General features: G+C 41.8%; 3 protein-coding genes and 1 long non-coding RNA gene across 7 annotated transcripts in view; 1 reads left to right on the top strand and 3 right to left on the bottom strand.

Annotated features, from left to right (window-relative positions):
- Window positions 1–389, bottom strand: part of LOC118362519 (exocyst complex component 5-like) — a 13956-nt gene extending 13567 nt beyond the window's left edge. Inside the window, exon 1 of the mRNA XM_035742912.2 lies at window positions 214–389. Within this exon, the coding sequence (XP_035598805.1) occupies window positions 214–240 (27 nt within the window). The 5' untranslated portion in view covers window positions 241–389. The remainder of the gene's footprint in view (window positions 1–213) is intronic.
- Window positions 390–470: 81 nt separating this feature from the next.
- Window positions 471–7051, top strand: LOC118362520 (uncharacterized). The gene is made up of 5 exons (XR_004821219.2): window positions 471–574; window positions 1154–1355; window positions 1478–1617; window positions 1720–1831; window positions 2978–7051. It is a non-coding gene; the product is annotated as an uncharacterized LOC118362520 (long non-coding RNA).
- A 14284-nt stretch (window positions 7052–21335) lies between these two features.
- On the bottom strand, window positions 21336–25608 carry LOC118362042 (uncharacterized). Of its 3 annotated transcripts, XM_035742251.2 has the most exons (5): window positions 24932–25608; window positions 24753–24811; window positions 24477–24560; window positions 23425–23542; window positions 21336–23306 (listed from the first exon to the last, which is right to left on the bottom strand). In XM_035742251.2, exons 1-5 carry the CDS (start codon window positions 25155–25157, stop codon window positions 22924–22926), a joined length of 870 nt encoding a protein of 289 aa, XP_035598144.1. In that variant the 5' UTR covers window positions 25158–25608; the 3' UTR covers window positions 21336–22923. The 3 variants fall into 3 exon arrangements, 1 of the variants encoding a protein (XP_035598144.1); XR_004821132.2 differs by lacking the exon at window positions 24753–24811; XR_004821133.2 differs by lacking the exons at window positions 24477–24560; window positions 24753–24811.
- A 1495-nt stretch (window positions 25609–27103) lies between these two features.
- On the bottom strand, window positions 27104–58584 carry LOC118362041 (solute carrier family 35 member F4-like). 2 transcript variants are annotated; one of them, XM_035742249.2, is made up of 7 exons: window positions 58140–58584; window positions 31977–32277; window positions 31213–31432; window positions 30955–31080; window positions 30652–30844; window positions 30485–30574; window positions 27104–29554 (listed from the first exon to the last, which is right to left on the bottom strand). In XM_035742249.2, exons 1-7 carry the CDS (start codon window positions 58363–58365, stop codon window positions 29313–29315), a joined length of 1398 nt encoding a protein of 465 aa, XP_035598142.1. In that variant the 5' UTR covers window positions 58366–58584; the 3' UTR covers window positions 27104–29312. The 2 variants fall into 2 exon arrangements, with proteins under 2 accessions (XP_035598142.1, XP_035598143.1); XM_035742250.2 differs by lacking the exon at window positions 58140–58584 and adding an exon at window positions 46767–47219.
- Window positions 58585–72089: the final 13505 nt, after the last annotated feature.

The raw sequence follows: 72089 nt of genomic DNA, 5'->3' as shown, positions 1-72089 counted from the left end.
TAGCTAGATATAGCTAACGTTAGCCAGCTAGCTATAGCCTAATCGGTTAAACAATAGGCTGGCTGGCTGGCTAGCTTGCTAGCTCGGACTTCTCGTCATATGGATGGATAGCTAGCACTGACTTCTCCTTTCCCCACCTAGCTAACATTAGCTAGCTACCTAGAAATAGCAGACAGCTACCCCAACAATACTAGAACATACAGTTCAATTTACCTCGAATAGTTGAGCAGTCGTTGACATGTTTTACTTCGATTTGCAATGTAGAAATTGCAATTCAGGCAAACTAACAGTCGGGTATGACAGACAACTGATAGATCAACTGGATTTATGTTTTGCCCTTTATTGACAACAGTTACACAGCTCTACTTCCTGTATCGAAAGCAATACAACTCCCGTGCTGAAAAAAAAAAGGTTTGGGACTGGTCGTTGCCAGAATACACTGCGTAAAACGCAGGCACCAAATGATTCTTGATTGGTCCAGGCAGTCACATTATTAGAAAAATAGGAAGTACAGTTTGCAGTGAAAATAGAACAAAACAGAACCTCAATGTTAATTTGTTAGAACATCAGCCGTGTAAGTTTAAAATGAAACAAAATTGTATTATTTTAAATTTTAGGATTTTACTCATAGATGTATCACTGAAGAGTCCTGGTTACCGTATTTATTCATAACCTCAATCACAGTCAATAACATTAATTCCTGGCCAAAATGAGCGTGAGGGCATTGTGGATTATACAGTAACGTTACATACGAGACAGAGAATCTGTAGTTGTGCGTTTTTCCAGATTTGTAATGCTTTTTTTTCTTCTTTTCCCTGATTGTACTGTGCATGTACTCATTTTTATTATTCTACTTTCAACACTGTCAGCAGGCTATGTCATCTTTGTGATTGTGCAGTATTTTGTCTTCTTCTCTAACACATGCAATACCCAACAGTGCTAAGTGTCTGGCCGGCTCCCTCTGTCCTCTGGCCAGTGTTGGCCATTTGCCCCTGGTGGATGGCCCCTTTCTCCTCTGGCCAGGCTGTTCTCTGTCGCACAGGACCTCACACTGTTATTGGACCTGCAGGCTTTCCTCTGTGGGTCTGGGAGTAAGCCTGACAGTGAAGGGCTGGCCTATTGCCTGGCCATGATACCCTCTATCTTCCTGCAGGTCTGCCCCTTTGGGACCCCCCTGGACATCCCTCAGCCAGGGGCCACATCGGCATCAGCAATGCCCTCTCCTGCAAGGATCCAGAAACACCAAGCCTAGAAAACGGCTGCAGCATGGTGGGGCTGTGGTGAATGTAGCTCTATCGGAGATGGTACGCTCCATGCAGTATGGAAACTGCACAGTGTCTACAGTGAATTGCAAGGTGAGCACAGTCTATGGTACAGTAAATGTAATGCTAAAGCTTCTTGTTGCCTTCTGCTGTCTCCTAATTTTCTCAAACCCATTTGTTCTTTTCCCCTTTGTGTAATCTGTGTGACGTGGAAGGGGTCCTTCCCAATGTGACGGTCACTCTCTCGCTGCGACCCAATGGCTCACCACTGCTGGATGTCCTGGTCCATCCTTGTGTGTCTTCACTGGATGCCTCTGGCTCCTACAAGTTCCCCTTCTCCCATTGAGTCTTTCAGGTCCACAGCTTCTAAACATAGCTAAACACTCCTTCATACATCAAAAAATGTCATACATTGCTATGTTCGTCTCATGTCAAATTAAATGCTGTCTTTCCTCAGGTCCCCGTGCCACCCATCCTCCCTGTCAGCTGAAGGAGTATGACAACCAGCTGCATTTGACTGTGAGGAACAGCTCTGAGTACTGTGAGGCACATCTGCCGTTCTTTAACAGGTAACCTATGGACATATCAAATCACATTGTTTTTGTCACCTGCGCCAAATACAACAGGTGTAGTAGACCTTACCGTGAAATGCTTACTTACAAACCCTTAACCAACAATGCAGATCAATAAATAGAGTTAAGAAAATATTTACTAAATAAAGTCAAAAGAAAAGAAAGTAACACAATAAAATAACATTAACGAGGCTATATACAGGGGGTACCGTTTCCGTGTAAATGTGCGGGTGTACAGGTTAGTCGAGGTCCATAGATAATACACAGCGAATAGTAGCAGTGTAGAAACGGGGAGGGGGGTAATTGTTCAGCAGTCTTATGGCTTGTGGTAGAAGCTGTTAATGAGCCTTTTGAACCTAGACTTGGCTTTCCGGTAGCGCTTCCTCTAAACACAATACATAACATCTCACATTGATGACGGGCTTCCTGATGTCAACATAGTAGCTTATTACACATAATCATCACTTTTTGTTGCTTGAAATAGTGTTTCAGCTAGTTTTTTAAGAAACACATCTAGACTTCAAGTCAAATTTAACCTCTGACCTATGTGTCCCTGTATGGACCAGATGAGTAGTGTGGATGTAAAGGTGAGCTCAGGACAGCTGGAGGTGTTCAAGGAGAACCTGCTGGTCTGGGTCCTCTGTATGTCTCATTGCTCTGGCGAAAACATTTACACTTTGCAATGACCCAGTTTAAGCCATATTACATGTTCAAATAGCTTTTGTTTATGGACAAATATGTCTATTATGCCCTGCCACTCTTTAGGCCAGAAGTTCCCCAAGTCCAGTGAGGTGTCACCAGACAGCACTGAGTTTATTAGGGCAGCTCCCAGGACCTACAGATCCTCTCTGCACAGACCTTACAGTCTACATCAAAGTAAGTCAGAATCTTTCTAGACAATGGAGATGCATCTAAAACCAAACAAACCAGAAACTTTTCATTTATGTTTTTCAGTTGTACTTTCGAGTGCCAGACTTGACTCTGTCTGGATGTTGTGTAGCCCAGCATTCAGTGCAGGTCTATTCCTCTGCAAAACCTTGCATAGTCACATATTTGGGTTCTAATGCTGGTTTCATTATTATGTATGAAAATATGTGTATTTGTGTGAATTCTGAATGCACATTCTCTTTCTCCTCTCTGCAGCAACTGGACAACAGGATTCTGGTGACCAGGTGTCAATCTGTGAAACAGACAGCATCCAACGTTATGAACCCAATGGTCAAAGTACTGTAACTGAATGGTTTGTTTCTGCTGTTGTTCTTACAGTCTCGGTCTCTTCTAAGATGAAAAATGCTGTTTCTCATCTGTTCTGAACACAGATCAATCCCTTTTTTGTGAAAGAATGTGCCTTATTAAATAGAGATAATGGTTATTTAACTGAATTCTAGTAAAGAGTAGTACTACTGGATACGGATATTGAAATGTAAAAAATGGTATTGATGCTGCCATTTTTGGAACTTGTTTGACCATCCCACTCCACATCTCTTTAGAGTGTTGCCACCCTTAGCTCTGACAGTCCTACTTCAGTCCCACCCCTCCATCAGCCGGATAATTAGCAGCTGGGGCCTTGTTGTCAGCTGGAGCTGAGGGCCTGTGGGAGACGGGGCTTGGGCTGTGAAAGGGTAAGCTGATCTGGGCAGAGTCTGTCCCACAAAGGGCCCCTCTGGAGAACTGGCAGGACTCACTGGTTCCTCCCTGTGACTGCCCTGCCTGTCAGCCAGTGGTCTCTTCAAATACCCAGCCTCTCCACTGAACCGCCCTCTAAAAAGTAGAGGCCCCAGCTGGCCAGATGACTGGCTAATTGGAGAAACTGGGTGTGGTGGCATTAAATATTACATGACAAAAATAGGTTTAGCGTAGGGGTCCGGATTCAGGTCTTAATTGCAATTTGATTAGAGTAGAGCTCACCCATGCATGAGTGAGCCAGATTCCTCTGAGTGCTCTATTGTCCAGTACTGGCCTCTCTTGCCCTCTTGCTGGTGCAATAGCCACATTCTCACCAGGATTTCCACCCAGGAGACTGACCATGACCAATCCTCTGTCAATTGGAACCAATTGCTAACATGGCATCTTTCACCTTTTTATGTAGCAGTATGGTATGGCAGACACCAGGACCTCTGAGCCTTCCCTTTCTCCACATTGATTTGGCTTTAAGACCGTGTGTGTGTGTGTGTGTGTGTGTGTGTGTGTGTGTGTGTGTGTGTGTGTGTGTGTGTGTGTGTGTGTGTGTGTGTGTGTGTGTGTGTGTGTGTGTGTGTGTGTGTGTGTGTGTGTGTGTGTGTGTGTGTGTGTGTGTAGTGAACTGGTTAAGGGTATGTTTAAAAAAAGTTGCTGACTGATCTAAAGCTCTTTAGCATATATGCCTATTTGGGTAGCCCACAATTTGTGCAGTGCAGGTAGCAATAGGCCTCGCTGATTATTGGGAAGTGGCTGTCAGTGAAAGCAATGCATTTCAAATATGTGTGAAGATAATGTGTCTTGAGGGAAATTTTAAATGTTGAGACAAGAAGGGGAGGAGTGTGTGACAGACATTTGGGACATCTCTCTCCAGAATGTGCTCAGCTCTCCAGAATATGTTGAGCTGTCTCCTGTCAATTGTTTGCACTTTTATTGTTTATTTTTATCATTTCACCAGTAGTACATTTACAGTTAACCCAATCATTTGGTTACGTACATTTCTGTTAATGCATGGATTAATTAGGCATACAGTAATTTACTGTACTTATTCTCTCAGTGGAAACATTGTTTGCAGAGTTCACAACCTGCTCCACTTGTGAGAAACAAGTTTTGGTTGTCATACCATCATTTCTGAGTGTTGTCAATTGTTTCATTGTGTTTTGTTTGGAGCGCTCCATGTGAGCAACGAGCATGTGTCTGATTTCGCTGTCTTCTTAATGTTGATGGAGCGTGGGCGCCTGAGCACGCAGAGAAATACTACTGGCCTGCTGCGGACAAATGTAGGAAAGTGCCCATTTGGGGATGTCCGATTTCTGATTGTCTTATTAGCTCACCGTGACTAGAGCTGTTGCGTTACCAGTCATGAGTCATGACTGCAGTAAAATTCTACGTGACCATTGAGTCATGGTAATCTCCTTTTATGTACTCTGGACATGTGTTAGTAGAACCCAACTCACTAATGATCATCAGGTAGCTAATGGCCTGGTACTCATGGCTCTATTGTCCCTCTAACCACTCTGACATCAATGCAAATGTAATTGAAAATCACATAAAACACTTATCAAAACAGTATCATGCTTTTAAAACTCACCTCACTGTGATTGGTCAATTTGAAACTGAGTGGAAAACATGGTCATTGTGGATGTTTCAAAGCCTAACACAACGAAATGGACAGCACTTTCTAAGGTGATGATCAATTAAAACACTCATACATATAAGGACTTATGCGTATTCAGACCCCTTTGACCTTCTCCACATTTTGTTACGTTCCATTAAATCCTTAGCAATCTACACACAATACACCACAATGACAAAGTGAAAACAGGTTTTTAGAATTTTTTGCAAATGTATAAAATGTTCAAACAGAAATACCTTATTTACATAAATATTCAGACCCTTTCTATGAGACACGAAATTGAGCTCAGGTGCACCCTGTTTCCATTGATCATCCTTGAGATGTTTCTACAACTTGATTGGAGTCCACCTGTGGTAAATTCAATTGATTGGACATCATTTGGAAAGGCACACACCTGTCTATATACAGTAAGGTCCCACAGTTGACAGTGCATGTCAGATCAATAACCAAGCCATGAGGTCAAAGGAATTGTCCGTAGAGCTCCGAGACAGGATTGTTTTGAGGCACAGATCTGGGAAATGGTACCAAAAAATGTCTGCATCATTGAAGGTTCCCAAGAACACAGTGGCCTCCATAATTCTTCAATGAAGAAGTTTGGTACCACCAAGACTCCTCCTAGAGCTGGCCGCCCCGCCAAACTGAGCAATTGGGGGAGAAGGGCCTTGGTCAGGGAGGTGATCAAGAGCCCGATAGTCACTCTGACAGAGCTCTAGAGTTCCTCTGTGGAGATGGGAGAACCTTCCAGAAGGACAAACATCTCTGCAGCACTCCACCAATCAGGCCTTTTACTCTTCAGTAAAAGGCAAATGACAGCCCACTTGGTTTGCCAAAAGACACCTAAAGACTGTCAGACTATGATAAACAAGATTCTCTGGTCTGATGAAACCAAAATTGAACTCTTTGGCCTGAATGCCAAGCATCATATCTGGAGGAAACCTGGCACCATCCCTACGGTGAAGCATGGTTGTGGCAGCATCATGCTGTGGAGATGTTTCTCAGCGGCAGGGACTGGGAGACTAGTCAGGATCGAGGAAAAGATGAATGGAGCAAAGTACAGAGAGATCCTTGATGAGAACCTGCTCCAGAACGCTCAGGACCTCAGACTAGGGCGAAGGTTCACCCTCCAACAGGACAATGACCCTAAGCACACAGCCAGGACAACAGCTGAGTGGCTTCGGGACAAGTCTCTGAATGTCCTTGAGTGGCCCAGCCAGAGCCCGGACTTAATGCGGATCAAACATCTCTGGAGAGACCTGAAAATAGCTGTGCAGCAACACTCCCCATCCAACCTGACAGAGCTTGAGAGGATCTGCAGAGAAGAATGGGAGAAACTCCCCAAATAAAGATGTGCTAAACTTGTAGCATCATACCCAAGAAGACTCGAGGCTGTAATCGCTGTCAAAGATGCTTCAACAAAGTACTGAGTGAAGGGTCTGAATACTTATGTAAATGTGATATTTCAGTTTTTAGTTTTTTTATAAAGTTGCTAAAATTTCTAAACTGTTTTTGCTTTGTCATTATGGGGTATTGTGTGTAGATTGATGAGGGAAATTTGATTTAATCCATTTTAAAATAAGGATGTAACCTAACAAAATGTAGAAAAAGTCAAGAGGCCTGAATACTTTCCGAAGGCTGTGTATGAGCCCAAGCCCAAAAACCCTGAATTAAAATGATTGTACAATACATAGCCTACCACAGAAAAATGTAAATACTGATTCAAGATATCTTTGGTACATAATTGGTCTCGCCTAAATTAAACAAATTCAGAGTTAACCTACAATTACAGTGAATTTGTATTTGATTTTGAATAGCTTAGTAATATGGCATTTGTTATATTTTCATAATTAATAGACTGACACATTACCTTTAGTTACTTAATAATATCTCACCACCATGGGTTTTCATTTCTTCTCTCTCCTTCATTCCTCTCTCCAGCACGCAGAGAGAGGGTCTGTCAACAGTTTAATGAAATATGTTTAATTGTGAAAACATGTTACTATCGATGCTCCCAAACAGATTTCACGGAATAGGCTAGTTGATACAATGTTCGATAGCTACAGCAAGTTCGATAGCTACAGCTTCGGGCTGGACATTCATGTATACAGTCACTGAGCCAGACCAGCCCAGTTAATTGATTTGATACAATGTTGCACTTCACTAGCAATAGCTCAAGTCAAGACCGATAGAAACGGAGGCAGACAGGCGGAATAGGGAGATGAATGCGGTTGAATGAACCTGCATTTTCATCAGGATATGTTCTGTTTTTATTTGTCGGCTATATGTATTTTTACTTAGTTGACAAAGGAAGTTATTGCTACATTGGCCTAGGCTATCTCTTACTTCCATGCACTCATTTCTTTAGCCGCCAATGGCTCATGGTCAATCCATATGTCCATAATGGCAGGAGCTGATTTTGAGAAACAAAACTGTTATTTTTTAAATTAAACTGTTCCATGAAAATGCACATATAACATTCAAAACTGGCACCCAGATCGGTAGAAATGGCAAGATAAATTGTAATAGAAATGGTAAGATAAATTGTAAGCTTCCCCAAACTTGAAACTCATGCACTGCCTAGGTGCACATGCCTACTGCATAATTACAATGGGTGTGTGAGAAGAGAGATAATGAGAAGGGGGCTGTAAGTATTCTGCCTTAGAACTGAGCACAAATGGACAGCTTTGTGATCCATCCATCACGGAAAGCACCACTTGCTGTGCCTTGCCCAGCATGGTGTTGCTTGCTAAACTAGTGGGCTAGTACACCTATGTGTTTGACATGGACAGGAGCAGGTCTGCAAGCCAAGTTGAGAGAATGCCATGTTCCTTATTTGATATTGTTCCAGTTCAGTGCAGGGTACTGGGCGGAGGTCAGCTAGTAGTGACTATTTAACAATCTGACGGCCTGCAGGTGGAAGCTGTTTTTCAGTCTTGGTGGTCCCAGCTTTGATGTACCTGTGCTATCTCCGCCTTCTAGTTGGGGTGAACAGACTGTGGCTTGGGTGACTGAGGTCCTTGATGATCTTCTTCGCCTTCCTGTGAAAATGGGTGCTGTAGATGTCCTGGAGTGCAAGCAATGTGCCCTGGTGATGCGTTGGGCCGACCGCACCACCCTCTAGAGCCCTGCGGTTGTGGATGGTGCAGTTGCTGTACCAGGCGGTGACACAGCCCGACAGGATGACTCTCAGTGGTGCATCTGTAGAAGTTTGTGAGGATCTTAGGGGACAAGCATTGTTGTGCCTTGTTCACCACACAGTCTGTGTGGATGGACAATTTCAGGTTTTCAGTGATGTGCATGCAAAAAAAACAGTCCCTCTGCTGTCTCCTGAAGTCCACAATCAGCTCCTTTGTTGTGTTCAGGACCCAGTTGCACAGGGCGGGATTCAGACGCAGGGCCTAAGCTTAGTGATGAGGTTGAAGGGTACTATGGTATTGAAGGCTGAGCTGTAGTTCATGAACAGGATTCGTACATAGGTATTCCTCTTGTCCAGAGGCAATGGCGATTGTAGTGGGTCCAGGGTGTCGGGTAAGGTGAAGGTGATATGATCCTTAACTAGACTCTTAAAGCACTTCATGATGACAGAAGTGAGTGCTACGGGGTGATAGTCATTTAGTTAAGTTACCTTTGCTTTCTCGGATACAGGAACAATGGTGGACATCTTGAAGCAAGTGGGGACAACAGACTGGGATGGGAGAGATTGAATATGTCCGTAAACACTCTAGCCAGCTGGTCTGCACATGTTCTGAGGGAGCGGCTAGGGATACAGGCTGCTCCCTCAGCACCCGAACTGGGTTTTCCTTGAAGCGGATAAAGAAGGTATTTAGCTTGTCCGGAGCAAGGAATCGGTGTCTGTGACTTCGCTGGTTTTCCCTTTATAACCCGTAATTGATGGTTTTTGGTTTGGATAAGTGCTAATCGTCACAGTGGGAACAACATCCTCTATTCTCTTCCTCTTATTCTCAGTGGCAACCCGGAACCTATCCCAGTCCGCATGATCAAAGCGAACTTGAAGAATAGATTGGTCAGACCAACATTGAACAATCCTTAACACAGGTACTTCCTGTTTAAGTTTCTGCCTATAGGAAGGGAGGAGCAGAATGGAGGTGTGATCTGATTTGCTAAAGGGAGGGCAAGGAAGGGCCTTGTAGCCATTATTTACCTTTATTTAACTAGGCAAGCAACTTCTTATGGATCAAATCCCTTTAGCGGGATCGATTTGACAACATCCGGTGAAATGGCAGAGTGCCAAATTCAAATAAAATTACTATAAATATTAAACTTTCATGAAATCACACATATAATACACCAAATTAAAGCTACACTTGTTGTTAATCCTGCCGCAGAGTCAGATTTAAAAAATGCTTTACGGCGAAAGCAAACCGTGCTATTATCTGAGGACAGCACCCCAGCAAACAAAGACAGACAATCATAATTCAACCAGCCAGCCGCGACACAAAACTCAGAAATAAAGATTTAATTCATGCCTTACCTTTGACGAGCTTCTTCTGTTGGCACTCCAATATGTCCCATAAACATCACAAATGGTCCTTTTGTTCGATTAATTCCGTCGTTATGTATCCAAAATGTCCATTTATTTGGCACGTTTGATCCAGAAAAACACCAGTTCCAACTCACTCTACATGACTACAAATTTCTCATAAGTTACCTGTAATCGTTGTCCAAACATTTCAAACAACTTTCGTAATACAACGTTAGGTATTTTTTAAAGTAAATAATCAATCAAATTTAAGACGGGATTACAGCGTTCAATACCTGGACGAAAACAAAGAAAGCATGTTCTAGGTCGCGCGCACCAAATCAATAGAGTGCACCTGGAGTGACACAGGGAAATAACAGTGCTACTTCTTCATTTCTCTAAAGAAAAACATCAACCAATTTCTAAACACCGTTGACATCTAGTGGAAGCCATAGGAACTGCAAGGATATTTCTATTAAAATGGCCTTGCCATAGAAAACCAATGGAAAACAGATTGACCTCAAAAGAAAAATTCCCTGAATGGATTGTGCTCGGGGTTTCGCCTGCCAAATCAGTTCTGTTATACTCACAGACTTTATTCAAACAGTTTTAGAATCTTCCAAATCTACCAATTACATGCATATAGATTCTGGGCCTGAGTAGCAGGCAGTTTACTTTGGGCACACTTTTCCATCCGAACGTGAAAATAGCGCCCCCAAGCCATAAGAATTAAGAACAAATGACGGCCTAGGAACAGTGGGTTAACTGCCTTGTTCAGGGGAAAAACAACATATTTTTACCTTGTCAGCTCGGGGATCTTGCAACCTTTCGGTTACTAGTCCAACGCTTTAACCACTAGGCCTGCCGCCCCACCATCCCGGAAGGGGGAGTAGCAATGGTTAAGAATTCTTGATGAGTGAGTAGCGCAGCTGTTAAAACTTCTTTAGCTTTTTCCCCAGATTTGCTTTATTAAAGTCCCCAGCTACAATAAATGCAGTCTCAGGATAGGCCGTTTCCAGTTTGCATGAAGTCCAGAGCCGTCGTGGTGTCGGCTTGAGGGGAAATATACGCGGCTGTGACGACGAACAAAGAACATTTGCTTGAGAGGTAATGTGGTCGACATTTGATAGTAAGGTATTCCAGATCGGCAAAACAAAAGGACTTGAGTTCCTGTACGTTACCACAATCACACCATGAGTAGTGAAATCATGAAACATATACATCCGCTTTTTTCCTGGAGACCTATTTTATTCCTGTCCGCACGATGTACTGAGAACCCCGCTGGCTGTATGGATATCCAAAGAAAGCCACGATTCCATGAATTTTACAGTCCCTGATGTCTCTCTAGAAGGAGATCTTCACCCTGAACTTGTCTACTTTATTGTCCAGGGACTGAACATTAGTGTGTAATATGCTCGGAAGCAGTGGATGGAATGCACACCTTCTGAGTCAAACTCAAATCCTACTTCATATTCCTCTTCTCCGTCAGTGGTGTCTTAGAGAAGCCCATGGTGAAAGAAACGTTCTGAGAAAACAATGTAAGAAATAAATACACAAAAAAATACTACAAAGTTAGCTAGGTGCTAGGAACAGGGCGACCATGTCTGTTGGTGCCATCTTGTTCATCTCACCACCAGTGGGTGCTGCAGCACCTCCAGCAGTACTTTCCACAGCTATGGTGAGATGCAAGACTTCACTCTCACACAGTCACACACAGTACCTGAGCATGTGCACGGTTTTGCTTCATGCTCTTACAGTGTCTGAGCCACAGGACCAAAACAGTTGAAAAGTTGAGCCTTGAGCTTCTATACTCTTAGTTGTTGCGGAAATTGACCCACTATGCTGTTTACTTTCTTTGTCTACGTCATATTGCTGAGTATGCCTTTAATCTCCCTACGCTTCGATCACACCGACAGCATCATTGCACAAAATAGTACGCAGCATCATCTGGATATGTATGCAACAAACAATCAACATTCACCTTCTGCTACAATTTATGACAAGCCATTTACGCATACAGTTTGACGCATACGTCGATAAATCCAATGTATGCACCACACCTAACACACTGCAACTGCCTCTGCAACGCAATGCTGCAAGGCGAACACAGCGTTTCATTGGAAATGTATGTAATTCTGTTGTACCAAAATGCAACGACAGTGTCCGGACGAAGTGCTACCCTCACACTGTCAAGCCTTCTACGACATCCAGTGGTATGTTTTTGTTGAGCTCTGTCTGTTTGACACACTAAACAAAAAATGTAATTTAGATTTATAGATATGTCATTTTATTTCTGCATTCAATTATTTCATAAAATGTGTAGACTTCTTGATAGTACACTGTTCCAATGATTTGTATGCGACTCCATTGAACTCATCATTACATCTGGTTGGCAAGCATGTGAATGGTTTGTGTATTGAGTGTATGGTTGATGAAACACTGGAGCATGTGATGATGTATTGTTGTATGTACTGGTATGTGAAAGAGCGGGAAAGATTGATGTGTATAGTTATTGAGGTTGGATGAGGATTGGGGGGGTGATTGACTACACACTCCAGTACAGTAGGTGGCGGCATGCACCTCTAATGTTTGTTTGGGAACCACCATATTACCATAGAAGAAGAAGAAGAAGAAGAAGAAGAAGAAGAAGAAGTACTAGAATATGTTTTTCGCACAGTGCATGCTAGATGTCGATCGATTATGATTTATTAACGCCGATACCGATTAACCATTTTTATGTCTATATATTTGTAATAATGACAATTAGAACAATACTGAATGAACAATGAACACTTGTATTTTAAGTTAATATAATACATAAATAAAATCAATTTAGTCTCAAATAAATAATGAAACATGTTCAATTTGGTTTAAATAATGCAAAACACAGTGTTGGAGAAGAAAGTAAAAGTGCAATATGTGCCATGTATAAAAACTAATATTTAAGTTCCTTGCTCAGAACATGAGAACATATGAAAGATTCTAGTTCCTATTATATTCCCAGTTAAGAGGTTTTAGGTTGTAGTGCAGAAAGCAGAGCTTGTCTGTATGTTCCCGTCAGTCTGCTCCTCTGCTTATCATAAATGATCCCCGCCTCACTGAACACTCTCTCGCTAGGGACCGAAGAAGATGGGGGACCAAGTGATTGAAGACTGTCCCCATTCTGCTTCCACCGCTCCAAAGGCAAGCTGCTCTTTCTGTCAATGACAGGCTCTGTGACGTAACGCTCCAGCTCAATTTCAAAACTACACTGGACTTCAGCCCTGCCCTCTTGGCTTCCAAGGATTCTAGCGTAGAGGCTGTCCACCAGACTGGGTGGCTGATCTACCTGGTCTTCAGCCCTGCCCTCTTGGCTTCCAAGGATTCTAGCGTAGAGGCTTTCCACCAGACTGGGTGGCTGATCTATCCGGATTCTTTGCACCTGGATCTGAGTCCTCCTCTACACTAGTCCTTTCTGCTGTGGCTCTGGAATTTGGTTTTCTTAGGTCAGATTCCTCCTTCAGCCACTCTTTTGCTTTCTCTAGTGCTGTCCCTGAGGTGAAGGCATATCTCTTGTAACGTGGATCCAGGACAGTTGCCAGCACTAGGCACTTTGTCTCCTCGGCCTTGGGGAACCACCTTGTCAGACTGTCCAACATGCTCTTCCGTAAAGTTTTGATACCTTGAGTAGAAGAACCCTCCTGCTGCAGCATCAGCTTCAGCACCGACACACTGGGGATGATGCATGCTGCTGTAGAGTTGGAGTGGCTCATCTCCAGTGTTACCTCCTCCATAGGTGCCAGAGTCTCAATTAGGTTAGAGACAATGTCCCACTGTGCAGCAGACAAACTGCTGATGTGTCCATATTCACCTGCATACGCATTCAGTGCAAGCCTCTATTCAAACATCCTCTGCAACATGTGTAGTGTTGAGTTTGAACTGTTTGGATGATGCTGTGTTTGGGAAGGCCAAGCTCTTCCTGAATGGCCCCGGCCTTTGTTTGGCCAGTACAGAGTGGTCAAAGTGAGTTGCACAGCTCTTCAACATGGCAATAATGTGTAGCACAGCTCTCTGACTGGATAGTCCATCATTGATTACAAGCTGTAGGGTGTGTGCACTGTAGCTGAAGTCTGGAAGCTCTGCCAGTCTCATACCTTTCACCATGTTTGCCCCACTGTCCCTGAGGACCAGCACTACACGTTCTGTGTGGATCTCCCAGTATTCCAACATGGTTAAAAACATCTCTCTGATATAGTTTCCTGTGTGTGATCCAGTCATAGTCTTGACATTCAGCACAACCTGCTTTCTTGTCCAGACATTGTCAATTAAATGTCCAGTAAGGCTCATCAGGGACTCTGTAGTGCCTGACCAGCAGTCAGTTGTGAATGCCATGTGTGGAGCATTCAATGGTGCCAAAAGATTCTTCACTTTCATCACAGCTCTTTCATGTGTTTTACCTAGCATTTCTATGCGGTATAATTTTTCATCTTTGATCCTGTACCGGGGTTCAGCAAGAGTAATCAGCCTCTGAAAACCTACGTTAGACACCACTGTGAATGACTGCTTGTCAGGGGATATCATCTTAATAATTGCTTTATCCATCTTCTTGTGTCTTTGTCCTGCCATTTTGCTTGTTTATTAAAAAGTTCTAAGATTGTAGCCTGCGATGTCTGTGACGTGTCTGTATCACTTTTTCCTGGCAAAGAATTTGCGTTTAGCTTTTTTCATCATTGCTTCCTTATGGGCTTTTGGATAGGTGTTCTTAAGGTGAATCCACAGGTTGCTGACCCCACGCTTACATCTTTATCACAAATAAGACACCTTACTTTCCCTGGTGCCAATTCAATGTAATAGTCCAACACTGGTGCTTTTCTCTGCCATCTGTAAAATGTATATAATCGTATACACACACACGCACAGCACTCTGAAGTGACAAGGATACTGAAGAGTCTGCTTAGGAGACACACATATTCTCAACTGTTTGAATAATAAAACTAGAGTTTAAGTTACCTGTGATGAATGTTCGAAACAAAAACTGTCATTTCTATATGCAGGAAATCCTATTTTAATACTGGGCATGGTAAGAATTGACTACCAAAGTGTGAGTCATAATTCCCATGACACCTTCTAGCAAAATCTGAAAAGCGGTTCCTTCATTCATTTATTCCATAGGATATTTTTAGATTCACTTCAAATAAGGTCTGTGTTTCATGTAGGCTTACACCACCTTGCCAATTTGATAACTGTGTAGATATCCATAGGACAAGGTAACTCTGATCAATATAGGCTAAATATAAGCAAATAAAGTGGGATCCAAAATTACTGGCAATGCACAAACAATACTTAAAAAATATAAACAATATAATTAGAGAGACAAACTCAAAATATCAACATGTGAAAAATACTGTACTTTATTAATGTTTCAGTGGAACCCACCAAAATAATTTATTGATTTAATTTCAAATCAATGTCCTCCAAATCAAGGTTTCACAATTATTGGCACCCTTAAATGTTATTGTAAATAACATCTACCAAAATTAAACAAGGAATTAAATTCCACTTATTTATGTTTATCTAAGTGTTAAAGGAACTATATTGAGCTATTACATCGCTTCCTTTTTCACTGGTACTAGAGTATAAAAATGAGGTAACACGCATGCAATATCCTTTTGTCATCCAACACCATGAAGAAAAGAAAAGACCTGGCAGTTCAAAAGAGACAGATGGTCGTAGACCTTTATGAATCTGGTCATGGCTACAAGAAGATCCACAAACAATTGAATATACCACTGAGCACTGTCAGGGCAATTATTTAAAAAATCAAAAGATATGGAACAGTTGAAAACCTCACAGGTAGAGGACGCAAATGCATTTTGCCCCCCAGGATAGGGAGGAGGATCGTGAGAGAAGCAACAAAATCCCCAAGAATCACTGTGAAAGAATTGCAGGCCTTAGTAGCGTCTTGGGGTCACCAGGTTTCAAAAAGCACCATCAGACGCCACCTCCACAACCACAGGCTCTTTGGAAGGGTTGCCAGAAGAAAGCCCTTAATAACCCAAAGACACAGATGCAAGCACATCGAGTTTGCAAAACATCATTTAAATTAAGATTGGAAGAAGGTGCTCTGGTCAGATGAGACCAAAATTGAACGTATTGGTCAGATACAGATTTATGAAAATATGTTGACAAACGTTACCTTATCCTAGCGAGATTTACACGAGTATCATAACGACCAGGCGGTTTAAGCCTGCACGAAACACACACCTTATTTGAAGTAGATCAAGACATCCCCTATGGAAGACATGAACGGTAAAATAACGACGTTTAGCCGCAAGTTATTATAGGAATTATGACACTGTTGAATTTATTATGGATTTATTATGGATAAATGAATAAACAATATCCCCATTTTAAATAGAATTGTGTCTAGGTAAACTTATACGCTGTATGTTTAATAGACAATATGAGTTCATAGGAAGAGATTGTGTGACAGGAGAAAGGAGTAATAAAACCATTCCAACTGGGCAGGAACAAATGGGTTGTGGACTGTGTAAACACATAAGGTCGTTAGACTATGGTTGACCCAACCTGAAACTTAGCTCTGGGGTTTTTAGATTAGGCAGTGAGTGCATTCCTAGGGTTTCTGTTAATTAAACCTGTCAGTTCAGTGGTGATCGATAATGTTGAGGGGTCAAAAGTTATCTGGGAGTGTGTTAGTAAGATAGAATGAACTTTTCACCTTACTTTGTCCTGTCGAGAGGGGGGGGGGGTCGTTTAAGACAGTGAAATGACGTCATGATCTGTATTTAAACTGATGCATTTGTTTTGAGTGGGAGCGCGCTCCGAGAATAAATTCTATTACCTATTACTTAAAGTCTGGTCTGCGTCTATTTTATGCAAACAACAAATCTTGCAAATTCTCATAAAATAGACGAAGGGCTTTCAATTGATGAAAGCACATCGGCATAATTAAATTATACTAACAGACACGTCGACTATTTCTCTCTATACCATTTGTATTTCATATAACTTTTATCATTGGATGTTCTTATAGGCATTTTAGTATTGCCAGCCTAATCTCGGGAGTTGATAGGCTTGAAGTCATAAACAGCGCTGTGCCTCAAGCATTTCTAAGAGCTGCTGGCAAATGCAGTATAGTGCTGTTTGAATGAATGCTTACGAGGCTGGTGCTGCCTACCACCGCTGTCAGACTGCTCTATCAAATATCAAATGATAGACTTAATTATAATGTAATAAACACACAGAAATACGAGCCTTTGGTCATTAAGATGGTCAAATCCAGAAATGATAATTTCTTAAACAAAACGTTTCTTTCAGTGAAATACGGAACCGTTACGTGTTTTATTGAATCGTGGCAACACTAAGTCTAAATATTTCTGTTACATTGCATAACCTTCAATGTTATGTCATAATTATGTAAAACGATGTAAAAAATCATGGCTCTCTCCAGATATACTGTCCCTGTCCATACAGCCAGCTGGGTTCTCAATACATTGCGCAGACAGGAATAAATAACTTCCTGGGAAAAAGAAAGGCAGTGGTGTATGTTTCATTACTAACTACTCATGGTATGATTGTGATAACGTACAGAAACTCAAGTCCTTTTGTTCCCCCCGACCTAGAATACCTTACAATGAAATGCCGACCGTATTACCTCCCAAGACAAGTCTCTTCGGTTATAGTCACAACCGTGTATATTTTTCCCCAAGCCGATATCACGATGGCCCTCAAGAAATTACACTGAACTTTGTGCAAACTGGAAACCACATATCCTGAGGCGACATTTATTGTAGCTGGGGATTTTAACAAAGCAAATTTGAGGAAAACGATACAGAAGCTCTACCAACACATTGACTGTAGTACTCACGCTGGAAAAAGCTTGATCACTGTTACTCCCCCTTCCGGGATACAAGGCCTTCCACCGTCCTCTCTTCGGCAAATCAGACCACAACTCCATTTTGCTCAAACAGGAAGTACCCATGCTAAGGTCTATTCAACCCTGGTCTGACCAACCATAATCTGTACTTTTGATTGTTTTGATCACACGGACTGGGATATGTTCCGGGTTGCCTCTGAGAATAATATTGATGTATACACGGACATGGTAACTGAGTTCATCAGGAAGTGTATAGGGGATGTTGTTTCCACTGTGACTATTAAAACTTACCCAAACCAGAAACCGTGCCTAGATGGCAGCATTTGCGCAAAACTGAAAGTGCAAACCACAGCATTTAACCATGGCAAGGTGACTGGGAATATGGTTCAATACAAACATTGTAGTTATTCCCTCTGTAAGTCAATCAAACAGGCAAAACGTCAGTACAGAGACAAAGTGGAGTCGCATTCAACGGCGCAGACACAAGACGTGTGTGACAGGGTCTACAGACATTCAGGGATTACAAAGAGAAATCAGCCAAGTCGTGGACACCAACATCTTGCTCCCGGACAAGCTAAACACCTTCTTCGCCCGCTTTGAAGATAACACAGTTCCAACAACGCGTCCCGCTCCCAAGGACTGTGGGCTCTCTTTCTCCGTGGCCGACGTGAGTAATCCTCTCGCAACCCTCGCAAACCGCATCCTAAGAGCATACGCTGACCAGCTGGCTGGAGTGTTTACGGACATATTCAATCTCTCCCTGTACCAGTCTGCTGTCCCCACTTGCTTCAAGATGTCCACCATTGTTCCTGTACCCAAGAAAGCAGTTACCTGAACTAAATGACTATCGCCACTGTCGTGGAAATTCTAACCAAGTGAGAGAGACTGTGTTATTTCTTCAAAACAATCCAACTTTATGATTAATTATTGCAATAATGGAGCTGGTAAACAATCACCCGGAGGTGATCGCTGAGTACCCACGAGCAGATTTTGGTTGCAGCTCTTTATAGCAAAGTCCTGAATTTTCATGAAAAACAACAGATGTGTGGAATGGGTCAAGGTGAGGTTTTGTATGTGAGAAAGTAATATCCCCCAGCCAGATAGAATTTGCTGTGAAGACTATTCCAATTGTATAGAAACCAAGGTTTTGCCCCTAAGATAAGGTTCTTCTTATCAGCTATCCATACCAGAGCCATCTTCACCCTGGTACCTCATAGTACCCTAACACCAACTCATTCTATGAAATGCAGGCTGTAGGTTTTTAATCATCAAGCCATCATAAATCAATTGCCAGCCCAAGGCCCAGAGGCCCAACTCAGTCCACGCAGACGCAAATGAGAGAGGACTGAGAAAAACCTTATTCTGAGAAAAACCTTATTCGATGCGATATGCAACTTTTCAGGGAAGTTATATACGCAGGCAGTTATGAAAGCAAAGGCTAGCTTTTTCAAACAGAAATTTGCATCCTGTAGTACAAACTCCAAAAGGTTCTGGGACACTGTAAAGTCCATGGAGAATAAGAGCACCCCCTCCCAGCTGTCCACTGCACTGAGGCCAGGAAACACTGTCACCACCGATAAATCCACAATAATTGAGAATTTCAATAAGCATTTTACTACGGCTGGCCATGCTTTCTTCCTGGCTACCCCTACCCTGGTGATTGTGGACTACAGGAAAAGGAACACCGAGCACGTCCCCATTCTCATCGATGGGGCTGCAGTGGAGCAGGTTAAGAGCTTCAAATTCCTTGGTGTCCACATCAACAACAACCTAGATTGGTCCTAACACACCAAGACAGTCGTGAAGAGGGCACGACAAAGCCTATTCCCCCTCAGGAAACTAAAACGATTTGGCATGGGTCCTGAGCTCCCCAAAAGGTTCTACAGCTGCTCCATCGAGAGCATCCGATGTTTCATCACTGCCTGGTACGGCAATTGCTCGGCCTCCGACCGCAAGGCACTTCAGAGGGTAGTGCGTACGGCCCAGTACATCACTGGGGCAAAGCTGCCTGCCATCCAGGACCTCTACACCAGGCGGTGTCAGAGGAAGGCCCTAAAAAAAAGCCACCCCAGTCATAGACTGTTCTCTCTACTACCGCATGGCAAGCGGTACCGTAGTGCCAAGTCTAGGACAAAAAGGCTTCTCAACAGTTTTTGGCCCGACCAACCAGTGCTCCCGCACATTGGCTAACCGGGCTATCTGCATTGTGTCCCACCACCCTCCAACCCCTCTTTTTACGCTTCTGCTACTCTCTGTTCATCATACATGTATAATCACTTTAACCATATCTACATGTACATACTACCTCAATAAGCCTGACTAACAGGTATCTGTATAGAGCCTTGCCACTCTTTTTTCAAATGTCTTTCTACTGTTGTTTTATTTCTTTACTTACCTACACACATACCTTTTTTTGGCACCATTGGTTAGAGCCTGTAACTAAGCATTTCACTGTAAGGTCTGTAATACCTGTTGTATTCGGCACACGTGACAAATAAACTTTGATTTGATTTGATTATTTTGCACAGCAGCATTGTATTCAGTACGTAGATTCAGTACAGATCTATACTAAATTACTTGATTTTATTGACTTCAACAGGTGGTGCAAGAGACTAAGATCACCAACCAATCAGCCCAGAAACTGTATGAGCACCTGGGCTTTGTGAGGGACAAGAAGCTCTTACGGTACTATTTAAATGGAGTATTTAAATGGAGCTCTACAGGCTCAAACTGGCTTTGGTAGTCATTGGCTCTGACTCTGAGACATCTTCCCCCCCAGTCTCAGGAAGAAATGTTCTCCCTGTGAGGGGAAACATCAAAGCCACAGAAAAGCCAGCAAGATTAGGAAGGAGGAAAATGAGACAGGTACCACAGTTTTCTTTGGTGTATTGGAAGTACTTGTGGCACTATAGTGGCCAGTGGAAATTAAGAGAAAATGACCACACCCTAGCTCTTGACCTGTACTAAACTAGAGCTATTACAAACAAAACAACAGGTTGCTTCTGTCCTTGTTTCTTAGAAGACTGAAAACATGGCACGAGGAGAGTAAGACTACACAAATTGAATCTTCATCATAAACCCTTTATAAGGGCTATATACAGTAGTCTAGATGTTTCAGAAATCATTGTAAAAGTGGACACCTCTCACTCAATTCAAGAACGAAATGCACCTGACCCTGCTCTTGTTGTGTGTTCAACATTGTGGCCCCAGGTGTTTGGTAGCTGGCCAGTTGTACTTTGTCTCTCTAGTCCTGCTAAGAGCTTCAATCTGGGCTTCATTGAGGTGGAGAGGAGTGTTGCAATAAACCATTTCCTGTTGTTATGGTAAAAGGAGACCTGAAGTGCAATAGATCTTTTCAATGTTGAAGGGAACTAGGGAAGATAAGAGATCTTCTGTGTGCTTCTCACAAAACAAAATATATTTTTTGAAATACTTTCTCTTTGAAGCTTGATCAAATGGCCATTGAGGGAACACGTTTTTCCATTAAGATTAAGCATTGAAATTGAAATCTTTGGGTCCTTGAAAAAATATATAATAATACCATCCCACTGGGCACAGACATCAGTTCACAGTGTAGCTTTGACTTACATTTGGTTGAAAACATTCATATATATCACCATGTCATTGGATTTAGGTTCAAAGTTGTTATTTTGATGACTTTGCGAATTCAATCAGTTTTTTACGTTGATTCAACATCATCACATTGATTTTGTTGGTTGAAATTACATGGAAACAACGTTGATTCAACCAGTTTTTGCCCAGTGAGAGGTATTAATTATAATAATGAAATAAGATTGAAAACTAACAAATCGATTAAAGCCACTTTGGTTCCTTGAAAAGTACTATCTTTTTTTAACTAGAAAAGTCAGTTAACAACAAATTCTTATTTACAATGACAGTGGGCTAACTGCTTTATTCAAGGGCAGAATGACAGATTTTTACCTTGTCAGCACAGAGATTTGATCCCACAACTTTTCAGTTACTGGCCCAACACTCAAACCACTAGTCTACCTGCCACCCTTAAATCTCAATACCATGTAATCCTAAGACTTATTTAAGATTGAAAAGAAAGCAATCTCTCTCTGAAGATGCCACAAGACAAATGTATTATTTTGAATGTGCTTTCTCACCTTGTGAACATTACACTGGTGTTGCATTACGCACGTTAGTCCTTTCCACACCTGGATTATCACGATCATCCCTAGAGGGCGCCCCATGCTGTGGCTTCAAACATATTGGAATAAGAGACTGACGCATGGCAAAACAGAATGGTTCCCACAACGAGACTTATTTTAACCACAGTGACAAAATGATCAATTATCTGGTGAGAGAGAACAGCTCTACACAGAAGCAGCAAAACATCTATTTTGTCATGGTAAGGATGCCAGCTGCTAGTCACAATCCTATGAATACATTCAGGTGATCGTTTAACACTGGTGGTGGACACATTTTCTGAAATACTTTGGTTATGACATACAGTGGCAAGAAAAAGTATGTGAACTCTTTGGAATTACCTGGATTTCTGCATAATTAGTTATGAAATTTGATCTGATCTTCATCTTAGTCACAACAATAGACAAACACAGTGTGTTTAAACTAATAACACACAAATTATTGTATTTGTCTTGTCTGTATTGAATAAATCATTTAAACATTCACAGTGTAGGTTGGGAAAAGTATGTCAACCCCTAGGCTAATGACTTTTCCAAAAGCTAGTTGGAGTCAAAGGTCAGCTAACCTTGAGTCCAATCAGTGAGACGAGATTGGAGATGTTGATTAGAGCTGCCCTACCCTATAAAAAATACTCACAAAATTTGAGTTTGCTATTCACAAGAAGCATTGCCTGATGTGAACCACGCCTCGAACGAAAGAGATCTCAGAAGACTTAAAATTATGAATCGTTGCATAAAGCTGGAAAGGGTTACAGAAGTATCTCTAAAAGCCTTGATGTTCATCAGTCCACGTTAAGACAAATTGTCTATAAATAGAGAAAGGTTACATGTTTATTTTTTAAAGATCAGATCAAATTTTATGAACAATTTATGCAGAAATCCTGGTAATTCCAAAGGATTCACATTTTCTTGCCACTGTAATTCTTGCCAAATAAATTAGATACATTTTCATCTTTTTCTAAATAAAGTGTCCATGAAAAGTTCATTAGCATTTTGCAACATGAGATTGGAGATCCAGTTTAATCCAGATTACTAAACCTCATAAACAGCTCCTAGTCCAGTTCAGGTTCCCAAATCACGCTCTCCACATGATATAGCCCACTGGGCACAGACGTCAATTCAACGTCTATTCCATGATGGTTGAACGTAATTTTATTGAAATGATGTGGAACAATGTTGATTCAACCAATGTCCCACCTCTGCCAGTCTATCAGAGGCCTGGGCCTCATGTCCCACCTACTAGCCCTCTCACTATCCCCTAAAGAGTTCAAGTGTTTGGGAACTGGATCTCCTTGTTTCTCTGTCTTCCAGTCCAGCATCCAAGGTAAGGTTTTCCTCAAAGTCGGTCCACCATCCATCACCCCTCCCTCTGTCTGTGAGAGTATTGGTTTTCTGGTGAGGACTCCTGAGGCCTCCCCATGCCAAGTCTCTGTTGATCAGCTCCTCATCCCGACACAGGCGCAGTGGTTGTGGTCCAGGCTGGTACTGTTGTCTCTCTCCTTGCTCTGGGGGAAGGGGTCTTTGTTGGAGGATCTCCCTGAGGGCAAGGCTCTCTCCTGTCATCCAATCCCAAAATATGTCCCCTAGCGTCGGCCTGTTCAGCAGATGCAGTGTCTGTATGCTTGGTGCTCCAACTATAGAGGCCAAGAGAGAAAGACAATAATACAAGTACACCATTTATCTATGGACAGTATGTGTCAGTTAGAACATGTTCAAGTTGGTGGGGGTGGTACAAAATGCCTCCAGTCTCACAATTATCTGTATAGAAGATCCTCTCGTGCTCCCGCTGTTCTCTGACTTGTCTCTGCTGGGCTCTCTGTCTCTGCTGGGCCTGTTGACTGAGGACCATCTGTGCCTCCAGGAGACCTCCCTATCCAGCACAACCCAACCCACACAGCCAGAAAGACCACACCATTCATGGGTCAGCAACAAATGGTTGTTTGAAATATAATATAGTCACATGCCATGTTATACACATAATGCACCATGTTGCAGATCATTCACCCAAAATATGGGATAGAAAAAAATTGGATCTCTAGATCATGCCCTAAGCAATATCTTTCTTTTTTACCTTTATTTAACTAGGCAAGTCAGTTAAGAACAAATTCTTATTTTCAATGATGGCCTAGGAACAGTGGGTTGTTTAGTGCCTGTTTAGGTGCAGAACAACAGATTTGTACCTTGTCAGCTCGGGAATTTGAACTAACAACCTCTACGGTTGCTAGTCCAACACTCTAACCACTAGGCTACCCTGCCACCCCTGCAACCTCTCGGTTGCTAGTCCAACACTCTAACCACTAGGCTACCCTGCCACCCCAATGAGTGTATGTCCACATACATGCTTGTGTGTGTTTGCCTGGTCGTGGGGATTTTCCTGTTCCCCGTACCGTAAAAGAGCATCCCATTGAGGGCCAGTCATGGCTGTGGCCCACCCCACCAGCACTGCTGGCAGCTCCCCAGCTCTCTCTCTCTCTCTCTCTCTCTCTCTCTCTCTCTCTCTCTCTCTCTCTCTCTCTCTCTCTCTCTCTCTCTCTCTCTCTCTCTCTCTCTCTCTCTCTCTCTCTCTCTCTCTCTCTCTCTCTCTCTCTCTCTCTCTCTCTCTCTCTCTCTCTCTCTCTCTCTCTCTCTCTCTCTCTCTCTCTCTCTCTCTCTCTCTCTCTCTCTCTCTCTCTCTCTCTCTCTCTCTCTCTCTCTCTCTCTCTCTCTCAGGCCAAGCACAGTACTATCTTGTTACACACGTACATTTCCTCTTATAACAACTGAGTAACTTAAGTATGTTAATCCATTACAGTATCTATCTGCACCTGCGGCTGGCAGCCGGTGCCACCGTGTGCCCCCTGGCTGGGTGTAGAAAAGTGGAGGACACCCCCATCTCTCCGGTCCCTGCCCTGTGACAATAGAGAACAAATCAAACTGAAGCATAAGGCCATTTAAACAGATTCAAAATTGACACTATACTGAAATGCAATTTATCTCACATAGAGATAGGAAAATAACAAAATAGGAATTTAGTAACAGTTGAACAAGAATGCTAGTAATAGTTTGTAGTACAATTTTAGTGAAAGCTTTACTGTTCTGACCTGTAGTCTCCGTGGTGGCTGAGGATGAATGATGCTGAATGATGTGACTTTGTGGGAGGCTGCTTGATACATATGATGATACTTACACACACGCACATGCACACATATACACACAATACAGTTCATCCTTCATGAGGATGACAGCAACATTTTGAATAATGTTCTGCTTGTATACCAACCTGTAGATAGCGGTGGGAAGGTTGCAGGGTTTTCCAGTTTCAGTGGGGGCAGCTGGGTAGTCCTCCTATGTCCCAGCGGCTGATGTTGTTGCTCCAGTGGGGTTGGTATGGCAGGGATGGTCCATTGTGAAGTGGGATGACTGGCCTGCTGGTCCAGGTCTCCCTCTGTCTGACTGTGACATGGGGCCACCTGACTGAGCCTGGACCTGGAGCCTGTAGAGCCCATACTCCACTACTAGTCCTCTGCTATGGCCATCAGGCTGCTATGCTATGCTAGGCGTTTGCTTTTAGTCTGTTGGTCAGCCAAGCAGGAATTTGGGTTTGTTAATAAATTACCTTTAGTGTTGAAATCAGAGGAACTTGTCTCATCTCACTTGTTTTAGAGTCCTCGGGTTCTTTCATTCGCTTGGCTGTATGTGGTGCGGCATGCTCCGCCACGGCTGCTACGGCTCTTGATACACTGTAGTTGACTTTTCTTTCTTGATAATTTAGCATAGCCCTTTAGTATGATACCATTAATTACATAATAACTTTATTTGCTAGTTGTGGTGGCATACCTCTCAGATATCCATTTGTCATCTATAGCTATCAATCAAAGTGTGCTTCATATCCTCCCATTAGAAACATGAGCATTTCCCCTCTGAAACCATCTCTCTGTATGTTGCAACTGTACAAGTGCAGTAGCCAGTTTTAGTTGTGGTTAACATGGAAGGTGTGTGCAACCCCCCTGTCTTTATACTTGTTCATTATAATGAGCTGTGTTTCTATGGAAACTCTCCCTACAGGTTACTTTGTAACTCCAAGTTAATGCTTGAAAGAACCTGTTTTTTTTTTCGAGCCCCATACCTCCTCCCCTCCCCGTTCCAAACTGCCCAGGCATGGGTAGAGAATCAGAGACAGAGCTGCCTCATCAACATACACTCTACTTTCCCAGGATTCCGTTTTCAACAAGGAAGTCATTCACAGCAGGAAATAAGGGTAAAAGTTGGAGCATGACTTTTCCAAAAATGAGGAAGTTCAGACTACCTGCGTAACATGGAGACGTTTCCTTCTCTCCCGTCTCAGTGTTTGGATATGTAAATATATCAGTGATGAGGGGTTTAAAGCCCTCCCTACATTCCTCCTTCTCCTCTTTTCTCGCTCGTTTGCTTTAATGAGGCAGCAGCCACAACAGTCTGTGTCTGTGAATCTGTCACTTCAGCAAATGCTTCATTAGAGGGCATGTCTCACTGACAGTACACCAGCCATCACAGCACTGACTGGGGACTGAGCTCTGTGTATCAGCCTCAGAGGAGAACAGCTCCAACAAACACACTCCACTTCGTCTCCAGGAATAAAGCAATTCAAGCGCCCTGAAATGAATTTAAGATTAAGTTGTTCCGTCTTTCATATTGGTTTCATTGTATTTCTATCACACTGAAAGGCTGCTGTTCTTACTGCTCCTCTGTCACTGTCTGGTTGTGGAGGACCTGCGAGATGCTACCTTCACGTGAATCAGTGCTAGGTTGCTGCTGGGCTATAAAAGCCTTTATCCCGTAATTACCAGAGATATCTATGAAAGTGAGCAGGGGGAGCAAAGAGAGGAAAGATGGAGAGCATACAGGAGAGCCTGTCACACAGAGCATGCAGGAGAGTATGTCATCTCCTCACAATTCATTAAATACATTATTACTAAGAATGGATGAATCCCACTCTCCATATCACTGGATATGTTTGAAACTAAGAAGAATCAGGGCAGAAGACAAGGTTAGCAACCTTACTGGTTGTGACAGATGGCATTAAGTGTGGTTCACAGCCTTCTAAAGCTCATAATAAAAAGTACTGGTATAGTTGATCTGAAGAAGGCAATATATTCTCAGGCCTTTGTGAGCAGATCTACTGAGCAGTTAGTTAAACATATAAACATGAACCTGCTGTCTGTGTGCCGAGTTGCAGAAGAGATGTGATAGGAGGATCTGAAAGCCCTGCCCGTATCGAGAGAGAGACTTCAGAAGCTCTGCCAGGAGCCCCTGTCCAATGTGAACCTGATCGACTTCTCTGGCAATTGATATCTGAAATATCAATTTATAGCCATCTCAATCATTTTCATGTTTTGAACATACCATGTGTTTATGAGTTTATAAGACAATTTGATCTGATAGGCACCAATAACAAGAAGCTATTGGTCTTTTTATAATATTTTATTAAAAAAGAAAAAGAGCCTGTACATTAAGCGGATACAGTGCCCTCAGAAAGTATTCATACCCCTTGACTTGTTCCACATTTTGTTGTGTTTCAGCCTGAATTCAAAATGGATTAAATATGTTTTCTCTCACCCATCTACACACAATACCCCATGACAAAACGAAAACCTTTTTTTTTTTAAATGTTTGAAAATGTATTGAAAATTAAATACAGAAATATTTTATTTACAGAAGTATTTACAGCCCTGAGGCAATACTTTGTATAAGCACATTTGGAAGCGATTACAGCTGTGAGTCTTTCTGGGTAAGCCTCTCTAAGAGCATTCCACACCCATTATTCTTTTCAAAATTCTTCAAGTTCTGTCAAATTGGTTATTGATCATTGCTTGACAACCATTTTCATGTCTTGTCATAGATTTGAGTGAAAACTGTAACTCGACCACTCAGGAACTGTCTTCTTGATAATCAAGTGCAGTGTAGATTTGGCCTTGTGTTTAGGTCATTGTCCTGCTGAAAGGTGAATTAATCTCCCAGTGTCTGGTGAAAAGCAGACTGATCCAGGTTTTCCTCTAGGATTCTCCTGTGCTTCGCTCAATTCCATTTATTTTCTATCCTGGAAAACTCCCCAGACCTTAACGATTGCAAGCATACCCATAACATGATGCAGCCACCACTTGAAAATAGAGCGTGGTACTCAGTTGTGTGTTGGATTTGCCCCAAACATAACACTTTTGTATTCATGACAAAAAGTGAATTGCTTTGACACATGCTTTTGCAGTATTACTTTAGTGCCCTGTTGCAAACAGGATGAATGTTTTGGAATATTTGTATTATTTTAACTCTGTCAATTAGATTAGTATTGTGGAGTAACTAAAACGATGTTGATCCTTCCTCAGTTTTCTCCTATCACGGCCATTAAGCTTCGTAACGGTTTTAAAGTCACTACTGGCCTCATGATGAAATCCCTAAGCTGTTTCCTTCCTCTCTGACAACTGAGTTAGGAAGAACATCTGTATCTTTAGAGTGGCTGGGTGTATTGATACACCATCCAAAGCCTAATTAATAACTTCATCATTATCAAAGGGATATTCACCCATCTACCTTCTTTGCGAGCAATTGGAAAGCCTCCCTGGTCTTTGTGGTTGAATCTGTGTTTGAAATTCAGTGCTCGACAGAGGGAATTTACAGATAATTGTATGTGTGAGGTACAGAGATTAGGTAGTCTTTTAAAAAATCATGTTAAACACTATTATTGCACAAAGAGTGAGACCATGCAACTTATTTTGTGACTTGTTTAAGCACATTTTTACTCCTGAACTTATTTAAGCTTGCCATAACAAAGGGGTTGAATACTTATTGACTCTTTTAATTTTCAATTAATTTGTAAATTTACAAAAATTTAAAAACATAATTCCACTTTGACATTATGGACTATTGTGTGTAGGCCAGTGAGAAAAACATCTAAATGTAATTATATTCAGGGTGTAACACGAATGTGGGAAAAAAATACTTTCTAAATTAACTGTATTTCCCAACCCATTCCTGTACATAATACTATATAAGAAGTAAAATGTAAATACTATACTGATACACCTCTGAGTAAATTCAATAAATACATATAAGATTGAGCCAAACTGGCCCATTCAATATTTATATTCACAGAATACAGTCCGTGTAGCAGGTTCAAGGTTGAGCTTACGTGGTCTAGGCTAGTGTTTCCCAACTCCGGTCCTTCAGTGCCCCCAACAGCACATATTTTTGTTGTAGCCTCGGATAAAAACAACTGATTCAATTTGGCAAGTGCTAGATGATTAGATGTGCTTGTCCGGGGCCACAACAAAAATATGTACTGTGGGGGTATTGGAGGACCAAAGTTGAGAAACACTGGTCTAGGGGCATGTGACAGGCAAGACTGGGCATGGCAAGGAATTCAAGAAAGTAAATAACACTTTCCAACTTTCTGCTCACCAAACTCAGCAGTAAATGTTCTATTTTCACTCCCCAGTAGTTCCTGTGGAAAGTGACAGAACTGTGATAGTTTCTCTCAGTCCTAGTTACACATCCTGTTCTCCTGATTTTGGACTTCCTGGTCTGTAAGTCAGCACCAGAGTCATCTCGCCACGCTTCCCAGATGGGACATGTAGAAACGTGTGAGAATGGGGGTTGGTGATGGGACGGGGCTGTGGAGGATCATGGGATCATGCCATAGGGATTGAGACTGTGCCATTGGCTCGGCTGCGGCTGCGCGTGTGGATGCTGGACTCGGTCAGCTCCTCGCCATGCTCCTCAGACTTCTTGTCTGCGAAGGCGGCGAGGAAGCGCAGAGTGACGGAGTCCCACTCCTCAGGAAGCAGCAGCAGCAGGAAGCCCAGGCAGATGATGCAGGTGGCAGCCAGACGCACCACACTGAAGATAACCTCATGTTTCAACACATCTACCGCTACGGATGGGAGGGAGAGGAGGGGAGAGAGGGAGGAAAGGAGGGGAAGGAGGTAGGGGGGACAGAGAGAGAGATGTTTTGATTAATTAAGTGGAAGTGAGGTATAAGAAGAGAGAGCGAGAGGAAGATGTTCTGATTAATTACATAAAGTAACAGAAACCACAGGACACAGGTGGGGGGGACAAATTGAACTGCAGGGGGCGATAAAAGTAGCTAACAATGTGGCTTACAATCAGCACAAGATTGCAAACGTTTCCTCTCTGCTCTATTGGCCTACAGTCTTTGAAAAGAATGTGCTATCTAGAACCAAACAGGGTTCTTCAGCTGTCCCTGTAGGATCAGTTGTAGATAGAACTCTTTTGGGTTCCATGTAGAACCCTTTCCAGAGGGTTCTAAATGGAACCCAAAATAGTTCTACCTGAAACCAAAAAGGGTTCTCCTATGGGGACAGCTACGGAAACCTTTTTTCTAAGAGTGTAGACCCCTGCCCCGCATAGCTGTCGTAACCCACTGACCTTCATACAGGCCTCTGTGGTTGAGGAAAATAACTAGACTGCAGGCATTTATTGTTGCCTTAGAAACCTAATCCACCTTAGTGAGGGATAGTTGCTGTGTCTGTGTGAAGGCACATTGATGATTGGGTTTCCGAGGTGAGAGAGTCAGACTTGCTGTGTAATCTGTTTGCTGTGGGTGCCTAAAGTGCTGACCTCTGGATACAATACCTCTGCATGCACTAGAATAAAGAGGCCTAAACAAAGATTTCAGAGATGATACAGACATGGAACATTGGCACATTATAAAGATGAAGAAAAGAGCCCGTCTGTTTATTAACAAAAGTCAATGTCAGTTTAAACTTTACTTCACCCACACACGGATGCACGTACACACGCACACACACACACACACACACACACACACACAGACACATACCTGCATTGCCGGGCACACTGAGCAGTGTCCCTATAGAGATGAGGATGGGGTAGGTAAGCACCACACCAACATTAACCAGGATATTGAACACTGGAAGAGAAATGATAATGTTAACCAAAATATCTTTCCTGTACGCGTGTGTGTGTCCCATAGTTGTGTCCACTCACCCAGCCAGAGCCCAGCCAGGCCACACATGTATCCCCAGGGCAGTGAGGACAGAGAGCCCCAGTGCTCCACTTTGGTGAAGTAGAGGATGAGGGGGATGAAGGAGATGAAGATGAGATTGAAGACACCCATGGTGGAGAGGAAGTGAGCCACCTCACCCAGGCTGGCACTGCCCAGGAACATCTTAAACAGCACCTGCAGCAGAGGAAACAATGTCCAGGTATGTTATACTGATGGCACTTTTTGTAAAACTAATTGAGAATACTAAGCAGTTCAGTAAACAGACACATGCTTATTAAACAAACCTTGTAGAGAGCCGATGTGGAGGCAGAGCCCACAGCCAAGGCCACACCTATGATGGAGTCCCCATGGAAACCATCTGCGTATGCCATCATGACAATGCCTGTGATGGCCATTATGGCTGCCACAATCTGCAGGTAGGGATGAGGGAAGTAAACCAATCAACCGTAATACTTGTGCCTACTGTCCCACTCCCCTGTATGATTCGTTAGATAGCTGTGTGACCAAGCCCAAGGAAGTAATAGTAGCGGTAGAGTACTGACCCGTACACCCATGAAGCGGTCCTTCAGGACGATCCATGACAGCAGGAAGACGAAGGCCTTGTGGCAGCAGTAGAGGGCTGAGACGTCAGTGGCGGTCAGCTTCCTCAGGGCCAGCAGGTACAGGTAGTTAGTCAGGGTCCACAGGATGGAGAAGGGGGCTGTCCTCTTCAGGAACAGCTTGAGTGTCATCCCATCTTCCCCAAAAAGCCTGCTGCATTCTCTGACGAATAGAATTACAGAAAGGAAATGAGGGATAAAGGAATGGGAGAGGCTATTTACTTCTCAAAATGGTTGTTTTTGGTAAGAGCACTTATCAAAGGGATTAGTTCTAGGTCTATTCCAATGAGGAAATGTAAGAGTGGGAATCCAAAAACTTTGGATGGAAACTGTTCGGGTAAATTTGATAATTTTTGTTTGTTTTTCCGGCTGAGAGGCAACGCTTCATTGAAATATGCAGACATCGCCATTACTACAATGGCCATTTCTCCTGGTTGCGGTCAATATTCCCATTCACACGCATGAGTGCCAATGGTAATTAGAGGAGGGATGTGTCATATAAACAGCGTCTCACTGAGCACTGGAGGAGATTAAAGCCACTGAATACTGAACAAACAGCATCGTACAAATCTGATAACTACTGTAGCTCCGGTAAACACTTCCGGGTATCACCACTGATTCAATACACTCCATATAGTCTATGGAGCATATGGCTTCTCAAAGAGAAATACATGTATTATCCCTTCCCCGCTGTCATAAGAAATCACCTGAATTTCTGTATAGGAGTTTGCTTGTCCCGGGTGGTTACCACATGGCCTCCGTAGTAGAGAGGGAAGAGGAGGATGTTCCAGTTGGTGCTGAACCAGGAGACGAAGAAGGGGCAGGAGAAGGACTTGAAGGTGAGCTGGACCAGCTGAGTGGTGCCCACCCAGGAGGAGGAGACACATAGGACCAATAGGAGGCCCCCCAGCACCTTCAGCACTGTGTTAGCACACGTCTGGTACGATGTCCCCTCTCCACTGGCCTCGCTGCCTGGGGTGTCTGCACGAGACTCAGAACCCTCCTCTCCTGTGGGGGGAAAGCACATGCTGTTGAACTATGTAGGGAATAGGGTTACACCTATGGGCGTAGGTGTGTCTGAAGAGTAAACACTTCAGCACCACGGACAGTGGAACTGGCTTCAGTACAACGGACAGTGGAACTGGCTTCAGTACAACGGACAGTGGAACTGGCTTCAGCACCAACAACAGTTGAATGGCTTTAGAACCATGGACAGTTTGTGGTTGTTGATGACAGTACACAACTAGTACATGTGTACCACTTGAGTAGCCATTGGCATGAGAGATTAATGACATGCAATTGTGTAATTCAGCTGTGGCTGACCCTCTTTCCATCAACAGACAATCAATTTGAATGTTCAGTTTTCACAAGAAAACACTTAGCACTTCAGAATACAGGTGATGTGGGATAGTTTTCACAAATACATTTAATGTGGATTGTTCCATTGTTCTCAATGGGTTCCATGCTCCATTCTTTGACACTATCCTGGCTGCCTCGCTGAGGTAAGTAAGCAAGAATTGATCATTCATCCTTAGTGAGCAGTAAATCCCCCAGATTGAATAACCTTAGCATAGTGGTTGCTGGTTGCCGATGTCAGAAATAGCACCATGAAGTCATGTGGATACAGTCCTAACATAGTCATGTAGTCATATGCGTACAGAAACCTGATGCCCCAAAACAACTATCCACAATATGTAGGTGTCAGCCCAATCACATGACATCCATCCACCTCTCTAAAGAAACTACAGGATTACAAGAGGTCTGACTATTGAGGAATGAGACTTTTCAAAAACACCTTTACAGCACTGAGCAAGATCTTCCACTAGGACTTTCCCTTGTGGACATAGCAGGGCAGCTACGGCAGACTGCTGACATCTTTACAACCGCAAGAAAACATTGTTAAAAGGTTAGCAGACTGGCCTTTTTGTTTTTGCTTGCGACTGTAAAGAGAATAGATTAGCAAAGCTCTGAGTGTGCATTTATGTGTTCAGTGGATTCAGTGCAGACTGAGTGGTTTTTGGACTGGTGCAGTGTGCGCAGGGAGACTGGGAGCACGGAGAACCCTAAAACGAACTGTGAGCACACACATCACACCCACTACAACAGACAACCAGGAATTGAGAACAGAAATGTAAGGAATTATATTGAATGCCTTAATGGATTGTGGGACTGAATGCCTTATGGGCCATTGCTTACTTGCTGTAGTGTGTGTGTGTGTGTGTGTGTCACTGAGATGATGTGAGGGTGTTTCCGGAGAGAGCTAGGATCCGTTATATAACCCTCCAGAGCATGATCAATTTACACCAGGGCAGGAATAAAATATGACATGTGCTGGGTGTTTGCTGCTCGCTTTCAGCTTGCTGGTTCAGCACTATGGGCTCAGCCCAGCCATTTCCACCATGGCTATAGACATTACATTACAATAGAGCAGGAAGCAGCAGCCTCTCTCGCTCTCTGAGGAGGAGCATTATCAGTGCTCAAAGCAATATGAGTACAATCAGTGCCTCAAAGTTATCCAATAAACCCCCTAACGTGCACCACTAGGTATCGACCCCCTGCTCCCAGAGAGAAACCAAACTATTGGTTCAGAGCAGTCCACCCCCCAAAAAAAAAAACATCTAATCAAAACTATAAAAGTGGCACTAAGATTCATACCTTGACTTTTCCCCCTCGGTTCTCTAAAACAGAAAGCAGAGTATAATGGAATATGTATGAGATAGAACTCTTTCAAATCCATTTGATTGAAAGAGAACAAGGGTAACATTAATTGCTGGCTTAAAATGTCATAGATGCTTAAGAGTGTGTGTGCTGGGTTCTGTAAAACTTGAACGTCTTAGAAGTAAGAGAAAAGACTTCAGCAGCACATCCAGAATGATAATATCCTTGAAACCCAAGACACTTCATGCTCTCTGACCCAAACTTATAATAATGCTGCTATTCAGTACCCACGCTAAGGTGTTGGCAGAAACTTCATGATGACAAACCTAACAGTAACAGCATTGAAAAGCATTCATACACCTACAGTTCCTACATAATATTAGGTGAGCATTGCATCTCTCCGAAAAGTACCTTTCCATAGGAATGAAAAGATAATGCTGGCCAAACACACATTATGAAGACAGACAGTGCATGAGAATCAGTTCCACACATTATGAAGACAGACAGTGCATGATAATCAGTTCCACACATTATGAAGACAGACAGTGCATGATAATCAGTTCCACACATTATGAAGACAGACATTGCATGATAATCAGTTCCACACATTATGAAGACAGACAGTGCATGATAATCAGTTCCACACATTATGAAGACAGACAGTGCATGATAATCAGTTCCACACATTATGAAGACAGACAGTGCATGATAATCAGTTCCACACAATATGAAGACAGACAGTGCATGAGAATCAGTTCCACACATTATGAAGACAGACAGTGAATGATAATCAGTTCCACACATTATGAAGACAGACAGTGCATGATAATCAGTTCCACACATTATGAAGACAGACAGTGAATGATAATCAGTTCCACACATTATGAAGACAGACAGTGAATGATAATCAGTTCCACACATTATGAAGACAGACAGTGCATGAGACTCAGTTCCACACATTATGAAGACAGACAGTGCATGATAATCAGTTCCACACATTATAAAGACAGACAGTGCATGAGAATCAGTTCCACACAATATGAAGACTGACAGTGCATGATAATCAGTTCCACACATTATGAAGACAGACAGTGCATGATAATCAGTTCCACACATTATGAAGACAGACAGTGAATGATAATCAGTTCCACACATTATGAAGACAGACAGTGCATGAGACTCAGTTCCACACATTATGAAGACAGACAGTGCATGATAATCAGTTCCACACATTATAAAGACAGACAGTGCATGAGAATCAGTTCCACACAATATGAAGACAGACAGAGCATGAGAATCAGTTCCACACATTATGAAGACAGACAGTGTATGATAATCAGTTCCACACATTATGAAGACAGACAGTGAATGATAATCAGTTCCACACAATATGAAGACAGACAGTGCATGAGACTCAGTTCCACACATTATGAAGACAGACAGTGCATGAGACTCAGTTCCACACATTATGAAGACAGACAGTGCATGATAATCAGTTCCACACAGTATGAAGACAGACAGTGCATGATAATCAGTTCCACACATTATGAAGACAGACAGTGCATGATAATCAGTTCCACACAGTATGAAGACAGACAGTGCATGATAATCAGTTCCACACAGTATGAAGACAGACAGTGCATGATAATCAGTTCCACACATTATGAAGACAGACAGTGCATGATAATCAGTTCCACACAATATGAAGACAGACAGTGCATGAGACTCAGTTCCACACATTATGAAGACAGACAGTGCATGATAATCAGTTCCACACAGTATGAAGACAGACAGTGCATGATAATCAGTTCCACACATTATGAAGACAGACAGTGCATGATAATCAGTTCCACACAGTATGAAGACAGACAGTGCATGATAATCAGTTCCACACATTATGAAGACAGACAGTGCATGATAATCAGTTCCACACAGTATGAAGACAGACAGTGCATGAGAATCAGTTCCACACAATATGATGACAGACAGTGCATGATAATCAGTTCCACACATTATGAAGACAGACAGTGCATGAAACTCAGTTCCACACATTATGAAGACAGACAGTGCATGATAATCAGTTCCACACAATATGAAGACAGACAGTGCATGATAATCAGTTCCACACAATATGAAGACAGACAGTGCATGATAATCAGTTCCACACATTATGAAGACAGACAGTGCATGATAATCAGTTCCACACAATATGAAGACAGACAGTGCATGATAATCAGTTCCACACAATATGAAGACAGACAGTGCATGATAATCAGTTCCACACAATATGAAGACAGACAGTGCATGATAATCAGTTCCACACATTATGAAGACAGACAGTGCATGATAATCAGTTCCACACATTATGAAGACAGACAGTGCATGATACTCAGTTCCACACATTATGAAGACAGACAGTGCATGATAATCAGTTCCACACATTATGAAGACAGACAGTGCATGATAATCAGTTCCACACATTATGAAGACAGACAGTGCATGAGAATCAGTTCCACACATTATAAGACAGACAGTGAAGACAGACAGTGTATGATAATCAGTTCCACACATTATGAAGACAGACAGTGAATGATAATCAGTTCCACACAGTGCATGAGACTCATGAAGACAGACAGTGCATGAGACTCAGTTCCACACATTATGAAGACAGACAGTGCATGATAATCAGTTCCACACATTATGAAGACAGACAGTGCATGATAATCAGTTCCACACAGTATGAAGACAGACAGTGCATGATAATCAGTTCCACACATTATGAAGACAGACAGTGCATGATAATCAGTTCCACACAGTATGAAGACAGACAGATAATCAGTTCCACACAGTATGAAGACAGACAGTGATGATAATCAGTTCCACACATTATGAAGACAGACAGTGCATGATAATCAGTTCCACACATTATGAAGACAGACAGTGCATGATAATCAGTTCCACACATTATGAAGACAGACAGTGCATGAGAATCAGTTCCACACATTATGAAGACAGACAGTGCATGATAATCAGTTCCACAGAAGACAGACAGTGCATGATAATCAGTTCCACACATTATGAAGACAGACAGTGCATGATAATCAGTTCCACACAGTATGAAGACAGACAGTGCATGATAATCAGTTCCACACATTATGAAGACAGACAGTGCATGATAATCAGTTCCACACAGTATGAAGACAGACAGTGCATGAGAATCAGTTCCACACAATATGAAGACAGACAGTGCATGATAATCAGTTCCACACATTATGAAGACAGACAGTGCATGAAACTCAGTTCCACACATTATGAAGACAGACAGTGCATGATAATCAGTTCCACACAATATGAAGACAGACAGTGCATGATAATCAGTTCCACACAATATGAAGACAGACAGTGCATGATAATCAGTTCCACACATTATGAAGACAGACAGTGCATGATAATCAGTTCCACACAATATGAAGACAGACAGTGCATGATAATCAGTTCCACACAATATGAAGACAGACAGTGCATGATAATCAGTTCCACACAATATGAAGACAGACAGTGCATGATAATCAGTTCCACACATTATGAAGACAGACAGTGAATGATAATCAGTTCCACACATTATGAAGACAGACAGTGCATGAGACTCAGTTCCACACATTATGAAGACAGACAGTGCATGATAATCAGTTCCACACATTATGAAGACAGACAGTGCATGATAATCAGTTCCACACATTATGAAGACAGACAGTGCATGAGAATCAGTTCCACACAATATGAAGACAGACAGTGCATGAGAATCAGTTCCACACATTATGAAGACAGACAGTGCATGAGAATCAGTTCCACACATTATGAAGACAGACAGTGCATGAGACTCAGTTCCACACATTATGAAGACAGACAGTGCATGATAATCAGTTCCACACAATATGAAGACAGACAGTGCATGATAATCAGTTCCACACAATATGAAGACAGACAGTGAATGATAATCAGTTCCACACATTATGAAGACAGACAGTGCATGATAATCAGTTCCACACATTATGAAGACAGACAGTGAATGATAATCAGTTCCACACATTATGAAGACAGACAGTGCATGAGAATCAGTTCCACACATTATGAAGACAGACAGTGCATGATAATCAGTTCCACACATTATGAAGACAGACAGTGCATGAGAATCAGTTCCACACATTATGAAGACAGACAGTGCATGAGAATCAGTTCCACACATTATGAAGACAGACAGTGCATGAGACTCAGTTCCACACATTATGAAGACAGACAGTGCATGAGAATCAGTTCCACACAATATGAAGACAGACAGTGCATGAGAATCAGTTCCACACATTATGAAGACAGACAGTGCATGAGAATCAGTTCCACACATTATGAAGACAGACAGTGCATGATAATCAGTTCCACACATTATGAAGACAGACAGTGTATGAGAATCAGTTCCACACATTATGAAGACAGACAGTGCATGAGAATCAGTTCCACACATTATGAAGACAGACAGTGCATGATAATCAGTTCCACACATTATGAAGACAGACAGTGTATGAGAATCAGTTCCACACATTATGAAGACAGACAGTGTATGATAATCAGTTCCACACAATATGAAGACAGACAGTGCATGATAATCAGTTCCACACAATATGAAGACAGACAGTGCATGATAATCAGTTCCACACAATATGAAGACAGACAGTGCATGATAATCAGTTCCACACATTATGAAGACAGACAGTGCATGAGAATCAGTTCCACACAATATGAAGACAGACAGTGCATGAGAATCAGTTCCACACATTATGAAGACAGACAGTGCATGAGAATCAGTTCCACACATTATGAAGACAGACAGTGCATGAGAATCAGTTCCACACATTATGAAGACAGACAGTGCATGATAATCAGTTCCACACATTATGAAGACAGACAGTGTATGAGAATCAGTTCCACACATTATGAAGACAGACAGTGTATGATAATCAGTTCCACACAATATGAAGACAGACAGTGCATGATAATCAGTTCCACACAATATGAAGACAGACAGTGCATGATAATCAGTTCCACACTTTATGAAGACAGACAGTGCATGAGACTCAGTTCCACACATTATGAAGACAGACAGTGCATGATAATCAGTTCCACACATTATGAAGACAGACAGTGCATGAGAATCAGTTCCACACAATATGAAGACAGACAGTGCATGAGAATCAGTTCCACACATTATGAAGACAGACAGTGCATGAGAATCAGTTCCACACATTATGAAGACAGACAGTGCATGAGAATCAGTTCCACACATTATGAAGACAGACAGTGCATGAGAATCAGTTCCACACAATATGAAGACAGACAGTGCATGAGAATCAGTTCCACACATTATGAAGACAGACAGTGCATGAGAATCAGTTCCACACATTATGAAGACAGACAGTGCATGATAATCAGTTCCACACATTATGAAGACAGACAGTGTATGAGAATCAGTTCCACACATTATGAAGACAGACAGTGCATGAGAATCAGTTCCACACATTATGAAGACAGACAGTGCATGATAATCAGTTCCACACATTATGAAGACAGACAGTGTATGAGAATCAGTTCCACACATTATGAAGACAGACAGTGTATGATAATCAGTTCCACACAATATGAAGACAGACAGTGCATGATAATTAGTTCCACACAATATGAAGACAGACAGTGCATGATAATCAGTTCCACACAATATGAAGACAGACAGTGCATGATAATCAGTTCCACACTTTATGAAGACAGACAGTGCATGATGTTCCACACAATATGAAGACAGACAGTCAGTTCCACACATTATGAAGACAGACAGTGCATGAGAATCAGTTCCACACATTATGAAGACAGACAGTGCATGAGAATCAGTTCCACACATTATGAAGACAGACAGTGCATGAGAATCAGTTCCACACATTATGAAGACAGACAGTGCATGATAATCAGTTCCACACATTATGAAGACAGACAGTGTATGAGAATCAGTTCCACACATTATGAAGACAGACAGTGTATGATAATCAGTTCCACACAATATGAAGACAGACAGTGCATGATAATTAGTTCCACACAATATGAAGACAGACAGTGCATGATAATCAGTTCCACACAATATGAAGACAGACAGTGCATGAGAATCAGTTCCACACATTATGAAGACAGACAGTGCATGATAATCAGTTCCACACATTATGAAGACAGACAGTGCATGAGAATCAGTTCCACACAATATGAAGACAGACAGTGCATGAGAATCAGTTCCACACATTATGAAGACAGACAGTGCATGAGAATCAGTTCCACACATTATGAAGACAGACAGTGCATGATAATCAGTTCCACACATTATGAAGACAGACAGTGCATGAGAATCAGTTCCACACATTATGAAGACAGACAGTGCATGAGAATCAGTTCCACACATTATGAAGACAGACAGTGTATGATAATCAGTTCCACACAATATGAAGACAGACAGTGCATGATAATCAGTTCCACACAATATGAAGACAGACAGTGCATGATAATCAGTTCCACACATTATGAAGACAGACAGTGCATGATAATCAGTTCCACACAATATGAAGACAGACAGTGCATGATAATCAGTTCCACACTTTATGAAGACAGACAGTGCATGAGACTCAGTTCCACACATTATGAAGACAGACAGTGCATGATAATCAGTTCCACACATTATGAAGACAGACAGTGCATGATAATCAGTTCCACACAATATGAAGACAGACAGTGCATGATAATCAGTTCCACACAATATGAAGACAGACAGTGCATGATAATCAGTTCCACACATTATGAAGACAGACAGTGCATGATAATCAGTTCCACACAATATGAAGACAGACAGTGCATGATAATCAGTTCCACACATTATGAAGACAGACAGTGCATGATAATCAGTTCCACACAATATGAAGACAGACAGTGCATGATAATCAGTTCCACACATTATGAAGACAGACAGTGCATGATAATCAGTTCCACACAATATGAAGACAGACAGTGCATGATAATCAGTTCCACACATTATGAAGACAGACAGTGCATGATAATCAGTTCCACACAATATGAAGACAGACAGTGCATGATAATCAGTTCCACACATTATGAAGACAGACAGTGCATGATAATCAGTTCCACACAATATGAAGACAGACAGTGCATGATAATCAGTTCCACACATTATGAAGACAGACAGTGCATGATAATCAGTACCACACAATATGAAGACAGACAGTGCATGATAATCAGTTCCACACATTATGAAGACAGACAGTGCATGATAATCAGTTCCACACAATATGAAGACAGACAGTGCATGAGAATCAGTTCCACACATTATGAAGACAGACAGTGCATGATAATCAGTTCCACACAATATGAAGACAGACAGTGCATGAGAATCAGTTCCACACATTATGAAGACAGACAGTGCATGATAATCAGTTCCACACATTATGAAGACAGACAGTGCATGATAATCAGTTCCACACAATATGAAGACAGACAGTGCATGATAATCAGTTCCACACAATATGAAGACAGACAGTGCATGAGAATCAGTTCCACACATTATGAAGACAGACAGTGCATGAGAATCAGTTCCACACATTATGAAGACAGACAGTGCATGATAATCAGTTCCACACATTATGAAGACAGACAGTGCATGAGAATCAGTTCCACACATTATGAAGACAGACAGTGCATGAGAATCAGTTCCACACATTATGAAGACAGACAGTGCATGAGACTCAGTTCCACACATTATGAAGACAGACAGTGCATGATAATCAGTTCCACACAATATGAAGACAGACAGTGCATGAGAATCAGTTCCACACATTATGAAGACAGACAGTGCATGATAATCAGTTCCACACATTATGAAGACAGACAGTGCATGAGAATCAGTTCCACACATTATGAAGACAGACAGTGCATGAGAATCAGTTCCACACATTATGAAGACAGACAGTGCATGATAATCAGTTCCACACATTATGAAGACAGACAGTGCATGAGAATCAGTTCCACACATTATGAAGACAGACAGTGTATGATAATCAGTTCCACACAATATGAAGACAGACAGTGCATGATAATCAGTTCCACACTTTATGAAGACAGACAGTGCATGAGACTCAGTTCCACACATTATGAAGACAGACAGTGCATGATAATCAGTTCCACACATTATGAAGACAGACAGTGCATGAGAATCAGTTCCACACAATATGAAGACAGACAGTGCATGAGAATCAGTTCCACACATTATGAAGACAGACAGTGCATGAGAATCAGTTCCACACATTATGAAGACAGACAGTGCATGAGAATCAGTTCCACACATTATGAAGACAGACAGTGCATGATAATCAGTTCCACACATTATGAAGACAGACAGTGTATGAGAATCAGTTCCACACATTATGAAGACAGACAGTGTATGATAATCAGTTCCACACAATATGAAGACAGACAGTGCATGATAATCAGTTCCACACTTTAAGACAGACAGTGAAGTTTATGAAGACAGACAGTGCATGAGACTCAGTTCCACACATTATGAAGACAGACAGTGCATGATAATCAGTTCCACACATTATGAAGACAGACAGTGCATGAGAATCAGTTCCACACAATATGAAGACAGACAGTGCATGAGAATCAGTTCCACACATTATGAAGACAGACAGTGCATGATAATCAGTTCCACACATTATGAAGACAGACAGTGCATGATAATCAGTTCCACACATTATAAGACAGACAGTGCATGAGAATTTCCACACATTATGAAGACAGACAGTGCATGAGAATCAGTTCCACACATTATGAAGACAGACAGTGTATGATAATCAGTTCCACACATTATGAAGACAGACAGTGCATGATAATCAGTTCCACACAATATGAAGACAGACAGTGCATGATAATCAGTTCCACACTTTATGAAGACAGACAGTGCATGAGACTCAGTTCCACACATTATGAAGACAGACAGTGCATGATAATCAGTTCCACACATTATGAAGACAGACAGTGCATGATAATCAGTTCCACACAATATGAAGACAGACAGTGCATGATAATCAGTTCCACACATTATGAAGACAGACAGTGCATGATAATCAGTTCCACACATTATGAAGACAGACAGTGCATGATAATCAGTTCCACACATTATGAAGACAGACAGTGCATGATAATCAGTTCCACACAATATGAAGACAGACAGTGCATGATAATCAGTTCCACACATTATGAAGACAGACAGTGCATGATAATCAGTTCCACACAATATGAAGACAGACAGTGCATGATAATCAGTTCCACACATTATGAAGACAGACAGTGCATGATAATCAGTTCCACACAATTATGAAGACAGACAGTGCATGAGAATCAGTTCCACACATTATGAAGACAGACAGTGCATGATAATCAGTTCCACACATTATGAAGACAGACAGTGCATGATAATCAGTTCCACACATTATGAAGACAGACAGTGCATGATAATCAGTTCCACACAATATGAAGACAGACAGTGCATGATAATCAGTTCCACACATTATGAAGACAGACAGTGCATGATAATCAGTTCCACACAATATGAAGACAGACAGTGCATGAGAATCAGTTCCACACATTATGAAGACAGACAGTGCATGATAATCAGTTCCACACAATATGAAGACAGACAGTGCATGAGAATCAGTTCCACACATTATGAAGACAGACAGTGCATGATAATCAGTTCCACACATTATGAAGACAGACAGTGCATGATAATCAGTTCCACACATTATGAAGACAGACAGTGCATGATAATCAGTTCCACACAATATGAAGACAGACAGTGCATGAGAATCAGTTCCACACATTATGAAGACAGACAGTGCATGATAATCAGTTCCACACAATATGAAGACAGACAGTGCATGAGAATCAGTTCCACACATTATGAAGACAGACAGTGCATGATAATCAGTTCCACACAATATGAAGACAGACAGTGCATGAGAATCAGTTCCACACATTATGAAGACAGACAGTGCATGATAATCAGTTCCACACATTATGAAGACAGACAGTGCATGAGAATCAGTTCCACACATTATGAAGACAGACAGTGAATGATAATCAGTTCCACACATTATGAAGACAGACAGTGAATGATAATCAGTTCCAGTCTATGTTGTTTGACTTATTTATTCAAAAGGTTTTTGATAGGGAAACTGTATCTCTGTCACACTGAGGTTACTGTGACAACTTAGACTGGCAAATTGGCTTGGGATCTTAGGCGTACAGTGCAGAGATTTGTATTGGATGCAAATGTCATCTCCAATACATCCATGAAATGCAAAACTTTAAAAAAAAACTTTTAAAAAAGAAATGAGTATGCCTTAAAACTAAAGATTGATGACGTGTTTTATCGCACTTTTTCCCAGATGGGGACAGACAGACAGACCTTAAGTGGAGACAGGGAGACAATCAAGAATTGCATGGTTTAAAAGCAGAAGTAACATCATAGGATGTAGATATTGTACGTTAAGCTGCATTGTCTTGTCCTCTTCCCATTGACCATTCAAAGACCATGCCCATACTGAGAGGACATAATTCACTGTACAGTACTGTAGTGGGTGCTGGGTGCAGAGAGTGACAAATTGTAGGCTTGTTAGCATCCTGTTTCCCCAGGCAAAAGCACCACGCTCTGATCCATTGCCAGGATGTGGATATTAAAACAAAACTATCATTCCACATTCCACCTCATTAATACTGAATTATTCGCTACATTTGAGCTCCTGTAACAAACTGCAATATTTCCTGCTGATGGTGCTATAAAACTTTATCCTACAATACAGTATGGCACAGCAAATAATAGCATAACAAAAACTAAGGTATCTCACACACTGTAGTTCGGACATCTGAGAGCATCATATGGCTGAGGTCTTGCAAAGGACAGGAATATCTCTAAGCACTGCTGCTTAGTAGGCCTTTACCTAGTAGCTACCTATATACAGCTAGTTACCTGTACTGTATTAAGCCCCAAGCTATGATTTGAGTTGACTCATAAGAAAAAGTGTGAAATACAAACTCCCATTAGGAGAAGATATACAGGATATGCTGACAACGTGACGCAGTGCCCCTGCGCGGACCTCACATTCCAATCCATGACAGAGGAAGGATGGTGGAGACAAGTGATGGATAAACCAGTGCTGAATATAATAAATGACTAGTAGTTCACATTAATGTTCCTACATGGCCTGCAGGGGTATACAGAGGTCAGGCAATGCATCTAGTCCATACCAGGTGAGAATAAAATACATGGTTTAATTGAGGATTAATATTAAAGGCAATGCATCTAGTCCATACCAGGTGAGAATAAAATACATGGTTTAATTGAGGATTAATATTAAAGGCAATGCATCTAGTCCATACCAGGTGAGAATAAAATACATGGTTTAATTGAGGATTAATATTAAAGGCAATGCATCTAGTCCATACCAGGTGAGAATAAAATACATGGTTTAATTGAGGATTAATATTAAAGGCAATGCATCTAGTCCATACCAGGTGAGAATAAAATACATGGTTTAATTGAGGATTAATATTAAAGGCAATGCATCTAGTCCATACCAGGTGAGAATAAAATACATGGTTTAATTGAGGATTAATATTAAAGGCATTGCATCTAGTCCATACCAGGTGAGAATAAAATACATGGTTTAATTGAGGATTAATATTAAGTGTATATTTTGTTCATCTCTGCAAAATAGATAGAAAGACAATGGATATAGACCTTAAGCCCTTAGAGACGGGACGGTGTATGGCTGTGGAGAGAACTGTACCATTTAAAGGACTTGGTACCCATGTCCCTCTCAAAACGAATCACATGCAAGACAAGTAAGTGAGACGGAACAGATGTGAGAACAGCCAAACCATCAGCCTGTTTGCTCATGGAAACATCAGCAGTAAGGCACAAAGTACAACTTGAACACAACTAAACATATGCTGTGATCTAAGATTCCCTGTTGATAAATTCTGTATCCCCTCTCAAAGAACGGTGAAGAGCAAAGGCATGAATGTTTCTCATAGTTATGGAATACAGTCATTCAAGTGAAAGTATTTAAATAATCATAACAGTAGATTTGTAATATAAGCATTAATCTGAGTGTGTATAATCTTGAATAATCACAAGATAATGAAGAACATTTTAGACTACTTGATAACTATATTTTCAAGCCCTTGTGACATTTCATAGACTTAATGAGGAGCCCAGTATACACTATTCTGTAGAGGGTACATAATGTGCTCTTTACATAATCCTAGAAAGCCCAGAGCATAAAATTATACTAAGACTGGACACATCCAAATTTGTTTTAGCTACCTTAACTATCTATTTCTTTCTCAACCTCATATTCTGCCCTTTGGGGTTGATTTTAATGAACAATGTAATGACCACATTACACCAAGGCCTATAAACAGGCATTAATATGGGAAAACAGCAAACCTGCCATAGCTGTTTAGCCATAGGCATTAACAATGCACAAAGATATGGTAATCTCTCCACTCATATCCCTGCTCTTATAGAAGAGTTTCCAATGCTGCCCATCTTAGACACACAGATACGCACACATACGCAAAACACACAAACGTACACACACGTCCCAGACATGGCGCCTAGGGCCAGACTCCATCCCTACTCCCCACGTCCCCTACACCCAGTCTGGAGTCTTTACCTTCGGAGATGGGGCAGGAGAGGACCTGGGAGCTGTAGGAGCTGAGAGGAGCCACTCTGGCCGAGTGCTTCTTCATCCTCCACTAGAGGCAGAGCCAACAGTCCCTCCCTGGGATGTGTGTGTGTTGTCTGTCTGCCTGCCTGGACTGCTGCTACACTCAGCAGCTCCTCCTGCAATCCCTCTGCATTCCCAGGCTCCTGGCTCCTCCACAGGCGGCTTGCTATAGCTCTCTATCAGTCTCTTCTATCTAAATGTCTATTGATGTTTATATCTCCTTCTTTATTTATTTCTCCCTCGTTCACAATCAGTTGAGCTAACTCCCTCACTGTCTCTTACTCAGATGCTGTCTCTTGTTCTCTCTGGACAGTGCTGGAGCTCAGTAGAAGTGCTGTGGAGTGGAGACTACTGTTGCACGGTCATGCACTGTCTCCAAGGGAGACTGAGATTCAAGTGTGTGGCACCGCGCAATCACTCCCTTCATCGCTTTCCTTTCGTTCTCCCTCCTCCTCCCTTGCATTCCCCTCCTCTTCGTTTGATCCGCAAATCAGCTGCTTTGTTTGGAAGGTAACCAAGCAGCCCCAGCTAATTATGCTGTGTTAGCTGCTGTCCCCTCGCTCTCTCTCTCTCTCTCTCTCTCTCTCTCTCTCTCTCTCTCTCTCTCCTCTGCTGGCACTTCACTACTCATTCAGTCTTATATTATTTATAGTGGCCCTGTCCTGTTGTCTGTGCCATTGCAACACAAATTAATTGAACTGAGACAGGGAAGGGACTTACCTAAGTCCCACACCACCCCTAACTCCCCATTACACCTCACGACACGGAGTCCTAATGCAGTAGGAGCTCACAGAGTCTGGATGAGAAAGAGAATCAAGCCTGGCTGCACATGCTCTCTCCAACACCCACACATCCAGCCCACTTCGTGGTGCTCTGTCATGCCAGCAGAAAGGGGGCTGGAGAGAGCATGGACCAGACACATCAAATGTAGAGTTGACATTGGAAGTTTACATACACCTTAGGCAAATACATTTAAACTCCATTTGTCACAATTCCTGACATTTAATCCTAGTAAAAAATTCCCTGTCTTATAGGTCAGTTAGGATCATCACTTTATTTTAAGAATGTGAAATGTCAGAATAATAGTAGAGAATGATTTATTTCAGCTTTTATTTCTTTCATCACATTCCCAGTGGGTCAGAAGTTTACATACACTCAATTAGTATTTAGTAGCATTGCCTTTAAATTGTTTAACTTGGGTCAAACGTTTCGGGTATTCTTCCACAAGCTTCCCACATTAAGTTGGGTGAATTTTGGCCTATTCCTCCTGACAGAGCTGGTGTAACTGAGTCAGGTTTGTAGGCCTCCTTGCTTTGAGTCCAAGATTTACCTTCCTGACTGATGTCTTGAGATGCTGCGTCAATATATCCACATAATTTTCCTTCCTCATGAAGCCATCTATTTTGTGAAGTGAACCAGCCCCTCCTGCAGCAAAGCACCCCCACAACATGATGCTGCCACCCCCGCGCTTCACGGTTGGGATGGTGTTCTTCGGCTTGCAAGCCTCTCCCTTTTTCCTCCAAACATAACGATGGTCATTATGGCCAAACAGTTATATTTTTGTTTCATCAGACCAGTGGACATTTCTCCAAAAGGTACGATCTTTGTCCCCATGTGCAGTTGCCAACCGTAGTCTGGCTTTTTATGGTGGTTTTGGAGCAGTGCCATATCCCTTGCTGAGCGGCCTTTCAGGTTATGTCGATATAGGACTAGTTTTACTGTGGATATAGATACTTTTGTACCTGTTTTCTCCATCATTTTCACAAGGTCCTTTGTGGTCATTCTTGGATTGATTTGCACTTTTCGCACCAAAATACATTAATCTCTAGGAGCCTGAACACGTCTCCTTCCTGAGCAGTATGATGGCTGCGTGGTCCCATAGTGTTTATACTTGCGTACTATTGTTTGTAGAGATGAGCGTGCTACCTTCAGGCGATTGGAAATTGCTCCCAAGGATGAACAAAACTTGTGGAGGCCTAGAATTGTTTTTCTGAGGTCTTGGCTGATTTCTTTTGATTTTCCCATGATGTCAGCAAAGAGGCCCCAGCAGAGGGGTGAGCTCAGGGCATAACCAGCTAGCACATTGTGTCCCTTGGGAACGTAAGTTTTAGGTTTTTATTATGCATGCATAGATGTTCATTTTGTCTATTCAAACAGACCCCATTTCAAAAGAAACAAGCACTCATTAAGATCAGGTGTGGCCAATTAGTGGGGGCTGCCAACACACCTGAACACACTTAAAAAGATAGAGGATAGAGAGAGTTTTCCCGAAAACGGAATGTACATGTTTTCTGAACATGTACATCACATTTAACGTGACTTTAAATATAACCATGAGGAAACCTGTAGGAAACTTTATCCTTGAAGTACTGAAATTCCCACAGAAGAAAGCTGTTTCTTAACATTCTCTGAACTATTTGAGAACATTCCCAATGTCAAACCAGTGAGGTAATGTTCCTAGAACATTACTAAAATTGAAAGCAAATGTAACCATGTTGAACTGTTAGGCATAATACAAAGAAAATAATGCTTTTTTGTCAAGTTCCTTAAATGTGCTGAAAATGCTCCAAAGCCAAGCAACTATGAAGCACCATTCTCAGAAAGTTGTGGGAAGGTTGTATGTAAAATAACCATAGGACAACCACGCTCTCACCAAACTCTAAGAAACATATGGTTCTCAGAACATTATGTGCTAGCTGGCCCATGGGAGTGTGGTCAAGAGTTCTCATCTCACAGTGCCCTCGCTCCCGGTCATCCTGCCTCTGTCTGCGGTTTTCACAATCAAAGGTTCTAATGGGCCTCGGCATCCTGTCAGCCTATAACATCAATAGCATACAACAGCATCAATGTGGTGAGACACAGAGCAGAGGTTCAGCTCCCTGTAATATAATCTTAGTATATCCCCCACCCTGCTTACTCTCACACCAGAAAAATGAATCTCAGGCAAGCCGGCCAGGGAACATAGCCGTGGGAAATAGGGGTGCTGAGGGAGATGCAGCATACATACATATTTTTTTCTCTCTCACAAAAGAAGCGCACTGGGCCTTTATTACTCCAGTATGAGTGGACCTAAACCAACAAATTCTATCAGCACCCCCCGCAAGGGAGTGACAGCAGTATTTCACCAGAGATATGAACAACAGTACAGTGAACCTGGGCTGCAGCACCGTCCTATTGGATAGCCCTGATTACAGTTAACAGGAAACCAGCTGTCACTGCCTTTTTGCAATCATGTGTACTCCAACCTCTCTCTGTCACTATATCGATGTCACTCAGACCCCCCTTCCCACTCTCCTGTCTCTCCTCTCCAATTCTCAGTCAGAATCCTGGCAAAGCTACAGAGCATGGCAGATCACAGTGCTTCACTGTTCCTCAAATTCTGAAAGTGAGTGGGGCAGGGCAAGGCAGTGGAGACTGTCTGGAGAGCTGGTTCTGGCTGCACCTTGTGCTTGTATGGTTCCCTTCCCTGAGGCAGGGGCTAGGAGGGGGAGAGGGGGCACTCAACTTAAAAATAGCCCTGCCTAACCACAGTGGAGACAGCAGCTAGACAGGGAGGGAGAAGAAAGGCAGCTAGTCAGCACATTTGGCCCAAGGATGCTAATCACTGAGAGCTTAGGGGATTGAAATAGGGCACGGATATTGACATAGAGCACGGATATTGACATAGAGCACGGATATTGACAGAGCATGGATAATGACATAGTGCCCTGATATTGACATAGGGCACAGTTAATGACATAGAGCATGGATATTGTATGGAGACCAAACTCAGGTACATCTAGATCATGAAAGGCTGAAAAGGTAATTATCCCCCTATCCCTCATTCCTAGTGCTGGGATGGGATGCCCATAAGGACTGGGACAAGCCCTCTCACTCTATGTCCCAATGACACACTTCATTGCCGACCTTCACCGACCTTCACTGCCGACCACACTTCACTGCCGACACTCCACCTCACTGCCGACCATCCATATCCCCCTAGCCTCTCATCACAACCCCAGAGACCCCTGACCAGAGTTTACCATAGACAACACAATGCTTGTGTTGCATCTTGGACCAGGGCACAGATTCTAAAATAAACAATGCACTCGTCCATAGCAACGGTGGTGCTCCGGTGTGCTCAGGCCTGAAACACTGACGCAGTCGCCTCATTCAGGCCCTTTGTCATTCAGATTAGCCCGTGTTCCTCTGCCACCGTACAGCCCTTTGCCTTTATGCATCTCTCTGTTAATCAGTACGTCTCAGAGATGAGCAGGAACAGGGAAAAAGGAGAGAGAGGTGAGAGAGGACAGACAGGAGAGAGAGGACAGAGAGCCACTGAAATAATGTATTAGAGTAGGCGGTAGTGAAATAGTATTCTGACTAACCCATATGATTATTACAAAGGATACATTCTGCATCTATATTTTTCTTAAGCATATTGAATTATTCCAAGGCTATACAAAATGGTGTGAAGTTGTGAAGTTAAGATTGATGATTAAAACCATTGCCCATGGTTATAATCAAAGATGACTCTAGTTTTAAGAGGGAGACATCTAGTGGGCATTAGAGAGAGTGGCAGAGTAGGAGCATCATTTGAGAACATTACCAACATTTTTGTGTATGATGTTAGCGTCTACTGTGTATAAATATAACTCTGGTCATCTAGAGCAACATATGCCATACATATACCCATGTTATGTGCATTCAGTGGATCCTCTAGGGTCACTGAGGCTGTGCAAGTCACTCTGCATGAGAACCATTGACAGAACCATTTACCTCATTTCTACCAGCATGTTAAATGTGCAACCAGAGGGGGGAAAAAAAACTCTAGACCAGCTTTACTCCACACACAGAGACACATACAAAGCTCTCCCTCGCCCTCCATTTGGCAAATCTGATCATAATTCTATCCTCCTGATTACTGCTTACAAGCTAAAATTAAAGCAGGAAGCACCAGTGACTCAGTCTATAAAAAGTGGTCAGATGAAGCAGATGCTAAACTACAGGATTGTTTTGCCAGCACAGACTGGAATATGTTCCGGGATTCTTCCGATGGCATTGAGGAATACACCACATCAGTCACTGGCTTCATTAATGAGTGCATCAATGACATAGTCCCCACAGTGACAGTATGCACATACCCCAACCAGAAGCCTTCGATTACAGGCAACATCCACACTTAGCTAAAGGGTAGAGCTGCCACCTTCCCGAAGCTTATAAGAAATCCCGCTATTCCCTCTGATAAACCATCAAACACGCAAAGCGTCAATACAGGACTAAGATTGAATCGTATCATTACCGGCTCCGACGCTCGTCTTATGTGGAAGGGCTTGCAAACTATGACAGACTACAAAGGGAAGCACAGCTGTGAGCTGCCCAGTGACACGAGCCTACCAGACAAGCTAAATTACTTGTATTCTCGCTTCGAGGTGGTAAGGGGCACCCCAACACAGGGGCACCTCAGGGGTGTGTGCTCAGTCACCTCCTGTACTCCCTGTTCACACATGACTGCATGGCCAGGCATCATTAAGTTTGCTGATGACACAACAGTGGTAGGCCTGATCAACGACAACGATGAGACACCCTATAGGGAGGGGGTCAGAGACCTGGCTGTGTGGTGCCAGGACAACAACTTCTACCTCAACGTGATCAAGAGAAAGGAGATTAGTGTGGACTACAGGAAAAGGAGGACCGAGCACGCCCCCATTCTCATCGACGGGGCTGCTGTGGAACAGGTTGAGAGCTTCAAGTTCCTTGGTGTCTATATCACCAACAAACTAACATGGTCCAAGCACACTTTTATTTATTTATTTATTTTGCACCCCATTATTTTTATTTCTACTTTGCACATTCTTCCACTGCAAATCTACCATTCCAGTGTTTTACTTGATATATTGTATTTACTTTGCCACCATGGCCTTTTTTTTGCCTTTACCTCCCTTATCTCACCTCATTTGCTCACATCGTATATAGACTTGTTTCTACTGTATTATTGACTGTATGTTTGTTTTACTCCATGTGTAACTCTGTGTCGTTGTATGTGTTGAACTGCTTTGCTTTATCTTGGCCAGGTGGCAATTGTAAATGAGAACTTGTTCTCAACTTGCCTACCTGTTAAATAAAGGTGAAATAAACACCCCCTCAGGACACTGAAAAGATTTGGAATGGGTCCTCAGATCCCCCAAACGTTCTACAGATGTACCATCGAGAACATTCTGACTGGTTGCATCACTGCCTAGTACGGCAACTGCAAGGCACTACAGAGGGTAGTATGTACGGCCCAGTACATCACTGGGGTCAAGCTTCCTGCCATCCAGGACCTCTATACCAGGTGGTGTCAGAGGAAGGCCCTAAGAATTGTCAAAAAGACTCCAGCCAACCCAGTCATAGACTGTTGTCTCTGCTACCGCATGGCAAGCGGTATTGGAGAGCAAAGTCTAGGTCCAAAGGCTTCTAAACAGCTTCTACCCCCAAGTCATAAGACTCCAGAACATCTAATCAAATGGCTACCGAGACTATTTGCAATGCCCCCCCCCTATTCTCTGTTTATCATCTATGCATAATCACTTTAACTGTACCTACATGTACATATTACCTCCATGACCTCGAATAACCAGTGGTCAAAGACCTGGTCACATTGACTCTGTACTGGTATCTGGTATGTAGCCTCGCTACTGTTATTTTACTGCTGCTTTTTCATTATTTATTACTTTTATTTCTTATTTTTTACCTATCTATTTTTTTTACTTAACATGTATATTTCTTAAAACTGCATGGTTGGTTAAGGGCTTGTAAGTAAGCATTTCACTGTAATCACCTTACAGTGAAATGCATGTTACAAATAAAATGTGATTTGACTAGATTTTTTTATATAATGGATTTCCGCATGGGTGTGATTTAAGGAGCTATCCATGTTGTCTTATACATGCTGGTAGTAATTAGGCTTAGTAGACCTCCAGTCACAGCTCCCCTTTTACCTGTTATCATTCCTTTGGAGGACAGAAGAAGACTTCATACTGAGGTTTAGATAGCCTAATAGACCACAAGAGGGCACTAGGAGACCAATGATGTATATAAACCTTGGATCGCTATGTATTGGCCAATGAGTGGCTTTGACGCCACCTGTCAGCCTATAGTTTCACTCCTCAGAAGAAGCAGTCCTCCATAGGAATTAATGTAAGGCTTTTAGTATTTAAATTAAATGGGACAAAAGGACATGTATTTAAATATTTTGCCCCCAGAACAGCCTCAATTCGTTGAGAGCATGGACTCTACAAGGTGTTGAAAGCGTTCCACAGGGATTCCAATGCTTCCCACAGTTGTGTCAAGTTGGCTGGATGTCCTTTGGGTGGTGGACCATTCTTGATACACATAGGAACTGTTGAGAGTTAAAAACCCAGCAGTGTTGCAGTTCTTAACACAAACCGGTGAGCCTGGCACCTACTACCATACCCCGTTCAAAGGCACTTCAATGTTTTGTCTTCCCCATTCACCCTTTGAATGGCACACATACACAATCCATTTCTCAATTGTCTCAAGGCTTAAAAATGATTATTTAACCTGACTCCTCCCCTTCATTTACATTGATTGAAGTGGATTTAACAAGGGGCATCAATAAGGGATCATAGCTTTCACCTGGATTCACCTGGTCAGTCTATGTCATGGAAAGAGCAGTGTTTATAATGTTTTGTACACTCAGGTGTATATAAATCTCTCTCTGTTGGAGGGACTGGCTGTACTGAACAGGTACTATGCTGCTGTTTGGAGTGAGCTAAGGAACAGGCTGGCCAGCGGTGATAAGGGCAACACATGGTAACCACCACCTCTAACAGTCAACCCATTAGTGGAGTAGAGATCTAGTCTTAACAGATGGTTGCAGGTGCACATTCAAGGTGGTAAATAGCTGTGCATTTCTACCATCAGTTGAATATTCTGTGCCATACTGTTGCTAAAGTCTCAACAACACTGAGAATGAGATCAAACTCACTTTCAAGAATATTCAGTGTATGCCGAGTTACCTTTAATTACCTACCCTAAGCACCTAGATTCTTGTGTGATGTTAATTTGCCTCTCGTGTTTGTGTGTTTGCTACTTTGGCAAACACACAGGAGTCCTTAACCTATTTTGAATAAATATTTCCCCCATTACTCTGTACAGGTTTTTACCCATTCTCAAGAGAGCTACGGGCTAACAGTGCTCTCTATGGTGGTTCAAGAGAAAGCCCACATCAATTAGACACTAGTTAAAAATAGCACGCCGAAAGAGTGAGGCTTCAGTGGGAAAGTGATTGCAGACATAGGCCTACATGTCTGAGTGAAATCTTAAATGATTCAATTAAAACATGAATGTGATTGTCTGTGTGTCTGGGGAAACTTTTATAGCCATAGGTATCATAGTGTGTCTTGTCATACTAGTTTTCAAGGAGAGTTCAAATTCTAATGTCAATGTTAATGTGAGCTGCCTGCCTGGCTCGGTGCTGAGTGGCGTTGCCAGGGCCTGTCATTTCACTTCCTCTCGCCTCTGCCAGTCTGCCCAGTGGTGTGCCAGCCCAGCCAGTTCCTCTGGACCACTGAACAGGACATCTCAGCACTTCACAGGCACAATACTATACACCACAAATTATAATAAATGAAACTAATGTTTGTTCAAGGGACACTGATCTGCAACTTGGCTGAGCAGGGCCTATGAGGAGTCCCCAGAATTGATCCGAGGACTGGTGCTGGGGTAAGAGACGGGGAGATATATTTTGTACAATTTCAAAGCAACACTTCAACTTGAGTCAGTTTTATCACTTAATGTGAGCACTTGTGAGCACTTTCACTTAATGTGAGCAAAACATTTACATTTTTTGTCACATCACTACCTAACAAGTTATCACAAACACTGTGTGAACTTTATTCAAGACCCTCTCTGAAAATGTAGTCCATGATCCTCCTTGGAGGCATATTTCAACTCACTGCAGATGGCAAAAATAGCAAAACGCCAACAGAAAATGGCAAAAAATAGAATTACCCAATGGCGTTGGCAAGATCAAACTAATGTTCTAGATCTGTGCTATTTTTGCTTCAACCCAACAGCAGTCTTCTTTTAAATGATATGCAACATTTCAAGAGACATTTCATTCTAATTTCAAAATCTAAACAAAAACCAACTCACAAATAAGTGTCAGGCAATCCTCAGACATCAACTTCATAGTGTGGAAATATATATAAAACATGGGAAAATCTCATATTTGGACTGCATTGAGCCTTTAACACCAGGAAAGAAAATAATAGCAATTCAGACATTCTCTTGCTCTGCTGAAAGTGATTTCCCCTTTTGCCTGGAAACCTGATTCATGACGCACTAGAACATTTCTCTATAATCACTTTGTGACATATGCTGATGTAAAAATGGCTTTATAGATACATTTGATTGAATTTGGTTGATGCACTAAAGCCTGGTGAAGACTTGTTATTCACCCAGAGTGATAATGTGTGTGACTGACTTCCATTGTTCTTTAGGTCTGAGTAACTTTGCAAGTAATTCATTTAGATGAGCTTTTATATAAAAGCTTGGAAATGCTACGAAGCTTGTCCGTGACAAGTCAAATTCAATTCAGTAAGGATATTTCAGTTCAGCTAGGGTATCTCTGAGTAAGAATCACAACAGGCTCATGGACACTGAATCAGTGATAGTCTTCCTTACATTTGTGGTCCTTCTGTAGCTCAGTTGGTAGAGCATGGCGCTTGTAACGCCAGGGTAGTGGGTTCGATCCCCGGGACCACCCATACGTAGAATGTATGCACACATGACTGTAAGTCGCTTTGGATAAAAGCGTCTGCTAAATGGCATATATTATTATTATTATATATTACATTTGCCCCACATACTGTATAGTAAAATGAAGGGCACAATTATAGCCTACAGGATTTCTGACCAGTATAGCATCTTACAGAATACTGGCCTTGATCTCATTAGATTTAGTTAAGTATATTAAATACATAATTTTCACTATAAACCAGTCAAATGCTCTGCTATGTTTCTTCTATACAGTACATTTTGATTTGATTTTGATAGTTATTGCTTAAATAGAGTTCCCCGGGAACAACCCGTATAATCAATCTCATTTCATCTCAACCCATGATTTCACCACAGCCATCATACATGTATTGCAAATCAAAATAAATCCAATCAATGGTAGCCCAGGCAGATCGCATTGCATTGTGTCAAGCAGCCCAATGATTATTATATCCAATGTATGCTGCAATGCATGTACAATGCACAGTGGTGGGATTCATTTTTGATCGTTGTGTTTCTGTCATTTCACAGACAGTAAAATATAAAGTCCTGCAGAATCAGAGTAATAGAAGCATGGGAGAGTTGCATGTGAGGAGGGTATTTGTCTACTGTCAAATATTGATGATTTTAATAGCTGCAAAACTATTAACATGACCAGCAACAAACAATTCAATATGCATCTAACATCTAATAGAGTGTATGTATGTTGTCTCCTCCTCATTAGGATAGTTACATGATCATAAAAACACTACAGTTCAAATGATTTACAGTCATGGTAACAGGAACAATGGTTTGCATATATGTCATTTGCATAGATGTCATGTCACATTATGGTATTGCATCTGTCTGTCTGACTGCCTGCTTGTCTATCTGTGCCTGTCTGTCTGTGCCTGTCTGTCTGTGCCTGTCTGTCTGCGCCTGTCTGTCTGTGCCTGTCTGTCTGTGCCTGTCCATCTGGATGTCTACTGCTGTTCATTGTTTGTGTCTCAGACCAAAAGTCAATAAGGATGTGAAGAGGAACCTATTACTTCGTCTCCATAGCGGCAGCTGTTTCAGGCACATGTCACCTTAGAATGTGGTTCCATTACGGCTCATTCCACAAACAAATTGAATTGTAGGCTATACAGCACCAATTCCTCTAGCTCTCAGGTAGAGAATATTTTTTTTTTCAATTAAAAAGCACTCTTCTGACATTACACAATAATCAGTGATTGACAGAATTGGTTGAAAAAACCCAGTAGATATCAGTCGAATAAACAATAGAAAATCACATGCCCCAACAATCACTATATTTTGTGAGTGAATATCATGTTTAAGCCTATTCCTGCAACACCGTATAAATGGTTAACATTCATTTGATATGGGAAAGCAAAGCACCCCCCTCTGTAATATGCTGGTCACATACAATATAGGCTACTAGCCGTGCCATTGTCTCTACTTGGATGACGAGGAGCAATAGTGTGAAATTGACAAAGGCCTTCAGTTTTACGCTTACGATTAGTTGACTTCTACTTTATTAGTTGACTTATTTGGCTGTTTTCTATTTTCATGACTTACTTCTGTGACTGGAGTAGCCCGGATAATAGCCGTAATAACCAGTGATCCGCAGAATTCTATCCTCAATGTCTTGCACACCGTTGGCGGTCACTTTAGAGGTGGCGTCCGTGTCCTCATAGAGAAGGTGGGTTTCACCCGCTTTGCCTGATAGGTGCGCGTTCAAAGGTTCCAGCCGAAAGCAGGGCTGGTCTCCTCCACCTTCAGCACCCTCGGTACTGATCATCATAAATCCAAACGCGCAGTCAGAAGGGAATGTTTCGTGTGTTCCGCGCTCACCATGCGAAATATAGTATCAAAGGCATCAACTAACGTCTATGGAAGGGCATTCACATTGCACCACACTGTTCGCAAGGCGCGGAGGTTATTGAATTTGGGGAGCGTGACAGACATCGTATACCAGGGGGCGTGTCACTATCGCATCTAAATTCAGTTTTAGTAGTCTCGGGCCCAATTACTAATGGACCTAAACCTTAAACTTGGGGCCTATGCACTTGTGGAGATCTGAGAATGTATGACAGGTGCAATCAGGGGTGTCATGCACCTATTATTTTAGAGGGGGCACGAAGTACATGAGGATGGAGGGGAAACAGCTTTTTCCTGCAATCAAGAGCCATATAATCATAATGCCTAATTCTATGTATCTAAGCGTACCTCTTTACATGTTCAATTGTCATTATAATTAATGATGCACAATGATTCTTTAAAGGCCAGTGCAGTCAAAAATATGATTTTCTTTTATGTATACTTCCACACTATGAGGTTGGAATAATATTGTGAAAATTATAATGCACTATTACTGTAAGAGCTGTTTGAAATTTCAGCTTGTTTGGCTGGGCGAGGTTTTTGGATCTGGTGACATCACCAGGCAGTATAAGTTAATAGACCAATAACAAAGAACGTTTGCCTTTCCCTCTGCCAACAGGAGCTAGTTTTCAGGTTACAGATCCTCCCATTAGGCTCCTTCAATTGGTCCCCTCTCTCATACCACTTCCATACAGTCCTAGCAAAATTCTTGTTTTTAGAAATGGCATTTTTCTTAGAAGTTATTTGTTTCTTTTTGACCATTTGTATTGAAAACAATCACAGTAAGGTACTTAATTGTTACCCAGAAATGATTTGATATTGAGATGAAAACAGCTGCATCGGACCTTTAAGAACATTTATGCCTTAAAGGCCTGATTCCAACTTAGGAATTTACGCGTTACCAACGCACTTCTCAGTATTTGGTATTCAGACTTACCTTATTCAGTTGCTTAATGCACTCTGCAGGTGTGGCTACCTTTCCCGCTCTGAATATATTTAATTCAACTGCTGAAAACCCTCCCACTTGCTGGCCAACAGATTTCAATTAATTAATTTTTTATGTACATTTATCTTAAGCCATCCCTTTAAAGGTACTTAATTGAAATGATTTGATATTGAGATGGAAATGGCTGCATTGGACGTTTAAGAACTTTTAGGCTTTAGATGTTTAGTACAACTGCCACACTGGTACATATCATAACCCAAGAATTAAAGCATTTTTTTGTATTTTCTAAAGCCTAGCAACCTTGCCAGCATGCCAGCTAGGATAGTTAGACAAGCGACTTTAACTTGATAGCCTGAAATGGCTTGGTAGCTAGTTATGAGGTTGGGAGACTTGGGAACCTATCGAGCTGGCTAGCTAAAGCCAACTTAATTAAATTGCTAGGTGGCTAGTTTTATAGAGAAACAACAAAACATTTTTATTTTATTTATTCATCAAGAAGGAATCAATAGGCTACATAGATTGTTCAAATTAATTTACAAACAAGGCCTGCCCATCATCAGCAGCTAAAATAACATTAAACGCTTTGTGTCACTCGACACTCACAATACTGTTTTCACACACCAGAGTATCTAATGTCCTGCCTAGCATATCTTTGCTCCATGGTGCACCTTGGAAGGAACCACTAGTAGGGAGAATAGAGCAGGGGGGGTGGGGGGGGGTACTCTTTGCCTGGTCCAATCATTGTGCCACCTCCGCAAAATACCTCTTTTTATAAATAATTATAATCAAAAGGTGGCTTTAAAAAAGAAGTTAAGTAATTAATTTAACATTCGAAAATGTAATTAAAAAAAATATATATATATATACAGTATAAATATATATTTATTTAATTACCCCCCAAAATATGAGGGGGCACGTACCCCCTTATGGTATGAAACCTCTGGGTTCAATCGATATGGTAATAGCGCCACCTTGCCCCTTGATAGGCTTCGTGTAAGTTTCACCATATTGGTTATACCAATCAAATCATTTCAGATCTCCGCATAGGGCCGGACCCAGAACGGGGTCAATACGGACCACAGGTCTTTCTTTTGTTGAATTGGGGGAGCTAGGTCAGACTTTGACCACTGGTATCATATTAACACAAATAATACATTGCAACATGTGTAGAATTGCAGGAAATGAGCTTTAAAACAGAAACATTTCATCTCAGCTAAAAAGAGGGATGTGTAAAGTTTGGGATCGCATGGACTGAGAGCTGGGCGTTTATTACTGCTTCTCAAATAATACTTAAGTACCCCTGGCATAGGGTATAGTGGTTGATTTGGGATTGGCCCTCAGTATCTCTTTTACAATCGAAAGACAGTAGCCGGAAGTTTATTATACCAGAGTTTGATCAAGGACCTCAGCCACCCGAACCACGGCCTATTCACCCCGCTATCATCCTGAAGGTGAGGTCAGTACAGGTATATTAAAGCTAGGACCGAGAGATTGAAAAACAGCTTCTATCTCAAGGCCATCAGACTGTTAAATAGCCACCACTAGCCGGCATCCACCCATTACCCTGCCCTAAACTTTAGTCACTTTCACTAGCCGGTTACCACCCGGTTTCTCAACCCTGCACCTAAGAGGCTGCTGCCCTATATATATAGACATCGAACATTTGTCACGTCAACAGTGAAGAGGCGACACCGGGATGCTGGCCTTCTATGCAGAGTTGCAAAGACAAAGCCATATCTCCGACTGGCCAATAAAAAGAAAAGATTAAGATGGGCAAAAGAACACAGACACTGGACAGAGGAACTCTGCCTAGGAGACCAGCATCCTGGAGTCGCCTCTTCACTGTTGACGTTGAGACTGGTGTTTTGCAGGTACTATTTAATGAAGCTGCCAGTTGAGGACTTGTGAGGCGTCTGTTTCTCAAACTAGACATTCTTATGTACTTGTCCTTTTGCTCACCGGGGCTTCCCACTTCTCTTTCTATTCTGGTTATAGCCAATTCACGCTGTTCTGTGAAGGGAAAAGTACACAGCATTTTACCAGATCTTCAGTATCTTGGCAATTTCTGGCATGGAATAGCCTGACAAGTTTCAGAAGAAAGAGCTTTGTTTCTGGCCATTTTGAGCCTTTAATCGAACCTTAAAATCCAGATACTCAACTAGTCTAAAGAAGGCCAGTTTTATTGATTCTTTAATAAGAACAACAGTTTTCAGCTGTGCTAACATAATTGTAAAAAGGTTTTCGAATGATCAATTAGCCTTTTAAAATTATAAACTTGAATTAGCAAACACAATGTGCCATTGGTTGCTGATAATGGCCTCTGTCGCCTATGTACAGTTGAAGTAGGAAGTTTACATACACCTTAGCCAAATACATTTAAACTCAGTTTTTCACAATTCCTGACATTTAATCCTAGTAAAAATTCCCTGTTTTAGGTCAGTTAGGATCATCACTTTATTTTAATCAAATCAAATCAAATTTATTTATATAGCCCTTCGTACATCAGCTGATATCTCAAAGTGCTGTACAGAAACCCAGCCTAAAACCCCAAACATCAAGCAATGCAGGCGTAGAAGCACGGTGGAAAAACTCCCTAGAAAGGCCAAAACCTAGGAAGAAACCTAGAGAGGAACCAGGCTATGTGGGGTGGCCAGTCCTCTTCTGGCTGTGCCGGGTGGAGATTATAAAGAATGTGAAATGTCAGAATAATAGTAGAGAATTATTTATTTCAGCTTTTATGGTCCCATGGTGTTTATACTTGCATACTATTGTTTGTACAGATGAACGTGGTACCTTCAGTCATTTGGAAATTGCTCCCAAGGATGAACCAGACTACAAGGTCTTGCCGGATTTATTTGGATTTTCCCATGATGTCAAGCAAAGAGGCACTGAGTTTGTAGGTAGGCCTTGAAATACATCCACAGGTACACCTCCAATTGACTCAAATGATGTCAATTAGCCTATCAGAAGCTTCTAAAGCCATGACATAATTTTCTGGAATTTTCCAAGCTGTTTAAATGCACAGTCAACTTAGTGTATGTAAACTTCTGACCCACTGGAATAGTGATACAGTGAATTAAGTGAAATAATCTGTCTGTAAACAATTGTTGGAAAAATTTGTAGAAAAAAGTAGAAGACCTAACCGACTTGCCAAAACTATAGTTTGTTAGCAAGATATTTATGGAGTGGTTGAAAAACTAGTTTTAATGGCTCCAACCTAAGTGTATGTATACTTCCGACTTCAACTGTATATAAATATATATATATATATATATATATATATATATATATATATATATATATATATATATATATATATATATATATATATATATATATATATATATATATATATATTTATACTCCGGACTCTGACATTGCTTGTCATAATATTTATATATTTTTTTATTCCATTATTTTACTTTTAGATTGATGCGTGTTGTTGTGTATTGCTAGATGTTACTGCACTATTGGAGATAGGAACACAAGCATTTCGCTACACCCACAATAACATCTGCTAAATATGTGTATGCGACCAATAACATTTGAATTGATTTGATGTGATTATGGTTATCATTAGTTACCACAGTCACACTCATAATTATGTCTAAACCCCGCCTATTTCTACAATTTCTCTTCTTGAAATCTGATTTTAAACCTAACCCTAACCTCGTCAGCTTTTCTAAAATATATGATTGCCAAACCAATACATCACATTAAGTCACTCGGCAACATACAGTGTATGAGAAAGATGAGTCTTTATGGGAAGAAGGAATTAAGATGTACAATAAATCTCTGTAGGTTCATTTAAAATACCTTCTCATAATGTAGGCCTAATACCCTTACTACAACCTTCATCCTGTCACAAATCAACAATAATGCTCCTTTCCCTCCAAGGCACTGCATTTGTAGAATCCATTCAGTGCTCCACGTAGGCTCACTAGTTTTCCACAGTATGCTGTACTTCAATATTTAAGTACCCTTGGGAGATGTTTCTATTTATTGTTTTCAATGAAACATGCATGAAACTTGGAAAGTGAGTGAGTGAGTGAGTGAGTGAGTGAGTGAGTGAGTGAGTGAGTGAGTGAGTGAGTGAGTGAGTGAGTGAGTGAGTGAGTGAGTGAGTGAGTGAGTGAGAGTGTAACAGGTCTGTGTCCATACATATTGGGTCACAGCTTTCTGAAATGTTTTTACTGCAGGCAGTTTACAACAGAGTAGAAACAGAGATAGTTGTCATACTCTCCAGTATGGGTACTATAAGCAACCCAAAAAGTTTGTATCCAAATTTGAGGACAGAACTTTAAATCTGAAGTAAATCCCATAACAATCTCTTTTCCCCTGCTGGCAGAGGGAGAGCCAGAGGTTCCAGGGCTGGCGAGGGAAGGAAAGGAAGCTACTCTTGACTGGATCCCCCCCAGTTTGTGGATATTGCCCAAAGGGCTGACTATTGGGCTCCAAATCCAATAACACAAGCTGCAGTATTTCAATGTGTTTCCGATACGCCTCTGTCCAAGTCCTCAGCACTTTGTGTGAAATTGATTTCTAGAGTATGGAGAATTTGCACCCCTGTTGGCATTGTTGTGCAGACACCCGCTGAGTTGTGGCGATGCCCCTGGATGCCAGCAGTGTTTCCTCTCCCTCTCTTACTTACTAAACCAATCTCCACCTCATGTTCTATTGTCTCTGGTTGTTTTTTCTCCAGAACAGTTATCTCTCCCCTACCCGGCAGGGATATGATAGCTTTATAGCTGCAGCGACATAGAAATGCCAGAGCCCAGAAGTCTTTTCCCCCAAAGGCTTTGTGAGATTTGTTTCTGTGATTTTATTATTGGCCACATGAGTCTGGTCTCCACAAACTACAGTGCCAAAAAAGTTAGTGTCTCTAAGTTGTAGGCATGTGGTGAGTGTGGGACTTATGTGAGGAGCAGGCAGAATTTAGAAACCTTAATTCTTAATTCCTATTTTTGTTATCTGAACACTTTTGGTTTACATCTACGACTCCATTTTATGTAGTGTCCTTCTGGTTGTCCTTAGCCTGTTTATTTATTTCTACCCATCAATATTTAATGTCCCCCCGTCTGTTGCTTTTGAAGCTCAGGGCTTAGTGGTTTCCCACTGGGCACACACTGGTTGAATCAACGTTGTTTCCATGTCTTTTTAATGAAATTATGTTGAGCCAATGCGGAATGGACGTTGAATTGACATCTGTGCCCAGTAAGTTTCTACAGATTGTTTGCCATTTTACCCAGCAGTTTGGTGATGTATGTCTCTGGCATATGAGTAGCCTGGGAGGCCTTTCTCATTGATATTCCCTGAGTCACCTGCTGTATAGTACAGAGGAGGATTTAGAGGGATGGCTGATTGTTTTCTAATGGCTTTTTGGAGAGGAAGCTAGCAAGTATGATGTACATTTTAGTCTCCAATGAAGCCTTCCACGCACGTGTCGTCAGCAATGAGCAATCAGTCGAGTCAGTATGCATGATCGCAGACAGCTTGTGTCTGTCTGGCGGATCCGATGTTTATCTATTAATTTATTAGAATCCAGAGGTCACATTACAGTCAACTGGTTTGGAATCATCCAAGAGAAAATAAATGTAACCTCTAAATCATTTCTTGCCTCAGTCATCCATAATATCGACATAGAGAATATTATACTATCATTTATTTCTTCTGTGATGTGACATCCCCTCAGTAATAAGGAGAACATGAATGCTGTTCCAATGACACTTCCACATCCTCCTGCTCAGTATACAAACCATTCTCAGCCTCACATCTTGTCTCTGTAAAGATGACTGTGGTTAACAATTTGGTTCACTGGCACAGCTAACCCACTTGGGGTCTGGTCTTTTTAGTTTGTCCTCTTCTTTTTTCTTCTCCGCTCCTCCCCTCCTTTCCTCTTCCAGTCTCCGTCAGATATAAGAAGGTGAATTCTGTGAGTGTTTTAGCCCTACGATCAATGGACATCATTAGCATTCTGACCCTCTATCCTCCACTCTTTTCTAATGAGGTGCCATGTGGCCACATGAGTCTGGAGGAGATTACATTCCAGCAGTGTTCGTTGATGCTTATTATCAGTAACATGTTTTTCAGGCAGTTGAACAGCAAATGCCTATATATAGACCAATTAGGCTGTTAGCTTCAGTACTAGGCTGGATTTGATGAGGTGGTCAGACCTGTTGTATAATTGCATTTCACTTATTTATCAGACAGACACTCTTATGCAGAGCAACTTACAGGAGTAATTAGGGTTAAGTGCCTTGCTCAGGGCCACATCGTCAGAGTTTTCACCTAGCTGGCTCAGGGATTTGAACCCGCAACCTTTTGGTTACTGGCCCAATGTTCTTAATCGCTAGGCTACCTGCCGCTTGTGTAGATTGACACATCTATATATTCCGGTAATGATTCTAATGTTCATGAAATACTCCAGAGAAATCCAAAGCTAATAGGTACAGCTATTAAGAATGAAACATAATCCTTCCCCTAAAAAGAATAGAGGTAACTTTTATGAGACATCATGTACCATGTGACTTGGTTGGCACTGCACCAGCACCCACTGCAAAGACACCACAAGTCACCTTACAGATCAGTGACGGCGCTCCCAGCCTCTTTCCCTTATAAATATTCAATGTGCACTAAAGATAACATTGATGTGCCGTGGTGGTGGAGAAAGAGGTCTGTTGTAGAAGAGGTTTTCTCATTAGAATATAGCAAGGCCAGCGGTGGCTGCCTACTGTGTTGGCCTGCTAAAAGGTCAGGTTTAAAAGGCTGCTAAATATTTGATGTCTTTGATCAGCATGCCACTGTAGCAATGTATAGCTTTAATTAGACAGAGTGGAGGAGGGGCAGGAACCATATAGCATAGAGTCAGTACATACAGGGCTGGATGGTAGGCAGCTATAGAAAACTTATTGACCCAATTAGTTGTGTGTGATAAAAAAATCTTATACAGAAGCAATGGTGCATGCAGTCTGAGTCTTAACATGTTTTGCTCACTGAATTGTTCCCCAGAGTACAGAGTCATCTTTGAGGCTCTAATATTTTTCCACTTAGGGCCATTCTTACACACAACATAAAACAATGATGCATTGTGATGATGATTTTTACCTTGTCAGCTTAGGGATTCGATCCAGCAACCTTTTGGTTACTGGCCCAACACTCTAACCACTAGGCTACCTGCCACCCCCAGTTACCTGATGTGGAATAGAGTTCCATGTAGTCATGGCTCTAGATGTCCTTTCATGAAGACCTTTCTTTGTTGTTTTGATCTGCGAACACAAACATACAGTGCAGTCAGCTGTTTAGGTAGCGTGGTCTTGTTGTGGACTAGTCGGCCCATGACATTTCTTTTTCCTTACCATTGACTTTTAATGGTTGGTTTTGCCTCTAGAAAAGGCCATTGCCGAATTAGTCTTCTACTCACTCTGCTGTAAGTAGGCCTAAGCCAGTCTCTATATGAATAAAACATAGTAACCAGACCGCATTTTAAAATAGAGGATGTACAGCGCTGAGCTTCTCTAACATGTTAAGTTCCGCCCCGGTTTGGTTTCATACGTTTGATCACACTTTTAGTGAAAGACAGTTAGATCAATACACTACTCACTACAGAGACAAGTACTCTAGTAAGTCTGTGGTGTTGATGGTGTTGTCGTCTCTCATTCCACCACATTGCCACCACATGTTAATATGGAACCCACGTGGCATCAGCCTTGGTGCCACGCTCAAGTAGCATCTAAACTGGTCTTCTGCCTCGTTCATAGAAAGAGCCAAGTGCTCACTTTCCCATGAAATTCCTATGGTGGTCAAGGTCTCCAGAGTGGCTAAATGTGGTCATCCATGTTAACATGATTGCAGCAGAGTAGCCTGACAAGTAACACTGCATAACCATGTCAATAACAGTGAGGAAAAGAAGGAATGTTTTATTTACAGTGTATGATGGGATGGGAATGCACTTTGCTCCAGGTGTTACAGATGGATAATGACATTTTAATTACACCAATTAGTGTCTTAATTCATTTACATACAGTTAATGCATTATAGTATAGAGCAATCATGATCTAGTTTCCTTATCTGGATGTTATGTGCCATTCTCAGATACATGCAGTTCAGCCTGGATACTACTGTGTTACTGCGGTGCCTGCCTGTCTCCTCATACTCATCTTATCTCTCCAAACCAGTTTTAGGGGATACAGACCAAGGTAACTTGCCATCTCACACAAATAAACAAGTGAATAATTTGCTATTTCAGGAAATCAGACAAGTTGTCCATGCATAGATAGTGATCAAGTTGGTAAGAGACTGTTGGCTGCAGTTCCCCCTCCGAAGATACGACCAAAATAAATACAGTTTACAGCTAACTGTTAAGCTGCCTCAATACTCCTTTTAAAAGCCCCATATCGTAAAAAGGTCAATAACCAGTGCCACTCAGTTACTACTTTTTATCTGCTGCTTATTGGTTCTGATCCCATTCTTCTAATACAATCTAAAACAGTCACATTTGGCACAACAGCAAAAATCTCCAAAGTAGCTGTGAGAGATAAGCCTGCGTTGATTTACATAACTCTCCCAGCTTAAATGAAGACAAGGATAAGGAGGGTGAATAAGAGGAGTGATACAATAAAAGGAGACAATTCTGAGCTGTCCTCTTTGAAGAAAGTAGGAGTAAAGTGAGAGTAAAATGTAGGCAAAGGGCCAAAAAGAAAAGCACAGAATGATCGAGCCATTCTTCACTGACCACCTCCACCATTCCTCTTCACTGTAAAAACCGAGACCTACATGTACAAGATGAAATTCATAGAACCACCTTTTCTCATTCACCTCTCTCAGCTCCCAGATAAAATAGAGGTGGATGGATAGGCTACATGTTAAAGCTATAGAATTCTTTCAAGTGTCTTCTCTCAACACACATTTTATGAGCAGGTCCCATGGGAGTTCTGCCCCTTAATCAAACCCACCTTACTACTGCAGAGCTGCGAAAACTCAATCTACTATGCAGTATCCACAGACAACCCACCAGTTCTATTATCTGTGTACAGTCATTTTGGAGGTTTTTGGTTAGGCTGCAGTTTTCTCCCTGAAATACACCAGCATTATGATATAGGCCTACACTACTGTGGAGTCAGTATAGTGGCAGGTGTCTCTACTCTACTCCCACGCAAGAGTTCTGAGCCCAACATTGACCCCGCAGCCTACAGCCACTCTCCCAACGGGTCATTAAAGGGGATCTATGGAAGGGAAATCAACAGAGAGTTCATTCCTCAAACCAAAACCCACTGAACCCTGATGGTAGGAAAGGCAACACTGTAATGATTGTCTTCCTCTTCTGATGAGGAATAAGAAGGACCAATATGGAGCGTGGTACGTGTCCATGTTACTAATTTATTTAAACTAAACACAAAATAACAAGAGACCGAAAACAAAACAGTTCTGTCTGGTGGAGACACAGAGACAGAAAACAACTACCCACAAAACTCATGTGGGCAAGAGCTACCTAAGTATGGTTCTCAATCAGAGACAACAACAGACAGCTGTCCCTGATTGAGAACCATTCCCGGCCAAAACATAGAAATACAAAAATATAGAAAAAGAACATAGAATGCCCACCCTAGTCACACCCTGGCCTAACCAAAATAGAGAATAAAAAGTCTCTCTATGGCCAGGGCATGACACACTCACTCTGGCGATGCAAGGTCGAAGTCACCAGAGAGTGAGAGATCAGGGGAGGGATTTGGGAAGCCTCAAAGGAGCCCTCTGTAAAAGCCTCTGTCATTTGTCCTTAACGAGAATAATGATTTGGGAGATTGGCAATCTTAGAGCTAGGATTTCTCCCCTAGCTGGTGCCCAGAGCAGTATGGAGATGGTTGGCCGAGCACGTTGCCCTCCCAGGTCAGGACTAATGTCCCTTTAAATCAGCCTCTCACAGTCCTCCTCTACTGGCTCGGCATTCTCATTAAACTCTGGGTATTTATGGTTGGCCCATTTCCTCACGCATGTAGAATGCCTGACCAAGTGAATAAGTGTTGTCATGAGTATCTCCTACTTGACCACTCATTAAATGGTGTCTACATAACATGCCAATAGCAGCCATTTGTTATCATGCAACTAGAGGGAGAACAGTTAACGTCACATGGTAGAACACATAGAGGGAAGGATTCTACATAGGCTTTGATGACTCTCCTCTGGCCTGCTGTTCAAAGTGACCACAATGAAGCCACGGTCATGTGTCACTGAGAAAGTAATGTCTGTGTTGTTGTGTAATAAAAAGGTCATAGTGTGGTATGGCCTCATGTCTTTATAATGGAACCGAGCACTGAGCCCTCGACTCCTCAAAGAAGGTCCAGGTCCATGAGCCCTCATCTTTAAGATTGCCATACTGGCCCCTGTTATACTACATCCCTATTGGGATTCCCTAACACCTGTGGAGATTTCCATGGGTTATAATTCTCTAAGCTTATATCTTACTTGTGTAATCATTAACAGCCCATTATCAGAGACCAAATCTTTTTTGTGCTTGGTATATATCCACTAACACGGAGGATGACTGCTAAGCACTCCATTGAAGAAACCTGTCAGCCATCTCCCTACCCTTGCTTTCAGCACCACGCTGACCCTCCACCTCAGTCTGACAGTTCCCCTGTTTCACATATTGATCCGACTTACCACAAACGACACAACTTATGCTTGTATATAACCCACAATGCCCCTCTATCCTCCAAAGAGGGCAAGCCTAATTAAACCAATTTGTCCAGGCTGACGCTTAAGGCAAAAGGCTGAGCTCTCTCTCCCATGATCACTGTCTACCCAGGGACAACTTAACAGGGAATCAATACCTTCTGATAAATGCCTCCCAACCACCAAGGGTGTTACCTAGGGTGGAAATGGCCCAGAGAATTTCCTCTGTGGCCAACAACTGACCAGTCCTGCCTGGTATTGGCAGCCAGACAGGATTATTGATGGATCATTCATAATATCTCTTCTGGGCCGCAGTATGAGTTAGTGGACATTGATCGAGCTGTAACTCAACACAGTATGCACTGCTTTCCAGACCTTAACACATGACACAACTTGTCCATGGCATCAGCCTCTTTGTGTTATTAATTCATTTGCAAAGGAATCTGTATTATGGTGTATTAGGCTGATAGGATGGATTACCTCTGTGGAGGTAAATAAAAGCGGGCTCTGCTGCTGTTGAGGTCTGGATGGAGTTGGGCTGTTCTCTGTCTACTCCAGTACAGAGATAGACAAGGTACTCCCCAGGGAGCCTCAGACTGACTCTGGGCTATTTATGGGAGGAACATGAGTTTCATGAGCTGGAGGTGGCTTCTTCTATAACAGAACCACTCTCAACAATGCTGCTGCCCCAGACAACAAGATCTGATTGTTTTTGTTGGTCTGAGTGAGCTGAACTGTTACTGTGCCCTAATCAGCCTCCTGTATCTGACAGAAATGCATTCTGTCTTAGGCTATAGTATATTTCACATTTTAAGTCTTAATTGTTGTATAGTATATATAGAGAGAGAGTATACAGTAGTATATATTTTGCATTATTTTCATTGCCTATTGACATCCATTTTAGGGATATGACTAGACTGCCACCCTGTGTTCAACCAGTATACAACACAATGTGGACAATTACAACAGTTTCTCCTCACAGAGGAAATCATTCAATTAAGATGATTTCCTCCACAAGCAAATGCTGTACAAATAGATATTAACTTTGGGATTGTTTGATAAACACTGTAAGTTTACATTGTATGTTGTGCACTTGTCCCAGAAATGAGCAGTTCATCAGGATGCATACTCTGTTGGGAATGGTGCTTAGTGGTTCATAAAGATTATCAAAGAATATTGATGCTTCTTGCTAATGTGTTGTTCCTCTTAATGGCATTCATTTACACCAATAATATAATGCACTAACATCACTTAACTGAAACATTACCTTACACAAGAAAGCATTACATTTTTTACAGAGAAATTCCACCAAAGTGGCATCACTATTGCAAAAATGGTGAAAAGGATCTTATATTCTGACATATATAATAGTGTGCCTGATATATGGTTTGCTGACTGCAGAGGGACAAAAAAAACATTTCCCTTGTGAGACCTTTTGAATTGAGTTTTCTTTATTTCATATAACAGGTTATGCTGTCTCCAGATCATACAAAATGAATGGATAAACCACAGTTTCCACCACACCCCTAACTTGGGCTGACAGAACATTATATGCTTGAAAATGTATCTTGATGTGTTCTCTATTGGGAGGTGTGTTTCTTGTGAATGTCCTCCTGGAAAGAAACAGTTCACAGAATCCAGTGGAATGACAATTCCATATGGTCTCTCCAGAACACTGAATCACTCTCAAGATGTAGGGGATTAGATTAGTCTGATTATCTTCCCAGAACAAATGTAACCTCACTACATTTAACAAGGATCATTCTCATTCATCATCTCAGTATTTGTGCAGTACAAACTGCTGTTAGATTAGGTCTTTGCATTTATCCATATGATCTACAGTATTTTATTATTTACAGGTGCAGATATCTCTTTACTTCATCAAATATTTCAACAAACAAGTTAGACCTATTTAATAAACGCATGAACAAGACAGTAGAGGACAGAGGTATTATTGTTGAGGTTTATTGAGGTAATACACAGTAAATGCACTAGGGGACGCAATTGTGTCTACGGAGATGGGCATGTCAAAC

The sequence above is a fragment of the Oncorhynchus keta genome, chromosome 29, assembly GCF_023373465.1.
Source record: "Oncorhynchus keta strain PuntledgeMale-10-30-2019 chromosome 29, Oket_V2, whole genome shotgun sequence".
In the NCBI taxonomy this organism is placed as follows: domain Eukaryota; kingdom Metazoa; phylum Chordata; class Actinopteri; order Salmoniformes; family Salmonidae; genus Oncorhynchus; species Oncorhynchus keta.
Note: the sequence above shows the minus strand (reverse complement) of the source record. Positions and strands in the feature narration are given on the sequence as shown.

Excerpts from the sequence above, each read along its gene's own strand:
- LOC118362042 (XM_035742251.2), bottom strand. The coding sequence starts at position 25,157 with ATGGGCTCTACAGGCTCCAGGTCCAGGCTCAGTCAGGTGGCCCCATGT. Across the intron at positions 24,812-24,931 it reads CTTCCCACCGCTATCTACAG|CCTCCCACAAAGTCACATCA; the intron begins GTTGGTATACAA and ends TGTATCAAGCAG. Across the intron at positions 23,543-24,476 it reads GCACCGGCTGCCAGCCGCAG|GGAGGTCTCCTGGAGGCACA; the intron begins GTGCAGATAGAT and ends TGTGCTGGATAG.
- LOC118362041 (XM_035742249.2), bottom strand. The coding sequence starts at position 58,365 with ATGATGATCAGTACCGAGGGTGCTGAAGGTGGAGGAGACCAGCCCTGC. Across the intron at positions 32,278-58,139 it reads GGGCTACTCCAGTCACAGAA|GAGAGGAGGGTTCTGAGTCT; the intron begins GTAAGTCATGAA and ends TTCCCCCCACAG. Across the intron at positions 31,081-31,212 it reads ACCGCTTCATGGGTGTACGG|ATTGTGGCAGCCATAATGGC; the intron begins GTCAGTACTCTA and ends CCCTACCTGCAG.